This window comes from Tribolium castaneum, chromosome 1 (assembly GCF_031307605.1).
Source record: "Tribolium castaneum strain GA2 chromosome 1, icTriCast1.1, whole genome shotgun sequence".
Taxonomy (NCBI): domain Eukaryota; kingdom Metazoa; phylum Arthropoda; class Insecta; order Coleoptera; family Tenebrionidae; genus Tribolium; species Tribolium castaneum.
In genome coordinates, this window is record NC_087394.1 from 27917910 (window position 1) to 27989998 (window position 72089).

Genomic DNA, 72089 nt, shown 5'->3' on the forward strand with positions numbered 1-72089 from the left:
CCTTGTATAGATTGCAATGTTGATTTATTTAAAAAGTTTGTGTTAAAATATCTGTAAAAGACGGTCAGTACTTGGGGCCTTGGTGGCCCAGTGGTATAAGCGCCACTTACTACAGGGGAGGTCGGGTGTTCGCACCCGGATCAAGGTAACAATTTTTCTATGAAAAAAAGTATAGAAAAGGTAAGTGAAACAAAACGTAAACAACAATAGGAGATTGAGAGAACACATAGACGTATAAACGTAAAGCGGTGCATAAAACTGACAGAAATAAGAAAATAATGCGGCAAAAGTTAAAAGTACGTAAAGGCGTCAAATTGTAAACGTAAGAGCACATTCTAATAAAGGAAAAATACCTTTTGTTTTGAGAGAAAAAGATAAACGTAAAGGTGGAACGTAACTTCAAACTTTAGCGTTGAATCTTTAGATGACTTACTTCTTAAATTATAAAAAAAAAATTAAAAGAAAATATTTAATTTATATTTAAAAATTTTTAGTTAACTGAGTTTGTGTATTAAAGTCCCGAAAAACATTGTTAACAAAAATCATGGCCACTGCGAATCCAGTAGGATTTGCGCACGTCCACTATTTTTGACTAGAAAATTCACGAATTTGGTGATTTTTGGAGAAATTATGTCCATTTTCGGTCAAAAACATGCTAAAAGTCACAAAAAAATAAAAACAATTTTAAAATATTAAAATCAATTTATACGCCCGGTATCTTTTGGTGGAATCTGGTGAAAAATTAGAGAATTAAATTGAAAAAAAGTGGAAGAAAATGTTTTCTTGAGCTAATTCGCCGACTTTTAAACTAAATGTATTTGCGTTTTAGGTAAAATATTGCAATAATATAGTTTGTAATGTTGATTTATTTAAAAAGTTTTTGTTAAAATATCTGCAAAAGATGGTCAGTACTTAGGGCCCTGGTGGCCCAGTGGTATAAGCGCCACTTACGACGGGGAAGGTCGGGTGTTCAAACCCGGATCAAGGTAAAAATTTTTCTATGAAAAAAAGTGTAGAAAAGGTAAGTGAAACAACACGTAAACAAAAATAGGAGATCGAGAGAACACATAAGATATATAAACGTAAAGCGGAGCATATAACAACTGACAGAAATAAGAAAATAATGCGGCAAATGGTAAAAGTACGTAGAGACGCCAAATTGTAAACGTAAGAGCACATCCTGATAAAGAGAAAATACCTTTTGTTTTCAGAGAAAAAGAAAGATAAACGTAAAGGTAAAACATTACTTCAAACTTTAGCGGTAAATCCTTAGATGACTTAGTTCTTAAATTATAAAAAAAATAATCGAAAATATTTAATTTATTTCAAAAAATTTTTAGTTAACTGAGTTTGTTTAGTAAAGTTCCGAAAAACATTGTTAATAAAAATCATAGCCACTGTGAATCCAGTAGGATTTGCGCACGTCCACTATTTTTCACTAGAAAATACATAAATTTGTTGATTTTTGGAGAAATTATGTCCGTTTTTGGTCAAAGACGTGCTAAAGTCACAAAAAGGTAAAAACAATTTTAAAATTGTAGCATCGACTTATACGCCCGATATCTTTTGATTGAATCTGGTAAAAAATTAGAGAATTATATTAAAAAAAAGTGGAAGAAAATGTTTTCTCGAGCTAATTCGCCGACTTTTGAAATGATTGTATTTGCGTTTTAGGTGAATTATTGCAATTATATAGTTTGTAATGTTGATTTATTTAAAAAGTTTGTGTTCAAATATTATTTACCCTGTATATTTTTTTATTTCTTAATATTGAAGTGGTATTGTTGGCGTCTTAAAATTTTGTAGTTTTATTTAAATAAATTTACATTTCTGATGAGCGTTTGCTTCATCAAGCAAAATTTTCCCGTCCCTTTCACCGCCAAAAGTCGTCTAAAACATCTCTCATATGGAATGCCGTCCGTGGAAGCAAAGATCCCATCTCGAAGTGACTCAGAACATTTAAATACATAATGCAAGGCCAGGTATCCTCAGAATTCATGAATAAAACTCATATCTAGACAGCCAACTACGTGGACATGCAGCGAACTCTTCTCTCTTTCTTTCATCTCCACAGAGCTTTTTTGACGTAAACGACGTCTGCTTTTGGCGTTTTACATTCTTAGTACGTGCGCCTTTTTTCTAGCTTTGCATACACTTAATTTCTGTGACAAATTTTGTGTTAAGTGACTTGTTCAAGGTTATTAAATTTTGTAAACATGCAGTGCGATGATGGAAAGAAGTGTATCTGTCTGGTAAGAAAATGTCCCGGAAATAAATTGTCCGCGTTGGCATGCATAATGCCCGGATGATAGAAGAAGTTTACTTGTTTGTCGTAAACTGACAAAACCGCGAGATATAAAAAAGTTAGCGAAATCTATCTTAATTTAAAATAACAGTGTAGTTATGGCCACGAAAGGAACAACTCGCATAAAAATGCAAATATCCACGTCCTTCCCGTTCGACTGGAATAAAAAACAAACATTATCATTTCTCTCGAAGGCGCAACAAAAAATAATGAGACATCGGGCAAGTTTTAACGCCCTTTGTATTAGTGTATCGCCCCCGCAGGCATTTGTGAGAAATTGTCACCCGGTATTAGCATCGCTGGATTAATGCGCGCTTGTAAAGTCGGGCCTCAACACTTAAAAAAATAATTGCGAGGGCTGTTACGACTTTACGATCATTCGCAATTCGAATTTTATTGACGTTATTCCGCAGCAACCCATCAACAAAAAAACGCTAAATTATGAAGTTTGCTAAACTTAATTGAAAGACTGCTCTCCTTTAAGCACTGAACTTTTTATCGTCCGCTTGGCGAGAAAAAATTTTAGAAGAATCTTTTTACCCAGCGTTTCTCTTATTTTGTTACCATTTTAAAATGAATATAGAAATAGACTCGGTTAAGACACGTAAGATAAATTGCTTCAAGGGTTGAGTTATCGAAACAAATCGCTTCGTTAACTTCAAAAAACTTTCTGAATATTCGCGACTATTTCAGAGTTTTATTTGTGACACGATATAATACTGTCATCTGTTTATTTTGATAAAATATGGAGAAAATTTATCACTTCTAATGTGTTGAAAAGATTACTTCATCAATAACGGTTTTCCGAGCCGTACCTCTAGCTGGAAATTTATATTTTGTACATTTTATTGTTTTTTACTAATTACACGCTACAGTAAACTTTAATTTGAATAATTTACTGCAACAAATTAAATCAAGAGAAAAAATAACATTTGCAAAAAGTTGCATTTTAACACAATTTAACAATTAATATTAAAATTGTGGAAAAAATCTGTTACAATATGTTTTCTCGTCTATTGTTTTTTAAATTTATATTTCAGATTAATAACGGGTATTTCAAAAATCACTGGTTTAAGAAAACATGTCTTCCGATTAGCAATATTTCTGATAGTGCTAAGAGAATTTTAGTTTAGTGTATTTTTTATTTGAAAAAACATTTTTTTTAATACTTAAGTTTTTACTCAGAAGTATACAGGCTGTTCTGTCTAAACCTCACATTAGAAGTATTGAAAATTCTAATTATAAAAAAATATAAAAAGTATAAAAACATTCTTAAGATGGTGGCACTTTCGGTTATATCGGAAATAACTATCAACTTTCTTATTTAAGTGAAAAACAATGTTTTTCACTGCCTATTTGGATTAGTTGGGTTATTTTAAGGTCGTTTATATTAGCTTTTCCTATATCTAAGTTTAACGAGATATTTAAAATTTTTTGAAAATTTTTTTGAATTTGCACCTGTCACTTAAAAAATCTATACCTCTCTTGGTTTTAGAGATTACGAAATAATACTCAAAAAATTAAAAAATAAAGCCTGTATGTGTTTTGCAGTGTGTTCAAAACTAGAATAAAAGTTAATAAACCCAAAAATTTTAAGGTTAAGTTTAATAATTTTTTCAAACAGGATGTCCCAATTTTTATTTTACTAGATGGAGGAGAATTTTTTTCTGCATCGACATCTGTATTAGCATTCCCTAAATCTATCTGTAATAATTTTCAAGTTATGTTGGTTTTTTGACATTGTAGAAAATTTTTTACTAACCATAGTTATTTTTGTATTTTTGTATAGTTTGCTAGAAAAACATTTGTGATTAAACAAACGACAAACTCTGTTCAAAAACGTGTTGTCGGTTCTGTGAAAACAAAATAAATTCATTGAATGTTGATTTAAAAACTTTAATTTTTTACATTTTTTCTCTCGTTTTTATGGCAACCTATGAGAAAAGGTTTATGGCCAAAAATTCCAACAAAAAAATATTGTAACTTAAAAACTAACAAACATAATTATAAGGAATGCTAATACAGATCGATGCAGAATTAAATTTTCTACGATTTAATAAAATAAATTTTGTGGCATTTCATTTGAAACAATTGAGTTATGGATGTTTAAAGTTCTAAAAAGTTATCTTTAAACATTTGGGGTTTGTTATTTTTTTTTTAGAAATTTAAAAACACCAAAAGAAAGATCTAAGCTTGTTCTTTCAAATGAGCTAAAAATTATTTCCAAATTTTTATTAATGACAGAGTTATCGATTTTTGAAATTTGGAATTTTTTTTAAAATTTCGGAAAATATTTTCATTGAGCAGGACCTAAGAGATTATGATTGCATTGTTTTTTGTGTGTTTTTAACGTCATAGAACTTTATACAAACTGTAATGATTTTCTGACAGTAGAAGAAGTTGTGTCGAATTTTTAATTTTAAGTTAATTGAAATTGCAAGCAGCTGGCGATAAAGATTCGGAACGATCGCGGAGCAAATCGAAAAAAAGTAGTCATTTACTGGGATTATAGATTATGGCCGCCTAGCCCAATATTAAAAGATATTAAAATTATTAGTTGAAAACTTAATAAAGTTGTTATTAAGCAGACAGGCCGGCCTCTGACAATATTAAAAATTCTATTAGAAGAGTGTTAAAAGTTTCGAGTTTTATTTGTTGCTCGACACATCCCTTAATCGGCATAAATCCTCATTAAAATTTTTTAGAGGTCTCTCCATAACAATTTAAATACGCATCTTTTAGTATTTTGGAATAAATGAGAAAAGTTCTGCAATAAAAATTAATTACTTTTTGTTTAAGCGACATTATTCCCAACGAAGCTTTTTTTAACTGCCGGTTACAGTAATTTACTCCGATAGATTAAATTTTTTAAGTGAAAAAATGAACACTCGGTTTATGTCCCTTTAGGGTGATGTATGCCAGGGCAGAGATTTATGATTATTGCCCTTGTTTAAAAATGTTTCACAAGAAGCTTCAATTCCGGGGGATCCCTTGTGCAAGATTTAATGCTTGGTACACTTCCGATTGTCATATATTTTTATGAGGGCTGTTCGCGTCCAAATGACATAATATAGCGACGATTCGCTACTGATGACTCCACCCTTCGACCGAACGGCCATTTATTTTATTTAAGTAGCTGATGTATTTTTCATGAATTTGTTATAAAACAATGAAGGTTGGCGTTTGCTCGGCGACAAATATAAAAGACGTGTTAACAAAATGACAGATGGCATTCTTAGATAGACTCCGCTAAGCGACTAGATGAAAAATAGATAAATTGCCTGGGGTGACGGAAGTCAGCGACGCCTGTCGGAAACACACGACCTAACGACAAACATATAAATTACCCTACGTAGTGAATCGTTTAAGCTGCTAAGCTAAAAAAATAAACACTCATTGGTTTGTTTGCCAATAAGGAGAGTTAGGCGGGAAATTCATTTCCCGGTGCCTCATTATGGAGGCAATGAAGAGATGAGATAGGGGATCAAATTCTTAACAAATAGCTTCCGAATAGCTGATTTGAAATGATTTTGGATGGAAGAGTTCGCTTGTGGTTATAAATAGGAAGTCATAATGTGATGTCATTTATTTCGAGGAGTACAATGACAAGGGGGACGGAGATGGGAGGAGATGCACTAATGGGGGCCTAATGGAACAAATTTTTTTTACTTTTACATATGTTAGAAAGCTTTATTAAATGTTGAAAGTTTGCTTTTCCCTTGAGAGACGAGCAAAAAATAAATCAGAAAAAATAGCCGTAACCAGAAAAATTAATGTGAAATACAAAAGCAAGCCATTCTAGTTATAATGCACCCGAAATTTTTAAAATAATTTTAGTATGTTATTTTTTTTTCAAAATATACAATTTGGTTTTTATTTAACAAGCTTACTCGAGAACTTATTTAAAATCCTATTTTAAGGGTGGATTATACAATCGTCAGTTAAACCCAGGATAAGTTATTTCTAGTATAATTATTATGGGTACAATTGTTACAACAATGTATTTTTCAAAATTTGTTCCTAGGATAAAGTTATCCGATAAAGTTAAAAAATGGTGGATGCGCCGGGTTATTTATTGAAAAATTAATAATTCAAAAACTGTTAGTCGTAGAGCAAAGCTGCTTATTTCAGCAAATTATATGGCTAATTTCACGTATTACAAAATTTAAAACTCAAAAATTTAAAGTCGTACAGCAAAAAGGTTTTGTCAGTAAATTCTGCGGTTAATTTTACGCTTTACAATATTTAAAATTTTGTATAAAATTATAGTGGAAAATCACTTATGTTCAAAAAATAAAAAAAATTCTACATAATACAAAAGTTGTTTGTCTTGATGTGATTCTGGCTGACTGACTGTCCAACTGACTGACCCATCAACGCACAGCCTAAACGTCTAAGGATAGAAACCAGAATTTCTTTACAGTAGATAGCTTTTATAACGTGGGCATTTTTACTAAACAAAGATTTGTGTTTCAGGATTTTTTTTTGTTGTAGATTTAATATGGAAGATTGAAGTAATTCATTGGGTTCTAAAATTTAGATACATTGCCTTGTAAACGATATCATAAAATTTTGTAGACAGTTGACGTACTACAACTGTTAAATAATTTTTTGAAGAATGTTTTTCTAGTTTTCGTTAGTTTCAAAAAAGAAAATCGGCAAGTAAATTAATTAGTAATATTACTTTTTATCATCGTAAATTTTGCTGCTTTTTTCGTTATTACAAGATAACATATAAATATTGCTCTCATTTTGTACGACGTAAAACAAGGCCAAACATTTTTAATTTCCACTGTCTAATTTTATTATTGTTAAAGTTTTTAATATTCAAAATTTGTGTGAATATATTTTTTGAGTTACTTTTACACACATTTTTTTTAAATGCGGCTTAAATGTGGCTCTAGTTGTAGGTTGCCAACAGCTTGACTGGTACTAAGTTCCTATAAAAAAAATTTTTCTTCTACTGACACGGTTTACAAAACTGAAAATAATATCAAAAAATTTGTGCAAAGTGTCTCATTCGTTAAATAGAGTGGCTGTTCAATTAAGATACTTGTATTATGACTTAATCATGAAAATACGTAACAAGCATTTACAAAGCCACGAGAGAAAGTTTGAAGCTCTTTATTTAAATTAACGAAAAAAGTGAAATAATAATGATTGTTGTAATTATCATTTATATTTTGTTTAGTATTTAGAACAGACGTTTAAAAATAAAATTGTGATTTATCTTTGAATAACTTAAAGAATTTTCAATTTCTTGTAAATAATGACTTTATTTTATTTTATTTTTGTGACATAAATTTATGTTTATAAATAAAACAATTACAACGTAAATTGTTTTATATTATATTTAAATTATTATACTGTTAATAATTTTAATTATTTTATTATGCAAAAATGGTGGATGCGCCGGCCTAATAAAAATAAAATATTACTTTTTAAATGATTTTACATGCCATAAAACGTTTTGTTGTGCAGAATGTTAAATATTGTAATATTTAAATCAAAAACATATTATATAAATGTTGTATACAGGGTGTATCAGAAATAGGTGTGTTAATTTTAACTCGTAATAAAACCCATAAAGTACAATAACTTTTCTAAATAACGTTTTGCAAAATTTTTCTTTACAATAATTTTCACAGTTTTCTTCTTTCTTTTTGTGCAAACAAGCAGGTCACTGTTTAATAATTAGTTTGTAATCATAGCAACAATTTTCATCGTTGTTTTAAATTGTTTAAATTGTTCGTTTCTATGATAACAAAAATAATTCGGCTCTCTTATTTTTATACTTATAAATGGGTACGCGTTTTAGAATGTTATCTTTTTCCAATATTAACTAAATTTGCGAATTTTTTATTGAAAAATTACAAATAGAAATGATGTTTTATTTGTTGAATTCTGGTATCTGTTAAAATTAAGTCACGTATTTTTGATACACCCTGTATATTACATATATATTTATGTGATTCCTTCAGTTAAAAAGCAAAATTCAATTTACATTTCGTTTTTTATACTGTTCCTTTGTCACACTCTTAAAACAACCTTAAAGTAATAAAAACACAGCACTTTTACATTTTATTTTAAAAGTAAGAAGTCATTGTGTTCAAATTATATCTGATTGTTAAGTGTGATTGAAGTTAAAATGTGGCAAAATTTTCTCAAAAAAATAAAAACAATAAAACAACAAAAGTGACAAAGAAAGGTGTAGGGTTTTAATAAGTTACTAAATAGGTTTTATAATGGCTAATTTCAGAATGATTTAATCGAAAACCCGATTATTTTACGAAAGAATTTTTTAATAATTGTTTTGTTTCATAAAAACTTGAAAAATGGAAATGAGAAAGTCATAGTTTGCAAAAATGTCTAGCCGTAGTGTAGATAGGAATCATCATACGGGAAGCACTACGTAGTAATGACCATCTCTCCCCTCCGAAGTTGTTCAAATATCCGTTTCCCGAATGCAATGATCCGTGTCGAGAAACATGATCTGAGAATGCGTTTCCACCAAATTTGTTTTAGGACCGTTGATTTTTATTACTGGACCCTCTTAATGCAAAATTCAGTAAAGGTCTCCCCGCTTAAAACTCATTAATTTCAAATCCCTAGAAGAAAGCCGGTGTTTCAGGCACCTGTCTCGTTCGGTGTTAAGTGACCTAGCGGTGATGAAACTGCCCTAATTTTTGCATTGGTTTATCGATCGTCCGATATAAAGAGACCGTTGATGGAATTATTCAGCTAGTGATGTAGTGAGGATCTCTCATGTTTGTGTATTGGTAACAACTCTATCCGTTCGCTACACAAATTGTTAAATCACAAAGCTTTTACCAGGTGTCCGACCGCCCAACCGTGCATTGCTCTACTAAATGTGCATCATGACAGTAAACTCTTTCAACCGCGGCATTCAACAACTCCTCCTTTAAAAGCAGCTCTGTTTTAACGCAGACAATTGGAATTTTTAATAGCGACTATCTGTTGGAACACTACTAGTGTGCACTTTTTAATACAAACGTTTAACACTCCATAAAACCTAACAGCAGGACGACGAATGAATAGATAAATGTCACTACAAGCTCGCGAGCTGAGCCACATAAAAGCGGTAAATGTTTCAGCATGTCAATATTAAACTCTTTCGACTTTGAGCACGTAATTGTCAACACACATCCATCGACTCTAAAAAAAGAACATAAACTAGCAGCCACTTCAAAGACTTTGCTGGTAATTAAGATTTTTTTTATTGGTAACATTTTAAGTTTTCTTTTTAATATATGAACTCTCGATTATAAACACTATTTTAAAACACGGTTTTCATAGCAACGTGTTTTAAATTAATGTTTTCAATATTTCTAAACACGCTTTCTATAGCAACATATTCTAACAGAAAAAAATTGCATAACATTTAGGCAAACACGCTTAAAGCTCTTAACCCAGTCAAATTAGACAAATTAGTAGAAAAAATTCCTAGAGAGTTGGAGTTTTTTTTAAACGCTTCCTTTACACTTGGGTAGACATATATCAATAGTCCCCGAGGTTGGTGAACGAGCTCAAGAAGGGGAAAGGGGTTAAAGTAGTCTTTTTTTGTTTTTTTGCTTATATATCGGAAACTGTTACTCTTATTAATTTTTATCGTCTTACCAAAATTAAAGCTGATATAATTTTCTACAAAATGAATACACGTAAGCGAGTTATGAGGAAGAAAAGAAATAATTATTTTAAGAAATGTGCTTTAAAAGAAAATATGTTCTAATTTGAAAAACTGACAATAAACTAAATTTATTGAGTCAGACAGTTCACTAGAGTAGAAAGGGGGAGACAGGAGTCACAGAAGTCTTCAGAGTCGTTTTTAGATGCTGCATATTTGTCTTCGTCTCCAACACTGGAAACTGAATTACAGGCTTGTTCAGTAAAATATTAATAAATAGATGACTTAATATAGATGTTTTGAATAAATTTTATAATAAACTGTATGTATTGAGTCTAACAGTTTATCCTATCATATCTTCTGGGTCATCTTCAGATGCTGGATTGTGGTCTTCAACTGGAGAGCCCGAGGGAAGAAAGTATTTTTCTCTCTTATTTCCCACTCTTAGCTTAGTTGGGAAACGCTTTACACACACTATTTCCATATAAATACTTATGATTTACTAATGTTTAGTTATACAATGTCATGTAGACACCAAACTTCAAAAGCTAGTAGCTCGCTTACGGTTAGTCCTACAACAATAAGACTAGGATCATTTTGTAGGAAATTTTATCAACTTTAATTTTGGTCAGAAGATAAAAATTGCTAGAAGTGACCGTTTTCGAGATATCAGTAAAAAAGCAAAAAACGACAACTTTAGCCTACTTCCCCTCTTTGAGCTTGCCCCCCAACCTCGGGGATTTTTGATATATGTCTACTCAACTGTAAAAAAAGCTTTAAAAAAAATTCATCTCTCAAGGTATTTTTTTCACCGATCGATTTGTTTTTGTTTAATTTGACTATCTTGCTCTTGCGTATCTACAGGGTGCTCAAAAACTGGTGCACCAACTCAGTGGTACGTTGTTGAGAAGCATGTGTAGATCACGGGAAAAATCTTGAAAAAATTCCTAAAATCATATTTTAGAAAATCTGGAGCTACAAACTTATTTTGTTAACTTCTTCAGTTTTCATTATTTTTTAATGTTTTTATGTTTCACACTAAGTAATCGTTCCCTAACACAACGATGAATAACTATTTTTAAATTTCCAATCAAACTTTATCAGTTTTTTAATTCAAAAAAATTAAAATTCATCAAAAAAATCACAGTTTGTAGATGTGCCAACGCTGGGAATTATTTCCTAGGAAACCGTTTCAGTAATAATTTATTTTTATTGTTGATCAAACTCTATTGCGATCACAATAACTTTAATGCAAAGAATTTTTTTACTATTTCTACCTTTATATGTAAGCAATTCTTTACCACACTCCATTGAGTTGGTGCGCCAGTTTTTGAGCACCCGGTAGATATGCAACTCGCTTACGCTCGTTGCATAACGACAGTCCTCGAATTTTAAGCTTGTGTTTTCGCACTCGTATTATCAATAATTATTTTTTAACCCAGTTCTAACCCAGTAGCCACTTGTCTAAGCTTTCGCCTGCTCAAATTTAAAAAGTTTCCATTGAGAGTTTGTCGGATTGGATTAGGTTTGGGCTTATTGATTTATTTTGGAATCTAGGAGCGAAATAGTGTCCCGGCATGATGTGCGAAAAGTACAAAGAAATATAATAAATGATTTGGCGCAAAACTCTATTGACTGCGCTAGATGATATTGCTTTTATAAAATGTCGACGTCGACAGAAATGCAAGTTGACACATTCGAGATGTCATCGAATCGATAGCACACATCACAGTTTTGGTACAAAGAGCACTCGGGAAATAAAAATCCGTTCATCCGAGGTGTACTCCCTTGTACTTGTATCTCTTCCAGTAAATTTGAAATGTTCAAGTGCAATTGCTTTCCAGTGGAGCGTTAAATATTAGCAAAAATTTCCGCCGAAAGGGATTGTTGTATCTATGAAAATTCTTGCGACGTTTCGTCTGGCGGCCGTTAGGTTATTTCAATACACACACACAGAGCTGTTTTGATTTAATATCGGGTTAGGGTTCAAAGGGCCAAACCCCGACATTCCATTGAATCGACGGCCTGAACGTCGCTCACTTCACTGCACTTCATCCGTGCCCCAACTGTCTGAGTATCTATTCCGCCCCCGACTCACTAAACACGGCTGGGAGCCAATACTGACCCCAACCATCCGCAGCCCCGCAACCTCGCCACCGTCAAAGATTATTTAAAGCGGGGAAATCTCAATTTTGCCAGCAAAAACGCCCTTCCTAGGGTGATAGATTGAAAAACAACTCACTTTTAGAAAAAAGTAAAGGCCAATTTTTTTGATAATTAAACTAGCAGTGTGGTAAAGTACAAATTTTTACAAAAGTTTAATTTATTTATTTTTTATTAAATTAATTAATTAAATTAATTAACAGCTAACAGTGCTTAAATTTTTATCACTTCAAGCATGCATGTTGTAAAATATGGAATACATTTATATATTGTGTCATAATTACGTTAATTGATTGAGAGTTACAATATGAATATATGATATTTTATTCAATTCGCCATTTATTGTCTGCTTACGTCGATTAATGTTTGATTCATATTAGGAAGACAGGCAATCTTGTTTTAGCATACAGGGTGATTCTTAAATAAACCGACAAAGTTTTACCACAGCTTTCCAATGATAAGTAGAGACGATCTGTACCATATCCACGTTTTTACTTCGTAGATACAGAAACCCCTTAATCCATGCCACTTACGGCGCTAATGAGTTTAAATTAGTTGAATTGGAAAAATATGCTCGTTTTTATCATGAATATCGATAACACACAGTGATTAGTGTTGTATTAAACAAGTACATTGTCATCAAATGATTATCAAACATTCCATTAACTGTGCTAATGCTACTAACTTTAAAAAAATATTTCTAAAACCGTTACACAAAAAATTTTTTTACTATTTTTTCAAGCATGTACTTCTTTAATACCACCATGGGTAGAATTTTGTTGGTCTATTTAAAAATGACGCTGTATAATTTATTGGCGACGTTTCGTCACTCTTTTTGAGGCTTCTTCCAGACAATAAATACAAAACCATAAGTGTAGTGTGATGGGGAACAAAATTTGGCAACAAACTCTGAAGAAGCATAAAAAAGGTGGCAAAACGTCGGCACTAAATTATATTATACCAAAATAAGCTTATCTGCCATCCTAATAACTAATTACAGCTTAATCTAATACCTATTTTAAATTTAAAAATTAGGGAAAAAACGAAAAAACCTTGATAAACAACTAATAGAAATAACGACTAGATACACACTAGAATACAAACATAGTGAGTAAAAATTTTTTTTAAAAACTTAACAATGTTTCACCTCTACAACAGTTTGAAAAACCCTAAAATAAATTAAATATTTATAGTATAAAACATTTCAGACTTTTATTAGAAATTTTAATAAATCATTTGTTTTTTGTTACTTATAAAAAAATATTTTACAGTATAAGGTATTTAAAACACCAACCTATGACCCACAATTACGAGTCCGTTTTAAGTTAACTTAATTCATTTAAACATAACAATGATTTCTGATTTCTTAATAAGTTTCTAGTATTTTTTAATTTTAAATATATTTTTTCTATATATTTTTTGAATTTAAATTTTTGTTGAATTTGCTTGTGTGTTAAATGTTTTTTACACCATGAGACACAAAATGGTAATTTTTCTCAATGGCAAGACCTGCCATTTCCAAGAAAAAATTATCTTACTCAAAAATCTAACCTTTGCGCTGAGCTAGCTATATCAGAAAAACAATCATACAACAATTTTTTGTCGCAGGAGCTTAACTAAGCCTTTTACTTGTAAGAGATAGTAAAAGGCTTTTGAATTACTCTGTAGTTTTGATCATTAGTTAGTTATTCTATCAACAAAGAATTGGTTTAAAAACTGAACCTTTATTTCCGATTCTGTACAGAACAAAACATTTTCTATTACATTTTAACTGTCAACGTGTATACTAATTTTTTACAGGATCTATTTCTATAAGTATTTATGAAAAGTCTAAGACACCAGATGAAAATTAAACAAAATAGTATTCTGATGGAAACAAACACTATTTTTAATTTATTTATATTCTATATTTTTTTAATCTTTTTATTTGTTTTATTAGGGTAGGTTGACTTTTAAAAAAAATTTCGTGTTCGCCTAGAAATAGTTTAACTCGTTATCACTTATCTTTAGGACAAATGAGTTAGAAATTAATGAGAAAATATGTGCTTCGAAATTTCAACAGTCTGGTCAAGACCAATCAAGAAGCACGAACTCAAGTTTCAAAAACGAGTGGAGTTGGCTACGGATTATTTTAAAGAATGAATGCTGGAAAGTTTTATGAAATGAGTGATTTATTCTATTTTTTGTAATTTGCCTGAATTATGCCGCTTTAATTTTTTTAGAGACGATTTAGAGATTTCTGTGACGATTGGTCTCAATTTTGAAAGTGAAAGACTGATTTAAAATTTTTGTTTTATCCAAACTTTGTCAAAAAGCAAGAATATGGATAATGAAGGCACTCCTGCATGAACTTTTCATGACATTTGTAAAATTAGCAAAAATACAGTTCTAAAAATTTTCGTAAAATGTTTTGTAAAGTAATGACTATTAAGACATCGTACATAATATGTTTACTAAAGCATCAAAATGGCGACTGAATTGAAAAATTTATTTTGAAATATTAAGGTGAATCCAGACTTTTTAACGGCTCTACGTAATTTTAAGTTTATGTAGAGAAACGCCGGATTTTTTTCAACTCTGTATTTTTCGTTTTTATACCAATCCCTTGTTGTTGACAACATATAATATTTTGTTTATGAATTTAAGCTATAAAAACTGAAATCAATTTATTTGTTTGTTGTGTTCAATGTGGACCAATATGTGCGCAGCAGTTTTTTTAAGTCTTAAATTTAATAGAGGCCGATTTTGATCAATCCAGCCTCCAGTTTCACTCCGTATCAATTTTTTACGAGTATCGTTTCGAAACCTGCCTATGCAAAAATACGGAAGCTATAAAATCAGCGTATAAACCATGCATTTAGAGCAGGAGGTAATATTTCCCGACTTATTGCCTCCGAATATGAATACTGAAATACAGCACTTCGGCAAAGCAAAGAGAAACGGTGAGTGAAAAACACGCAAAAAACCGTTTTACTTATACATGTTGGCATTAGTGGCGGGTGTCGAATATCGAGTGAGGCGACCCGAACTCGCACCCTAAGCCGATTATACTAAATATTAGATACAATTTGTCCAGGATTAGGAGCCTGCAGGACTAACTCCGGCGCCAATACAGCCGCTGGGTCCGGCCGTCTTCAATTTGTCTCTGATCCCGCTAATAATCACTCGGCCAAAGGGCGGCTTTATCCCACCCTTTGGCCAAACAACCCACACGTGTCTTTGTTATTAATTAATTCGTCGCCCTTGCGCCCGATTTTGACATGTCTGCGTTATTGTCGCAATGTTTATATGAATAATCCGTCTCCTACATTATTCATAAATTAATTCATTGTACAGTGGAGCACAGCTATAATTATCGGCAATAATTGTGCCGAATGATACGAAAGCCCAGTCAAATTACACAAAAATAAGGCGATTATAGAGAAATGGAATTTTTTTCAAAGCTTTTCTTACACTTGGGTAGGCATATACCGAGTGCTCAAAAACCGGTGCACCAACTCATTAGAGTGTGGTGGTAAATTGTCTACATATAAAGGTAAAAATAGTAAAAAAATTCTGTATATTAAAGTTATTAATAAATAACGAATTTTAAAAAAATGATATGTGGCAACGTTGTTTAACAGTTGTAATCGCAATAGAACTTGATCAACAATAAAAATAAATTATTTTTGAAACGATCCTTAGGAAATAATTCCCAGTGTTGGCACATCTACAAACAGTGATTTTTTTGATAAATTCTATTTTTTTTTAAATTAAAAAACTGCTAAAGTTTGTTAGTAAATTTAAAAATAATTATTTATCGTTTAGTTAGGGAACGATTTACTTAGTGCGAAACATAAGAATCTTAAAAAATAATGAAAACTAAAGAAGTTAACAAAATAAATTTGCAGCTCCAGATTTTTTTAAATATGGCTTTAGGAATTATTTCAAGATTTTTTCCGTGATCTACACATGCTTCTCAACAACGTACCACTGAGTTGGTGCGCCAGTTTTTGAGCACCCTTTCCAATATTGGGAGGCAAGCTCGAGAAGGAAGAGGGGACTAAAGCTGTCTGTTTTCGTTTTTTTTTTGATTATATCTCGGTAACGGTCACTCCGAGCAATTTTTATTTTCTTACCAAAATTAAAGCTGATAAAATTTCCTATAAAATGATTCTAGCCTTATTGTTGTAGGACTAACCGTAAGCGAGCTACTAGCTTTTGAAGTTTGGTGTCTACATGACACTGTATAACTAACATTAGTATATCATAAGTATTTATATGGAGACAGTGTTTGTAAAGCATCTCCCAACTAAGCTAAAAGTGGGAAATAAAAGAGAAAAATACTTTCTTTCCTCGTGCTCTTCAGTTGAAGACTACAATTCAGCATCTGAAGATGACCCAGAAGATATAATAGAATGAATTGTTGGACTCAATACAGACAGTTTATTATAAGATTTATTCAAAACATCTATATTAAATTATCTGTTTATTAATATTTCACTGAACAAGACTGTAATTCAGTTTTCAATGTTTGAGACGAAGACGAAAATGCAGCATCTAAAGACGACTCTGAAGACTTCTGTGACCCCCATATCTCCCTCTTTCTCCTCTAATAAAGTGCTAGATTTAATAAATTCAGTTTATTGTCAATATTTCAAGTCACAAGACATTTTTTTTAAAGCACATTTTTTTAAATGATTTTTTTTTCAGCTCTATAACTCGCTTATGCTTAGTATTTACAAGAAAAATATATATAACTATTTTGTAGGAAATTTTATCAAATTTATTTTTGGTAAGAAGATAAAATTTAATAGGATTAACAGTTTCCAAGACATAAGCAAAAAAACAAAAAAGGCTGCTTAAACCTCCTCCCTCTTTCGACTTTTGATATATGTCTACCCAAGTGTAAAAAAAGCTTTTAAAAAATATTCCAACTCTCTAGAAATTTTTTCCACCGATTTGTGTAATTAAACTGGGCTACAAATAGAAAACGAAAATGAATAATTTAAGGTGTGACACGAAAGGAACACAGGTAATTGATCCAAAGTTAGGGCTCATTTGGACGAACAAGAGTATCGATTGGTTAGAGAAAGATCATTCTTCAACTTCACTACACACAATCTTCCAATTTATTCCTGATTTCATACTTGGCTGCTCCGATGCTATTTTTAACAAGCTGGACTTGAACTTTTACCTTAATTAAAATAAGCACTCCAGATTCAATAAACAAGCCTTGATAAACAACCGAACAATTTTTTCAATCATTAAAAACTAAACTAATATTCCGGTATTAAACGTTTTGATTCAGTTAGAGAGGAATAGTTACGTAAACGCATATTTTTTAAATGAGCTTAATCCAAACGGGGATTTTGTATTTATGGCGTAAGCTAATTGCACCAAGTGAAAAGCTAAATATTTGAACATAGGTTAAAGCGATATTTATTGTTTTTGTACGAGATAGTCGCTAATGGTTTACCTATTTCGATTATTTATCTTTTGTAATTAAAAGCTCTATTTGTTTATGAATTTCATGCATGCTTTGTACGTAATCACAAACGCTTTAATCCAATTACCGTGTCCTCGTTTCCGAGCGAAATTTTTGCAAAAGAAATCACTTCTTTCACTTATGCGTCTGTAATGATTCTCATGCAAAGAAAAGCCATCAGAGGAAGCGCTCGAAACCTAATATCTTAAGCGAAGCTTTTAACTGGAATAGTATTTCCGACTTGTTATTAAGCGATATTCAGAGATAATAATTCGTTCCTGACTTTGGACATATGAGAAGGACGGGGCACAATAGCGCCCTCTTCCATTTCGACAACACACACCACTTTGTTTGATCGTAAACTTCCCTAAGAATGCTGCTTTACACGGGAGAGGTTTAGGGATAATTCCTGTTTACGAGCGTACTCTCAGGGAAATTGGCTGCTAGCATTTATTTAAATATTGGGAAAGTGGTTTAAGGAGCCGGTCTTCAAAACTCCAAAACTGCACTTTTAATCCCTCTCTCATCGGCTTTGTCCAGCTCCTTGCCGCCCTCGGTGGCACTTTATGTTTATATAAGAGCGTTCCAGCCCCGACCAAATACATGCCATCAGCCTTTCATATGGAAATCCGACTTTTATACCCCAACTTATATTAATTTGTGCTTACTTGCAGCTTTTTTCCAAAACACCCTCGCCGACAGAGATGCACCCGTTTTAAATAATTAATTGGGCTTGCATTAATCATCAATGGCAGTGACGACGTGTCACGGAGGGTTGGGGCTAATTTGTCTCCTTGCCACTGTAAAATTTGAGATTCTTGTCGCGAGTTATGGGTTTTTCGCTAGAATGCATCTCTTTGTGCTCGCTATCTGCTGCAACCCAACGAAATTCCACTTCAGCTAATTCAAAAGTCGGGAAAAAGTGGGATTGGTTATTTTCCGACCAAACTTGAATATATTCCGTATTTATTATCGGCGAAATAGAGTTATTTGGAAGTTGGTTCCGCACGGTTTGCTCGATGATGCACTGATCGTAAATCACAACTGGGATTTTCTTCAACAACACCTGTCATGTTAATCAATTTTATTTTAATGAGGCATTGAAAAATGCTAAATTGATTTGTGTGATTATTATTAGTATTGATTTAAAATTGGAAATTACAACATGACTTAAAATTTTCGAATCTGGTCAATTTTTATTAACAAGTAGACAGCATTTGGTATACCTTTATAATTTATAGAATCACCCTGTTTGTAACACAAGCCACCCCCGTCAAATTTAATAAATAGTGTTTTCACCAGAAATTCTACTGTCTATTTTTTGACTTACGTTTAGTTTTTATAAAAACTGGGTACACCCAATTCTAGCACAACATGTTCCCTAAAAATGCAAAAATAATTTTGAACATTAACTACAAATTAAAAAACCTGAGTTTAATTGTGAAATTATCATACGAGTACATTATTTTTTTGTTTACCATTAGAATGTTTTTGGATAATAACTTTTTGAGGTAGATCTACGGATATCTAAATGTTTTCGTCTTCGATGGTTCCGCTAATGTCGCCAGAGAACGCAGTTGTTCTACTATCATCTAAGTTTTCCAAGCAATGAATTTAAAAAAATGGTTCTACTATAAAATCAAAAATGTACTAAACGAAAGCAAGCTTTGAATGAGAAGAGTAACTTTAGCCACATTTTTTTTTTTAAACATCGTGTTGCAAAAGACGGTAGAGGAGACCAAGAAGGTGTCCGGGATCTTTAATATAAAAATATTATTGAATAAAGCGTTAGAAGTTTATTGTTTACATATTTGTTAAATTGGATTATAATTTGTTTCTATGTAAGCAAATATCCGTCTAAAAAAATTCTTAGAAAAATTTCTTTCAAAATTATGCAAGGCATCATTGACCAATTAAATATTTCTACTCTTCATTTTTTTTTCACTTGCTAGAATAGCATTCTACAATGTAGGCTGTTTGTTGGATGGTAAACACCAATTGTAGAATAATTTAGATTAAGCAAGAAATTAATTTTTCAAAAATACTGATCTGTCATTTTTAGATATGAGGCTAAAATTCTGCAGGCAAGGTCTGCTCTAATTCAGTTTATTTTTAATCTCATGTTATTTGTATAACGGTTAAAACATAGCAAACAAAAAAATACACGTAGACAGAGCATTCATTTCCCAATAGTAAGTGATAAATATAATGTAAAGATTTTTTGTAAAAAAAAACTTTTACTAATTTGCACTCTGCTCCATATTTTTCAAAACACTGCAAATACACGGTTACAGATGCAAGAGAAAAGTTTGGAAAAAAGTTGTACAAAATTACATTTTTTTCAAATATTTTTATTCATTTTCAAAGTCGTCTAAAAACGAAATTAAATAATTAATGTATACCTGAACCGTTGAAGATAGGAATATGGAGTGGCGGACTTTTTTGTAGAAAACTTATTCCCCCACAACTTTATTCCTTAATTTTTTTTGTATTTTCAACCGTATTTGCAATGTATGCATAAATATAAAGTAGAACGCATATTGATAATTCTAAGCAATAATTTTTTGCGCACCGACACCAATTTATCAAAACGCTAGAAATACGCTTGATGATACAAAGAAAAGTACAAACAAATTTGTAGAAAATTAAATTTCCTATAAAAAAGTCTGCGACACTATATTTCTATCTTCTACAGTTTAGGTATAAATTAACTTTCCCTTACTTGACCACCGGTAAAATGAAACTAATCCGACGCTTGTGCGTCTTTGAACGTCTTTGAGGTCTAAACTATTGACGACACACATTGTTTCGTTTTTGTTTCTTGTATCTTGAACCATTTTTGCAGCGTCTTGGAAAATACAGAACAAAGCGCAAAATTTTAATTTTAAATATTTTTTTTTCATGTCCTTTTAGTCTGGTAAGAGTTCAAAGTTTAACATTTATGCATTTTCTTCTGAGTAATTAGTAAAAACGTTGAATTTAATTTAATTTAAAACGCTTGAAGTGCCCTCATTTTTACTCTACCGTACTATTTTTTTGAGTTTAAAAATTCTGCGATTTTGTACATTAGTCCGTTTGTATTAAATAATGTACACTATTGCTGAGAGTGTGTTTGAGATATCACAAAAAAGATCACGTTATTTAAAATGTTTAAGGAGATGTCTGTATTTCAAAAAAAAGGTGCTACTATTTTGTAAAGTATACAAAAAATATCCCTTTAACAATTTATCATTTTCTAATATCTGAAGTGGTTTGTTTAAAAAACATCCTGTATATTTAACATCAGATTCAGAGATAGTTCTTGTCGAGTTGTCAAATTTATTCAGTTCGTGTTTTATGCAGTTGTGTAACAGCTTCAAGCTTATCGTCGTTATGCAACATCATTTATTAATATTTCGATGCAGAATGTATTTCATTGTTAATAAATAAGTATAGCAGCGTTGAATATTTTATAGTCCGAAGAGAGGCAGAAAAACGTGTGACGAACTCAGCGCCATGAATTATAAATCTAAAAAATAAGTTTAAAGAGATAGAAATTTCATTTTATTGCTTGCAGCTTTCATTTATATTCTTTATGAGCAGTTGGAAGGAACACATTTATTACATACCTTGTGATTTACGACTTTAATTAATAGCTAAATAATTTAGAGCATTTGGAATGAAAAATTTTTGCGTATAGATTATAGAATCCTCTTTATCTCGTTGATCCGTATTACGAAGTTAATTTTAACAAAATTAATTACTCAGGCACTCGTATAAGCGAAATAATCTGTAAAAGTTGGGGTCTGGAAGTTGGTTCATCTAATCCGCGTTACCGCTGCATCGGCAAAATACCTCAACAAAGACAGGGTTTTTTGTAATTTGAGTAAAAAATTCAGAGAAGGCATTTCTCCACTCGATGTGTGTATACAGATCGAATATTTTAAAATTCAGATAGAAATAGGTTGCGCTCAAGCCTTCTATGTAAATCACATTCGCTGCATTCAGGGCCGTACCGCCACTTTCATAAACCAAGTCCTGTTTTCTGATGCTGTTTCAGCTGCAGCGTGCATTTGGACACGTGTAATTCCCCCAGGCCCGGGACCTCTGTAATGTAAAAGTCACCGCAAAACTAAATTCGGGATGAAATTCGTTTCGACGTGTTTCTGGAATATGGAAATTGATTAAAGTTGGCCGAGTTGGGCCGGATTTGGCGAAATTCGTTTAATTTATTAGAACGTCGCGTTTATTTCGTCTATCTGGAGGCTTATACGCCGTCACTGTGTGACCTCAGTAAGGGCCCCATCAAATATTCAGCCCCTAATCCGGCCAAAGTCCGCCGTAATACCGGCGCCCCTCGGACTTATTTTGCTCGTTCTCTCAGGACACACATTGTTTTGGGCCGATATACAGGGTGATTATTTTCGGGCCTACATTAGAAACATCTCAACTTCTAATACAGCTAAAGCTTTAAAATTTAAGTTCTATGTTTAATTTTTTTTTTTTTCAAAATGGCTGAGCTTCCGGAACATATGATATGATATGATAGTTCCGGAAGCTACAAAAATTGGTAAAATGTTTGAAAGTTTAAATATTAACCAAACATTTTTACTGCATATTTGAATTCACCTTCTCAAGCTGAGTAAAATTTACCTAAGTTGTTGGTACTTATCTGTTATGGTTTTTGTTATATGTAAATTTTTTTGTTAAAATTTTTATTTGCAATAGTTTCTCTAAGACACCACAGCTCTGGAACCCATTGCGATAAATAAATATTTTTTTTGCATTTGATAACTGAAGGTTTGAAGAGTCTTTTAGAATTTTCAAAATTGTCAACAGTCAAAATTCATGGCTAGTATGATTTTTGAAAATTTTAAATTTAAAAAAAATTTTTTTTAAATTGCTATAACTCAGTTTTTTCGAATAGAACTACCTTATTTTCTTAACAGCACTCAAAAGGACATCGATACTTATCTTGACTTTTATCAATACATCTTATACCTATCTCTTACAGTTTTTGAAAAAAATCGGAAAAAACAGATTTTACTTCGTAATTTTCACAGTTAATCAAGTAGACTTTGCAATGGTCAACAATTTCTAAACTTTATTATTTTATTTAATTTTTAGTTGGATCATTATAGAATAAGCAGTAAAATAATAATGTTTAATTATGGTTTACTATAACTTAGTAAATTATGTAAAGTAACTCAGTCAGTCTGGCATCGAATTTTAACCTTCTTGAAAGAAAATGGTGAACAAATCGAACATTTCTTTTAATTAATAGCACAATTTTATCGTATTTTTCCAAAGTTTACTTGATTAAAAATAAAAGTAATAAGCTAAAATTCAGTGTTTTGCGATTATTTCAAAAAATGTAAGAGATAGATATAGAAGATCTTAATAAAAGCCTGCTTAAAAATTTATGTTCATTTATGTATTTATGTTTATATTTATGTAACAGAGTCATTTCATTTAAAAAAACTGGTTTATAATCATTTTTTAATTATCATTTAAAAAAATCATAGTAGCCTTGCAATTTGACAGTTAATAATCCTGAAGGTTTGAAAATACTTTTTGAATCTTTGGCTATTAACTGCAAAAAAAATATTTACTTATTGTAAAAGGTTCACAAGCCGTGATATTTTAAATGAACTCTTGCAAATAAAAATTTGTATAAAAAAAAATAAAAAAATTAAAAAACTATGACAGATAAGTACTAACAACTAGAATAGATTTTACTCAATTTTAAGAAGCAAATTCAAAAGGGCAATAAAAATAAGTGATTACTATTTAAAATTTTAAAGTTTCTCGTAGTTTCGAAAATTCAGCTATTTTGGAAGTAATTTACTTAAACTCAGAATGGTTAAAGTTTTTAATGTAGGGCCTAAAAGAATCACCCTGTATTAAGAATTATTTAGATAAGACAATTATTTAGATTAGAGGAACAACAAGGCTTTTTTGAGTGTGTTGATATTAACGCGAAATGTGTCGCTTTAGCACAAAAGTACATGTGGAGAAAAGCTTTGCATGCATGAAGTAGATTAAAGGAAGGAAAAACAAGAAAAATCTGTTTCCTTTATAAACACAGTTGACAACTCCAGTATATTGCGTGAGAATCGCAGCTTCTTCGCTTTACTTTCCACCGCCTGAAAATGGGACTTGCTCCTTCTTTCTTCCACTTTTATGAAAAACTGCCGTAATAAAAACGGATGGTGGCGACGTGTAACGAAAGCGTCACGACTGAAATATATTAGAATACGCACTGAATTGTATTAAATAAGGCTCCGTGCTCTGCAGGATATTCCTCCAGAATTTACGTTGTGTATTATTTAGCCACTTTCTTTTTGTTTATTATTTTTATTACGTTGCAAGGTGTTGTATTTTACAGCGTCGCATTTTTATGTATGTTTTCACTGAGTCGGACCTTAATTAGTATTTAGTGGCAATAAGCTGGACAGGGCCTCCGTCCGTTCCCACTGTTATAATTTCCATTTATCGCCGGGAACCAGATAGAAATTTTCCCCGTTTCAGCGAACGAAACATTTCACCAAATAAAATATTTAAAAGCCCGAATGGATTGATCTCGAAGGTCAGCTGTAATTACAACCGATCGCAGACATTTGTTCGGCGGAGTTATTTGTTCGGCCCTTTGATGGAAAAACTTATGAGCGTGTATGTGTCGCTTTAAATCGTAACAGAATTTCAACTCGTGTCGTGCTTGTTAATAAGTTGTTCATTTTTTCGCGGCAAACAAGAGCTGCATTTATCTCCGACAAGAGACAACTAAATAATGTCCCAGCGACCGAGTAAATTAGCAGCAGCGTGCATTTGTAACTTTGCACTTACAATTTTCCCAGTTTGAAAAACTTCAAAACCTCCAATTTAATTTGAATCTATTACAAGTTCGCTCGAACTATTTCAACATAAAGTGTTAAATAACTGGCTAAATGTATTATGTGCCGTATGCATTAGTAACATAATATTTTAATACGAAGTTGCTGCGAAAAGGGCAACGGTTTGATGTTGCTCTGTGTCATAAGGTAACGCTAATAAAGTTATTTCGCCGGAAGCAGAGACCTAGCGGCGGAATATCAATTACGCACCACGTACTTTAAATTACTTAACAGTCGCCAAAGTCGAGCAAAAAGACACTTGCATAAATCATCGGGAATTTCGGCCCTTTTAACGCGTAATCTCGAGATGAAATTGAGCAATACAGCGCTATACATACATTTGATCTTATATTTTATCCAGGATGTCAGCTCGGATCAATCCGGTGTCTAGACGCGACCAACAAGAAGCGCCTTCCTCGGGATTACTTCTCGCAAAATGATTGATTTCTGTACTTAACTGTCTTTGGAAACACCGTATTGCGAACAAAAATGGACTCGCTTTAATTTGCATGATTTATACACAGCGGAACCTGCCCTAGACGTGAAGATGTCTTATTATAAAGATTTTCCTCAACTCAAAATAGGCAACTCAAAATTCATGCAGTATTTAATCATTTGTGTATCATAATTTTATTAATATGTTTTTCCAAAAATCACCAAATTTGTGTATTTTCTAGTCAAAAATAGTGGGCGTGCGCAAATCCTACCAAATTCGCAGTGGACATGATTTGTATTAACAATGTTTTTCGGGACTTTACTAAACAAACTCAGTTAAGTAAAAATTTTTAGACATAAATTAAATATTTTCGTTTAATTTTTTTTTATTATTTAAGAAAAAATTTATCTAAGGATTCAACGCTAAAGTTTGAAGTTATACTTCACCTTTACGTTCATCTTTTTGTCTTTCAAAACAAAAGGTTTTTTTTCTTTATTAGGTTGTGCTCTTATGTTTACAATTTGGCGCCTTTACGGTACTTTTACCTTTTACCGCATTATTTACTTATCTCTGTTAGTTTTATGCCCCGCTTTACGTTTATACGTCTATGTGTTCTCTTAATCTCTTATTTTTGTTTACCTGTTGTTTCACCTACCTTTTCTACATTTTTTTTCATAGAAAAATTGTTACCCTGATCCGGGTTCGAACCCCCGACCTCCCTCGTCGAAAGTGGCGCTTATACCACTGGGCCACCATGCCCCAGGGACATTTTTTTCCACCTTTTTTAAATTTAATTCTCTAATTTTTTACCAGATTTATCAAAAGATACCGGGCGTATAAGTTGATTCTACAATTTAAAATTGTTTTTAGCTTTTTTGTGACTTTCAGCACGTTTTTGACCGAAAATGGTCATAATTTCTCCAAAAATAACCAAATTTGTGTATTTTCTAGTCAAAAATAGTGGACGTGCTCAAATCCTACTGGATTCGCAGTAGCCATGATTTTTGTTAACAATGTTTTTCGGGACTTTACAAAACAAACTCAGTTAACTAAAAATTTTTAGAGATAAATTAAATATTTTCGTTTAATTTTTTTATAATTTAAGAAGTAAGTTGTCTAAGGATTCAACGCTAAAGTTTGAAGTTTTGTTTCACCTTTATCTTCATCTCTTTTTCTCTCAAAACAAAAGGTATTTTCCCTTTATTAGGATGTGCTCTTACGTTTACAATTTAGCGCCTTTACGTACTTTTACCTTTTGCCGCATTATTTTCTTATTTCTGTCAGTTTTATGCTTCGCTTTACGTTTATACGTCTATGTGTTCTCTCAATCTCGTATTTTTGTTTACGTGTTGTTTCACTTACCTTCTGCACTTTTTTTACAGAAAAATTGTTACCTTGTTACCCGACCTCTCCCGTCGAAAGTGGCGCTTATACCACTAGGCCACCAGGCCCCAGATACTGACCATTTTTTGCAGATATTTTAACACAAACTTTTAAATAAATCAACATACTATAGGGGGTCTGAAAAAAATTTTGAAACCGTGCTACACATTCAAGTCAAAAAAAATAAAAATTGTAGCAACCATAGAATAAAGTTCGAATTTGAAGTTGTGAAAATTTGTCAAAATTTCAAGTTTAAGAGCAATGACCGAGAACTCGTCATTTTACGGCTCCTCGTGTGGAGACTACTCCGACATTGAGAAAATTAAAAGCGTTGGTAGATCGGCTTAGTGTGATTGTTTCTAAATTTATTTACAGGAAATTCTGACGAAACGGTTTGACCTTTCAAAATTCAAATGTATGCCTAAGGAAATATTGGAAACAACTTTGGTTCACTGGCGAGGCGAGCAGTTGCAGAAGGTGGAGGAAGAGCTGCATTTGCTGCGCATTATTGAAGACATGATGAAAAATTCGGACGCTGAAAAGTTTGAGGGCTACACGGACAAGACGAAATTAGCCGAGTTGATAAAAAGTGTTCGCAGTTCGAGTGAAATTTAGTTTAATAAAGTCTGCAAAAATCTGTATTTTGTTCGATTTTGAATTGCCGAATAAATATTTATTAAGGTATAAAAAAGAGTAAACAAGAAGGCAATTTGAGTCGTTTCTATGATTTCACTTCGAAACTTTTATTAGTTGGTTTATCGGTCCAGCCACGTCTTTTTACGTCCTTATACCTCGAACCGGCTGAAATTTGCAATAATGCTACGACTTTTGCATACATAAGACATTCCCTCCAACCGGAAGTGGGTCTCGAAGGAGTTGTGGCTCGTCTTTCGAGCTTCCTGTTCCTGTAATTATTAGCCAGGATGTTGGGGGTTAACAGGTACGCCGTTAAAAAGCTACAAATCGGTGGATGCATTAATAAAATCAACTGCAAATGTGCCGAAGAAGCCGGAGAGATATAAGCAAGCAGAGACAATTTAATAAAAGCCTAGACTGCACTCGACGGAACTCCAGCGATTCGAGCAGCGAACCGCTCACACCGCTCCCTCATTAACTCGGAAAAAAGTTAAGCAGAAAAAGAAGACGTCTCTGAATGCCAGTAACACTGCAAATCGATACAGACAACCGGTTATTGGAACTATCGACGGTGCTGGAAAGGAGGAAATTATTGTCATTAGCTCGCAGAATAATAGAAAAAACAGGCCCAAGACCGAAAAAATAATGGAAATGACAATAATAGCCCCACACGCGATTTCGAATTCGTGATATTAGAGAAAAAATTAATGTGTGGATCAACATGTTGAATTCACTCATAAATTGCCGAGCTCTGCAGAATATTTCGCCCATCAACGCAAGATAAGGATAAATATCCTGTAGGATATGACGAAAATTTCCTGAATATCTTTGCTCAATATACGGAAATCGAAGGCGAGAATTTCTCGCAACGAAAACAATAAAATTGCGTTTTTTCCTTGCAATTATGGCCGGTAACGCAAGGCATGCTGAAAGAATTTATGCACCAAATCGATAGCATCATACATCGTATGCAAAAAATTTACAACCTCTCACACATGAACGTAACTTTTTTATTTATAAACCAATTTGGACGAAATTTATGCGTTTTATGCCGACGTGTATTAAGGTCAAGATGCAAAAATGTTTGCTTCCGCTCGGCTTTTACAGTGGGCGTAAATAAACAGGAATTTTTCAAGTCATTTGCAGAATGCAGAGAATTAACTTTATGGGTTTCCAAGGGCTTAAAGGCGTAATTAGAGTGAAATAATTTTTTAATTGTTTAAAAGCATTTCGCATTATGCATCAGCTTATCACAAATTTTATGTTCTGAGAGTTATGTGCATACACAATTTATTTAAAAAAACAATAATTCTTGTCATCTAAAGAAGCAATCAAGAGGTGTCAAGTCGTATGATTTGGACGGTGACCATAAACAAGTCCACCCGAAAAATGCGCCCAGAAAAAAGCTCACAAACATTTTAAATGCCCACAAAAAAAAACCACACAGAATAATGCTCACAAAGGAAACAAGCTTTCGTCGAAAAAAATCAGATAGAAATAAGCTCACACGAAAAAAGCTCACAAGGAAAGAAGCGCACAGTAAAAAAAACACACCGAAAAAAGCCCACATAGAGAAAAGCTCACACAGAAAACTTTTAAATCAATTTTTAAATTTTAAAATGTAATTAATTTTCAATTTTATCATCAATTGCTGGGAATGGTTTAATTAATTAAACTGAAACTTGTCCACATTTTAATTTTTTATCCAGGTTGAATCGCCGTACTTAATCCCCATGTTATAAATAAAAATGAGTTGACATTGCCCAAAACTTGTTTGCACCAAATCAAAAATTTTCTAATCATTTAACAGATCAGGGAGATGACAAGTGATAAGAATTTTTCTAAATCACTGTAATTTGGTGTGTGATCTGACAACAGCGTCAAGTAGTTTATTGATAAAGCCCGAATAATTGTCAAAATTAAGAGGAAATAGTTTGAACAGATTTTGATAAGTTAAAACAAACAACAAAAATAAATAGTATATTACACTCGTTTTATCTATAAGACTTAGTTGTGGCATTTATTCTACTGAAGCACTCCTTAGTCGTGCTCCAAAATCATTTGTGCAATAAACTGTCTTATAATAATATACTATTCAGAAATGGTTTTCTAGGAAATAATTCCCAGTGTTGGCACATCTACATCTACAAATTGTGATTTTTTGAAAAATTTGAATTTTTTTTAGTTAGATAAACTGCTGAGGTTGTAAATATAAAAATAATTATTCATCATTTAAAAATAAAGAAAACTGAGAAAGTTAACAAAGGATACGACTTTAATAATTTTTCAACATTTCGTCCGTAGTAATAAACGCATTCCTCTCAACAACGTACCAATGGTGCACGAGCTTTTGAGCGCCCTGTGGTTATATTTATTTAGGCACTATTTACTTATTTACGTTATTAAATAAAAAACATTTTTACGAAACTGTTTAGTTATCAAATTATCGATTATGATTTTTTTTCTGTGAGTTAATTTTCTGTGAGTTTTCCTTTCGTGAGCTTTTTGACGGTTAGGCTTTTTTCTGGGTGGGCTTTTTTCAGTGTGAGTTTTTCTAAGTGGGTATTTTTTTGCGGATTTATATCTGTGTGGGTAGTTTTCTATGTGAGGTGGTTTCAATGTGAGATTTTTTCTAAGTGCGTTTTCCTCAATGTGGGCTTATTTCTGTGAAAGTTTTTTCCCGTGTGAGTTTTTTCCATGGATTTGATTTGGGCGGCTTGATGCAGATGAATTGAAAATTTGTTGGTGTCTGTTGCCGTTGAGTTAGAATCATTGCAGCAACTTGCCACGTTTGCGGTTTCCTTAAAATTAACAAACAGGGCGTCCTAATGTCTCAGCTTAAATAAATGCCCTTTATGAAGAGAGTCGCTCCTCTAATGCAGGCTGCATCACGTTAGCCCTAAAACTACCCAGAAGTACACTGCAGCAAATCTTGCTAAGTCCCAACTTAGCACATTTCCAGCGCTTGTGAGCATGTGTACACGATTTGTATCACGAAGATGAGGAAGAAAAATTGCGAATTGTTCCTTCAAGAACAACTTCCCATCACAGAAAATTACCCGTTGTTATATGAAGATATTCCATTTTTCAATTTTCATCCGGGCATAAACGTTAGTTAGATTTAGTCGTGACTGTTCAATTTTGCTTGTATTGGATGTGTAACTGAAATCGTATTATTTCAATCTTGAAGGTTAATTTACTTCAAACGTGTATTTCGTTTCGCTCCAACTGCTTAGTTCTGAGACTGAACTTTAACTTAGGTTTCATAACTTCACAAGTAAGGATGTTGGTTATAGGCGTCGCTTGTTAATAGGCAGAAGAGACCGGAAACGATCGCCTGTGGGGTTCTAATTATTTCCGGGTGTCTTCTGCCTTCCGTTTCTGGATCGAACCACATCAAATATCTTCAAGAAGTTAATTTGTTCTAAACTAGGGAATTCTCAAAGAGGCATAAAAATATTTTTGCGCGTGGTTCGGCATCATTTGGCAAATTAGCGTAAATAAATATTCAAGATATGAAGCAGATTAAGCGCGGGATTCCATCCCTGCAGAATATATCAATCCCTATTGGTAATAAATGTCAAGTTCATCGTTATATCCTCTCGCCCCCCAAGCATTAGTATAATAAAATCGTATATTACCAACTGTCGGTGGTCGGATCCTTACATATTACAGTAAAAAATGCTGCCGATAATACAGATATTTACAATAAATTTCCCAACTATCATAAAAGTTCGCAGTTTCCCCGCGTCACCGCCGGAAAGCATTTAAATGACAAAGTCGAGGAAACAATAATTTTTTCCTCTCTCGCGAATTTTTCCAAAATAAACATCAATTTATCTTGCGTTTCTCTCACGCAATTGTTTTTGTCGCCGCCCCCGCAAGCTCTTTATTAAATCGCAATTCACAACCAATAAACGAGCGAAAGAACCGACAAAAGATCGCATAGCAACCCGCATACCTGGCATAATAGGGGACACCCCGGTATTTACTCATTACTACCACTACACACACCTACACTATATCCCTACCACCTGATATTAAATCGTCGCATTCCTCCAACCCCTTAAAGCTCAATTTGCTTGCAGGGAAGGTGCCGACTAAAAACAATTAATAATAGTGGAATTCGCGCTGCAACCCCTTGAAGAAATATTTGGACGTTTTATTAACTGCAACCGCGTGCAGCCGCAGACAAATATTGGTCCAGACTGGACTGATATTAGCAAACAATAAGTCAAAGGAATATTGCTTTCCTCATCCAACAAAACAAAAAACTGTGTTGACTTGCCACGAGTTTAAGTTGTTGCTGATACGAGTGCTAAAGCAAAATTTACATTTCGAGTTACCAATAGAAACACACTTTAATTTTTTTTTCAGTTATTTACTGCGTCCTAGAAGTTGACTAAACCCAAAGATTTACAAAAATAAAAGATATGGCTTTTAATACTGAGTTAAGTGATATTGGTCGATTTTGCATAGTTTTTTTTCAAAATATTACACACAAGCTAAGAATATTAGAAAAGATGAACTTAACCACTTAACCCATTTTTTTGCATTAAAAAGACTTGTAAATTATTGCTTCTATAAAAACAATCTTCTGATTACTTATTACTTATTACTACTTATTACTTATCTTCTGATAACTCAGAAGATATATTTAGCTTTAAACATTAAAAAAATATTATTATAACATTTGTAACTATTGTTTCAGTGGTAGAAAATAGAAATTTTTAGCTAATAATAAGTTTAATATTGAATATGTACACTTCATTCAAAAAACAATATACGACTTTCATAAAAAAATGTGTTTCCACTATAGTCCGTCTGCATAAACATTGGTAGACACAGACATAGATAATGAAATTGTATTTAAATTTTAAAGTGGATTGGTTTTATACACAAAACTGTCAACAAAAGTAAAAAAATTATGAAGGCTTTCCGAATTATAGAATGGCAGCTACAATTATTTAAAGAAGCCAAAAAATTAAGAAAAGAAAAGAAAACTGTTTATTGTGTTGGACAACGCTAGCTACCATTAAATGGTAGGTGAGAAAAAACCAAATACTGCTATTCCAAAATAGAATAAAAAAAGATATTATATATTTTCTTTATGATAATAATGTATTCTTTGAAGAAAAATATACAAAAAAGCTGGTAGTGATGAGATAGTGATGAGGTTAGTATTTATGTTATAAAAATCTTGGAATTAGTATTATTATTAAATATCTAATTAATTATTAAATAATTTATATTTTTATAGTAATTTTTAAATTATATTTTAAATTGACGTTTTGGAAATAAACGACTTTAAATTTGTTTTCTAGTTGCTTGGATTTAGAATTAGTAACTCAAACAACTTCGCATAATTTTTTGTGACGGATTTATTGGGCTGGTAAGAAACCCTACCACAAACGATCCAAAAAGTTAAATACTTTTAAAAACCATAAAATTTGTATACCTTTAGAAAAACTTTACTACCAAATTTTTACACTGTAGTTTACACTGCATTTTTTGACCAGTTTTTAGCGCTAAAGTGGAGGTTGCTCCCTCATTATTGCAGAAACTACAATCATTCAAAAAATAGTCTATTTAAATAGTTCTATTTTTACTTTCTCAAGTTATTTAATTTTTTACAAAATTCTTGATTTTTTTGTGTTTCTAATTGCATTACGCTAAACAATTTTGGTATAATTTTCCTCTTTAAAGTGGTAAAAGTCATACTTTTCTGCTGAAATTCTTGTTTTTTTGCAATAATTTTTTTAAAGAAGCAAATTTTTGTCAAAAAAATACCAAATTATTGTTACAACGGCGCCTCCACCAAATGTCACAACGGCGCCTCCACCATATTTTACAACGGCGCCTCCACCATATGTCACAAGATGAAATTAAAGGTCATGTGGATGGTTTTGTGTCAATGGTTTATTTACAAAAAATGATTAGATGGAATAGAAATTCTTACTTACATTGGTGGGGTGGTCATTTCCTTATGGAGCACATGTCACACTTGGTATCACAAAATAACAAAATAACTAATATTCCGTGTTTTTATTATGTCTCGAGAAGCTGAGTTGACAGTGTTGATGACGCTTTAGTGTTACACTTATAATCGACATCACAACCGAGACCTCTTTACAAAACATAATTTTTATTACGGAATATTAGGTAATAATAAACTGATTCGATTTCTGCGTATGTGAGAGTATATTTCAAAAACCTTTAATAACATTTAGAATATCACAATTAAAAAAAAAGTTTGTTTTGCAGCTTATTTCTGAAACACCCTGTAAATGTTCCCAATGCATGTTTCCAGATTTAATATACAAAATAAGTCTGCTAGAGTATCTAAAAGTATCAAATAAATTAGAAGTTTTAGAGTATTTAGAAAAATGTTTGTGGAACTTCTTTATGACCATTGTGCTTATACTGTCAATTAATTTATGTCTTGTTTGGGACACTTATTGTTTTTTTTTCTTTTTTCTTGTGACTTGTCTTTTACAATTAATTGTATTTTTTGGACGAATTAAATTATTATTATTATTTTTATTATTATTATTATTATTATTATCTACTTTTTTATTCGTATATCTCAAAAACTAATAGTGGGACTGACGGCACAGTAATCAACATTAGCTGCTAAAGCCTTATGCTTTGTTATGTTGTCTGTATTTTCAGAATTTTCATGCAATTCGAAATATTAATTAATTAACTAAAAATATGTGTAATAATAAAATTAAAAACAAACTTCAAACTAAAATATTAATCGATGGAAATTTTATAAGTAGTATCGTCAAACAATATTGTAAGTAAAAATAAAAAAGTTGCTACATTACATTTCTTTTAATTTTTGTAACAGTTTAATTTTAATTGAATAATTAATTAATTTAGATTTTACGAAACTTTAAAAAGAATTCTGAAAAAATCACATATCAAAAATGCAGTATCATTATAATAAATTGGCATTTTAAGCAACGAATAGATTGGTCAAAGTTACGTGTGAGTCCTTTCTTGTTTTTTGTTGTACAACAAGATGGTCTATTTTGTTCGGCTTTGCTTCCAATTTTGCTAAAATATGAGGCTTGAAGCCTTTGGTATCGAGGTTGTGTCGAACGGCAGCGCTCGCTAGTCTCCTCAATATCAATTCTCTTAGTCAGCGGTTGCGGAATTGGTCAAATTAGGAGGTCTGCGTCCATTCCGGGCCGGCTTCAGTCAGTTGTCACCGTCGTCGATGAAATATGTTCAAGCTGGTGCAGCACATGTGTCGCTCCTCCAACTACATCGACTATGACATCTTAGTTTATTTTTCTCCTCGACTTCAAGACGTTGAAACAACTTGTCGCCCCGAAAATTTGATAAATGTGCAGAGGTGTTTTATATTTGGTCGATTTTTTGTTCGAGTGCCCTCGTTGTTTGTCTATGCAGCGCATATCAATAACCCGGGCTGAGCTGCGACAATTCGCGCGCTATAAAACACAGACAGGGGCTACTCGGACATAAACAGGAGAGATATGAGGCAACTTTCCAAATAAAAGATAAAGACAGGTCCGGAGTTTGCCCGACCCTCGAAACTTGGACAGTTTTCCGCTTCGTTCTTGTCTACTCAAACTTTGAATATGAGATTTTTTAATAACATCCGTATGGGAACTTGTCAGCCTGCTGGAAAGACAAGTTTCAAATAGTAATATAATATGTCGCCCTCCACTACGTTTTCGGTATATCTGAATCAAGAAATAAGATTACTTCTCGATAGCGTGCCAGATAAGTACACACAGAGATTCCTTCCGGAAATTTCACTTTGATTAAAAAAAGTTCGGGAGGAAGAGCTGCTATTTATAACCTGATCACTGTCATTTCTCCGTATTAAATTAAACTTGTACAGGATGACCCAGGAGTTTGTAACCGGTCTATAACTTTTTGGCTATTCGAAATATTGCTATGCCGGTTCCATTACCCAATAGATCGACTTAAAGTTCACAAACTAAAAATATTTTTATTATATACAGGGTGTTGTATTCAGCGTGGTAAACCAAAGTTATATTTTTTTACATAGAACACTCTTTTGTGTACAATTGGATTCTACGCAAAAAAATAATGTAACTTTATATAAACTTTTGTGGGTCTATCTTTTTTCGTTTCGGAATTATTCAGCTTTTCGTTATAAAAATTTTTTTTTGAAAAATTACTACAAAGTCGCCTATGAGTATTTTCCGGCATACTTGCAATAGAAAAATTTAGAATACCTTGTAGTTTTAGCAAACAGACGAGTTTTAGTTAAAGCACGCAGATAATATACTGAGTGTGCTAAAACTCAATAAGCTGAATAACCAATTTTTCTCAAATAAAACACCATGTATTTTTTTCATGTATCAATAGCACTTTTAATAAGTTTTCTAACGGTATGGGGTTTGCATAGCAAATTTAAAACATTTTCCGAGATTTTTCAGAAAAAATATTTCATTATAAGAAAAATCCTAGAATCTGATAAGTCAAATGGTAATTTATTTTTTGATATGTACTAATGTGACTAATTAGATTAATTTAATTATTACTTGATAATTTGATAATTTAATTAATAAAATTAATAAAATAAAAATGTTTGAACACTTTATAGCCCAGTCAAATTAAAAAAATTTCTACAGAGTTGAAGTATTTTTTAAAAGCTTTTTTTACACTTGAGTAGACATATATCAAAAGTCCCCGAGTTTGGGGAGCGGGTTCGAGGAGGGGGAGGAGGTTAAAGCAGTCTTTTTTTGTTTTTTTACTTATATCTCGGAAACTGGTACTCCTATCAATTTTTATTTTCTTACCAAAATTAAAGCTGCTAAAATATCCTTCAAAAAAATTATAGTATTTTTCTTGTAGGACTAATCATAAGCGAGTTATAGGGCTGGAAAGAAATAATCATTTAAAAAAATGTGCTTCAAAAGAGAATATCAGTAGATATGCTGTGCCGGTTCAGATTCACTTCGTCTGCGCATGCGCCATTTCAGGGATTCCCCCGACGCAAAATATGGGAATCCCCTGATGTTGTAGCTATTTTTAGATCATGATGTCATGGCTATTTTTGAATCATGACGTCAGGATAAGAACTGCGCATGCGTCACTTTGGGGAATCCCACATTGAAAATTATGTGAATCCCCTGATGTTGTAGCTATTTTTAGATCATGATGTCATGGCTATTTTTGGATCATCACGTCAGGATAAGAACTGAGCATGCGACACTTTGGGGAATCCCACATTGAAAATTATGTGAATCCCCTGATGTTGTAGTTATTTTTAGATCATGATGTCATGGCTATTTTTGGATCATGACGTCAGGATAAGAATCTCCTGGGAAATCCCACATTAAAAATTATGAGAATCCCTGCGGTTGCTTTAGGGTTTTGTAGTGTATTCAAATTAATAAAAATGCATTTATTTTGTATAGACATATTTATTAATTATTATAACAGTTACACTTAAACAAACGTATGTACATATATATTTATTATTTATATTTTTGTCCTAACATCTTCATATAACTTTTTACTTCACAATGCATGCAGTTTCGTCCTTGAATCTCGGTTTCACCTTTGCATTTGGGGCATACAAATTTGGTTGGAACATGTATAGTGTTGCGGAAGTTAAATGCTGTTTCTTCCTGGATTGTGACTCATTAAGGTAAGCCCTAACGCTTCGTGGGAATCCCCAATGTTGATGCTATTTTTAGATGATGATCTCATGGTTTGAATTTGTATGCGCATGCGTCACGTTGGGGAATCCCACATTAAAAATTATATGAATCCCCGATGTCAGTGCAATTTTTGTATCATGATGTCATAGTTATTTTTGGATTATGACGTTAGTATGGGAATCCCCTTTTGGTATTACCATGATGTCATGGTTGTTTTTAGATTATGATGTCACACTTATTTCCGGATCGATGAGTCAATGTTTATATTATATTATGTATAATATTACAATTCTTGGCCTACGACATGATTAATATAAATTAAGCCTTTTTGGTTTCCTTAATTTGCTCCATTTAATGAAGAAAATATAAGAGAATGTATCAGGATCATATAAGTTGCAACAGCGTGGAGTATCCAGCAGCAGGCATGTGATAAAGGTGTAAGCGGTTATGGCGTGGGCGGCGGTGACGAGTGTTTTTCATGTTTATAGTTTTAATTGAAACCCAATCACATTTCTTTCGATAAGAAACTATAACGGCTGGATTTCAGTCTTTAATTACAATTAAATAAAAAAGCAGGTAAATCCCCCAAACTGGATCATGAGTAATCGTATATACTGATTGAATATTGTATATCGTGGTAATATGGTCTCCACGGAACTTCATATCGGTCGAGATGTTGAACCAGTTGAAACTTGTGTTAAAAGTAAGATTCAATCTCGTAAATTGATTAAAGAATAATAAGTGTTACCTCAAGTATACAAATTTATTATTATGATCGTAATACCGTTTTGGGCTTAGATTGTATCGATGATTTTGAAGTACAATTGTTGTACAATTTTTTGACAAATTTATGCTAGTACACTATTCAAATATTTTCCAACCCCATTTAAGGATGTAATGACTACAGGTGAAACTTTGCGTGTAAACAGTGAGAAAGGGCACATACTTTTTGATGAGGAAATGGGAACAGGTTTCTGTTTTAGATCTCATATGAGTCTACTTTTATTTAATTATACAGGGCATTTACCAAAGAAAACTACGTTTTATAAATGCTTTTTTATTTTCTAGCTTATTTATTTCACAGTTCCACAATTATACTGTATTAATACATAAGATAACTTTCGTTATCCCAACATTCCTCTTCATTTTCGGAATTTTGTTTATTTTCAATCAGATAATCGTCATTATCCCAACTTTCATCCTGATCGTTAACGTTTTGTTTATTTTCAGTTAGATAATTTTCGTTAGTCCAACTTGCTTCTTGGTCTTCTGCGTTTTGTTTATTTTCAGTCAGATAATTTTCGTTATCCCAACTTTCTTCCTGATCTTCGGCGTTTTGTTTATTTTTATTAAGATAATTTTCGTTATCCCAACTTTCTGTCTGATCTTCTACGTTTTGTTTATTTTCGGACTCTCTGTTTCTTTTTGCGTCCTCTTCTCTGTGACACTTAAAAATGTGTTTGGCCATCCTGTGCCATACTAGCCTATGTAGGTTATTATAGGGACATGTCACCATATCCTCTACAACATAAACAATTACCTTTAAGTTATAAATGACACAATACCCTAAATTAGACTTACCAGTGCATAAGCTAGCTGATGGTTTTCTTATTGGACTATTCATCTTTTTAAAGGTCTAACTTAAGTCACTCGAAAAGAACTCGTATTTAACTTAAGATAAAATCTGCAGAAGTTTCCATATGTTTATATAGGAAGTTTTGTGACAAAGAAGCTATATTAGAAAAAGATGAGAATTTACAATTTACCCTTGTTGCCTTTAATTTGCTCCACCTCTCAAAATTCATCCAATAAGAATTGAAACTTATTTAGTAAACGCAAACTTGAAATGGAAGGGATGACAACCCGCCAATTTCATAGGTCAATTTTATTTTGTCATAGCTTGTTTTTGTCTGCGCGTGCGTCACTTTGGAGAATCTCGCATTGAAAATTATGTGATTACCCTGATGTCAGTGCTATTTTTGTATAATGATGTCATGGTTATTTTTGAATCATGATGTCAGGATGGAAATCTCGTGGGGAATCACACATTGAAAATTATGGGATTACCCTCCTGGCATTGCAATTTTTGGATCATGAGGTCATGGCTGCATTTAGATTATACATCATAGATATTTCCGGATTGATGAGTCATCAGTATTGTTGTATCATGTATGGTATTGAAATTTTGGGCTATGACATGATCTTCACATCTATTGGTTTCCTAAATTTGATTCATTCAATGAAGAAAGTTTATGAGATGGTATCAGGATCGCATAAGTTGCAACTGCATAGAGGTGTATCCAGTAGCAGACATGCGATGAAGATGCAAGCGGTCGCAGCGTGGGCGTAGGTGGCGGCATATGTTTACTTCAATCGCATTCCTTTTGATAGCAACGGCTAGCTTTCAGTCTTAAGTTACATTTAAATAATAATTCCTGAATACAAATTGTGAGAACCACATGATAAAATTACGATGATGTCATGGCTATTTTTAGATCATGATATCACCGCTTCTTTCAGGGAATCCCTGACGTAATTGCTTTTGTTGAATTATGAGATGACATGGTTATTTTAAGATCAATGAGTCACCACCATCGTAGGACCATGATATCATGTCTATTCTTGGATCGACGAATCACCGCTATTGTTTGTTGCATAATAATACCATGGTTATTTTTAGATTATGACACAATAATCCTAAGTGAAATTAACCCCGTACCCTTCAAACCCTACATTTATTCAATATAAACCACGACATAAGCTTAAAATTTCATTCTGTTTAACCACATCTTCAGTATTAGTTACACCAGTGTGAATTAAGTAAAAATTTATTACTTTGTGCTTGTGAAGAAAAGAAAAATAGAAATACTATTCAAGTATTTAAGATGAGTAGTGCAGCATTTGAAAGCTTAAACCAAGATTTTAGAAATGGAATCATTTGATAGTGTTGAAAGTATTAAAGTTTATGAAATGTTACATTGCGTAAAGGCATTTCAAAAACTATCAACAAAATATGGAATGAAGGTTATGGTGCACTGTGAGGGATTTTCATTCATATTACCATTTCGATTTACTGAGCACCTCAGCGATGAAGAAATTGATATTTTGAATGAAAAAATAAAAAATGGTAACAAATTATTTATGATCAGTAAAGAAGCGATAGGAAACACTACAAAAATTAAACAATCTTTTTTTATATTATGTTTCTAGAGTTATTGTTGAATATCTGAATATTGTTGAATATTAAAATGTTAAAACCACAAAGTACAAAAACAAAAAGTAAAAATTATACAATCATTAGAAGTATTGAAAGTTCTGATAATGATATTTATCTGAAAATTGGTGTGCATCCATAACCCCTTATGTAATGTATAATAAACTATTTTTAGATCATGACATCACTGCTTTTTTCCATGAATTATTGACGTAATTTATATTGTTGAATTATGATGTCATGGATATTTTAAGATCAATGAGTTACACCCATTGTTGGATCATGATATATATCATGTCTATTTTAGGATCTTGGAGCAAAATTAAGCCTTTCACTCCTCTCAGTTTCCTAAATTTGTTCCATCTAGCGAAGAAAGTTTAAGAGATGGTATCAGGATCGCATAAGTTGTAGTATCTGCATCCAGACTCATGTGTGTGTGTTTAAATGAACTCGAGTCACATTTCTTTGATAAGAAGGAATACTTGATTTTCATCTTCCTCACAAAATTATGCAGTTGATATGCAAAATGGTCTCTATTTAGGTAAATTACATTGACCTAACCTATCCAAATTACACATTCAGAAATAAATAACTCAAACACTGTAAGATTTAACGAAGTTGTTACTCTTCAAGTTCGAATGACGCTGATGAAGATCAAAAATTTTATTGAATAAGAGATAGAATGTAGTTTCAGAAACGAATTCGTGATGCAGAAATGATTCTAAAACCATTTCTTGAACTGAAAATTAGCAACATAGAGAGAACAAAACAGAAGAAAAATGTGATACAAGTATAAATATTTCAACTTTAACTCATCGGAATAGAAAGTCTACAATCGCACGACATTGTAGTTGTTATTAAATATTAGGTATGCATCCGTGGAGAGTAAAAAAATATAAATGTTTGAAAAATGATCAAAACTTATCTTATCAATCGTAGTAGAGCTTTGAAGAGAAAGAAAGAGCATCATAGTGTTGGTTCAGGAATTGTAAATTCTGTTATTAATAAATTACCATTTGAATTGCACATTCCTGGTTATCAAACTTGAAAAACGACTAGAGCGAGAAGGTCGTGATATTAATAAATTAGACGAAGCGTGCACAAGTTTCGGTCATTTTTTAGATCGTTCAAAATTTCCAAAAAATACTGATAAAGCTTCCCAGACGTTTTCTTACTGATGTAGATCTATGTAAATATTGTAAAATGTTAAAAATTCAAAAATTTAGAGGTGTTTTTATTAGAGATTTGTTGACTCAAAACGTACGAATCAATGAATGTGGTATATTAAATTTAGATAAGGATTGTGGTATTAGTACACATTTGACAGCTTACGTAAAACGTAGGCGAGAAGCTATATATTTTGATAGTCATAGTAATCTTCAACCACCGCGAGAACTAGTTAAATAATTAGAAAGGAATGGACCATGTTAAATTCTATACTATTATAAGTTAATTCAAATATATGGTACGGATAATTGTGGTCTTCAATTCTAGTACAACAACCACAATGAAGAAGATATTCTCATAATGCATTTCCTTCTTATATTGCTCTGCTCGTGTATAATCTAAAACCTTGCAACGCCCACAACGACCTTTTAAAAAATGTGCGTATCAACGTACAAACAATCGGTTGTAAACGGAGTATTTAAAGACGTAAAATTATCAGAGGCAGTCACTGATACTATTTATTACCTTGTGGTCAGCAAGGTTGTTTAATATGTGTTACCTCTATTGGCCTATATACCAGTGCAATAACTGGAATCAGTTCACTTTTAACATCTCAATATAGTCCATCAATAGCCTTAGAAAATGACAGCAGTTATGTGATTGGAATAACTAACCTACAAACTTATAATTCATTTCTGAATATTGATCACACCAATAATAAATTCTTGTATGTAAGTGAAGATAATAAAGAGATATGTATAGAAATACCTGAAGGATCTTATGAAATTGATGATTTAATGCATATCTTAATAAAGAAATGGTTAAAAAATATTATCATCCAACAACAAGATGAAGAAAAGTATAGCAAGAGTAATGTTAATCCCATAATATTTGTTGATGAAGATTCTACTAAAATAGTTGATAGCAACATTCATGAAAGGAAAGCACCTATTTTATCAATAAAATCGAACACAAACACATTAAAAGTAGAAATTAAATCAAAAATAACGATTGATTTCACTGAAGCTAATATATTAGGCTTTACATCAACTATGTTAAAACCTAATATAAAACACATCTCTCCTTTGCAGCTAAAATTCATAAAGTAAACGCTTTATGAATACATTGCAATTTGGTATCATCTTCATATAGAAATGGAAAAGCAGTACATGTTTTTCCAACTGTACCTCTCGGATATCGAATTGTAGAAGCGCCAACCAATGTAAACTGCACTGACCGGCAGAAAAACTAGGCTTAAAGCGTCAAAGAAAAAGAAAGAAATTAAATTGGAGCGTACATAAGTCATATAAGTGACATTTAAACTTTTTTAAAGCAATAGTACAATAAAGTGTCATTCTAGTAAAGCTTTTAAGCGTATTTTTTGCATAAGAGATATAAGTGGGTAATTCGGAAAAAAAAAGGGACAAATAAGGATCAACTAAAATTGGTTTTGTGTCAATTTAATGTCGAGCTCTTATTACAGTCGCAAGCCTGCGTGTCATACTTTGAATTAAATTTTGAATCGCTTCTTGAGGTAAGTTTTCCCAATCTTCTTGCAGAGCAGCTCGCAAGTCCTGAAGTGTTAATACCTGTTTACGACGTCGCCGAATTTGTCTTCCTGGTATGTAACCAATCTTCACGCGTGAATTGCACCAATAGTAATTGCTGATTGCACTAAGCAGAGTGAAGTGTTTAAAAGAAGTCCTGTTTCAATACGACTCGAGTTTGACACTAGAACCAACATACCAGGGAAGACTACAGCTTATTGTATAATTCTACATTTTAGAGTAGCGAAATATATTCGAGCTGAAGGTGTTATTCGTGTTGTGTAGTGTGCTAATTTAAAATTTATTTATTTATTTTTGGTGTTATTTATTTTTTAGTTTGTTTTCTCTAATGTATGCTTATCTTCGATATCTCAAGACTCTCAAAATCAACACCTCAAGATATTACAGTTAGCTACTAATTTAATATTATTTGTATCTGTTTTCTTTTTTAATGTTAGTTTTAATTTTACGATGTATGATAAAGTTGTTTAATAAAACACATACAAAACTTACACAATGTTTTATTTTGCAAAAATACAATACATTATGAAAAAACATATTACATAAGTATAGCTTACAAAGTGACAATTTCATAGGTTATCGTGCTGAATCTTCTCCAGTGCTCCAACCTAGATGTGCTTCAGGAACTTCTTCTGTATAAGTTTAGGTTTAGGAATCATATTCGTTTTGAATACAACGATTTGTAATCAAGTTTTGTCTTAATTGCGATTCTTGCTGCCGATGCTGTTGTAATCTTCCTCTTTACTTTAAATTGAATTAACATTGTATCCTCGAGGTCTTGTATCTGTAGCATTTATTAAGAGAATACGTTTATAATCATATGGACTTAAGAACACTTTTTCTTGTTTTAAAGAATACACAAAGTATTTTTTGGATCGAATGAGTCTTTGCGTGCTACGCAATATATCTAAATCCATAAACATTTTTTATAATCATTAAATGTACTCGTAATTTGTTTAATTGAAGATTTTGTACACCCTTTCGACTTATTAAAAAAATTTTTTTGTTTTATAGCTGGACCTACTTCATCATAATCATGTCCTTCATCTTCAATTTCTGAATCAACTGTGTAGGAATACATTTTCAATTGAAGTCCCACAAATGCAAACATAATTTTGCCATGATATTCATCTTTTATAAGTTCTGGACATTTCTTATTTTTTAATTCCATATTATATTTATTATGCAGTTTATATCAGAATTACCAAAGCGATGAATATCTTCTTTAATATTTATATAAATATTTTCAGTCTTGAAATGATATATTAAACTATCGGTATCTGTACATTATTACCAAATTTATTTTTAATATAGTCATAATGAAATTTGTAAATAAATAATTTTTAAATATCCAAAATACAAAAACTTACATAAATTGGTTTATTTATTAATTCATTATTAAAATTGGGTTTTGAAATTAAATCGCGCATACGGTACCTACCGTCCCACCTAGTTACAATTCTAATGTCTTTATGTTTACGTACATTTTCCATGCACTTACCATATATAGCATTGATCATTAGTTTAAAAAAATCTTTTTCAAATTCGTTTTGTGACTGCTGTCTTAAACGTGTATTTAAATCTATATATTTCTTAAGCCATGGACTCTGTTTAAATGTTAGTACGCGATGTACTTTCGTAATTTTTAAACCAAGTCTTAAATACATTTTTAAACTGCGATAATGGACTATATAATTAGTTTTTGGAAACAATGTTAAAAGTAATTTTTCTAATTTAGATTTGGAATTTGGTGGTTTTAAATGTTATGGTGCTAAAGGCAGGTTACTATGTTTGAGGACGATTTAGAAAAACATGTGTCAGTTTTTGCGGGATTTATTGGCGAACAGTTTAATTTGATGCACAATAATGCACGTCCACACGCTGCAGTTATTGTAAGAAATTTCCTTCAAGCAGTTGGAATCGAAGCTGTGGAGTGGTCATCGCGAAGTCCGGACCTAAATCCAATAGAACATCTTTGGGATATACCAGGAAGACAAATTCGACAACGTCGTAGACAGGTATTAACACTTCAGGACCTGCGAGCTGCTCTGCAAGAAGATTGGGAAAACTTACCTCAAGAAGCGATTCAAAATTTATTTCAAAGTATGCCACGCAGGCTTGCGACTGTAATAAGAGCTCGACATTAAATTGACACAAAACCAATTTTAGTTGATCTTTATTTGTCCCTTTTTTTTTCCGAATTACCCACTTATATCTCTTATGCAAAAAATACGCTTAAAAGCTTTACTAGAATGACACTTTATTGTACTATTGCTTTAAAAAAGTTTAAATGTCACTTATATGACTTATGTACGCTCCAATTTAATTTCTTTCTTTTTCTTTGACGCTTTAAGCCTAGTTTTTCTGCCGGTCAGTGCAGTTTACATTGGTTGGCGCTTCTACAATTCGATATCCGAGAGGTACAGTTGGAAAAACATGTACTGCTTTTCCATTTCTATATGAAGATGATACCAAATTGCAATGTATTCATAAAGCGTTTACTTTATGAATTTTAGCTGCAAAGGAGAGATGTGTTTTATATTAGGTTTTAACATAGTTGATGTAAAGCCTAATATATTAGCTTCAGTGAAATCAATCGTTATTTTTGATTTAATTTCTACTTTTAATGTGTTTGTGTTCGATTTTATTGATAAAATAGGTGCTTTCCTTTCATGAATGTTGCTATCAACTATTTTAGTAGAATCTTCATCAACAAATATTATGGGATTAACATTACTCTTGCTATACTTTTCTTCATCTTGTTGTTGGATGATAATATTTTTTAACCATTTCTTTATTAAGATATGCATTAAATCATCAATTTCATAAGATCCTTCAGGTATTTCTATACATATCTCTTTATTATCTTCACTTACATACAAGAATTTATTATTGGTGTGATCAATATTCAGAAATGAATTATAAGTTTGTAGGTTAGTTATTCCAATCACATAACTGCTGTCATTTTCTAAGGCTATTGATGGACTATATTGAGATGTTAAAAGTGAACTGATTCCAGTTATTGCACTGGTATATAGGCCAATAGAGGTAACACATATTAAACAACCTTGCTGACCACAAGGTAATAAATAGTATCAGTGACTGCCTCTGATAATTTTACGTCTTTAAATACTCCGTTTACAACCGATTGTTTGTACGTTGATACGCACATTTTTTAAAAGGTCGTTGTGGGCGTTGCAAGGTTTTAGATTATACACGAGCAGAGCAATATAAGAAGGAAATGCATTATGAGAATATCTTCTTCATTGTGGTTGTTGTACTAGAATTGAAGACCACAATTATCCGTACCATATATTTGAATTAACTTATAATAGTATAGAATTTAACATGGTCCATTCCTTTCTAATTATTTAACTAGTTCTCGCGGTGGTTGAAGATTACTATGACTATCAAAATATATAGCTTCTCGCCTACGTTTTACGTAAGCTGTCAAATGTGTACTAATACCACAATCCTTATCTAAATTTAATATACCACATTCATTGATTCGTACGTTTTGAGTCAACAAATCTCTAATAAAAACACCTCTAAATTTTTGAATTTTTAACATTTTACAATATTTACATAGATCTACATCAGTAAGAAAACGTCTGGGAAGCTTTATCAGTATTTTTTGGAAATTTTGAACGATCTAAAAAATGACCGAAACTTGTGCACGCTTCGTCTAATTTATTAATATCACGACCTTCTCGCTCTAGTCGTTTTTCAAGTTTGATAACCAGGAATGTGCAATTCAAATGGTAATTTATTAATAACAGAATTTACAATTCCTGAACCAACACTATGATGCTCTTTCTTTCTCTTCAAAGCTCTACTACGATTGATAAGATAAGTTTTGATCATTTTTCAAACATTTATATTTTTTTACTCTCCACGGATGCATACCTAATATTTAATAACAACTACAATGTCGTGCGATTGTAGACTTTCTATTCCGATGAGTTAAAGTTGAAATATTTATACTTGTATCACATTTTTCTTCTGTTTTGTTCTCTCTATGTTGCTAATTTTCAGTTCAAGAAATGGTTTTAGAATCATTTCTGCATCACGAATTCGTTTCTGAAACTACATTCTATCTCTTATTCAATAAAATTTTTGATCTTCATCAGCGTCATTCGAACTTGAAGAGTAACAACTTCGTTAAATCTTACAGTGTTTGAGTTATTTATTTCTGAATGTGTAATTTGGATAGGTTAGGTCAATGTAATTTACCTAAATAGAGACCATTTTGCATATCAACTGCATAATTTTGTGAGGAAGATGAAAATCAAGTATTCCTTCTTATCAAAGAAATGTGACTCGAGTTCATTTAAACACACACACATGAGTCTGGATGCAGATACTACAACTTATGCGATCCTGATACCATCTCTTAAACTTTCTTCGCTAGATGGAACAAATTTAGGAAACTGAGAGGAGTGAAAGGCTTAATTTTGCTCCAAGATCCTAAAATAGACATGATATATATCATGATCCAACAATGGGTGTAACTCATTGATCTTAAAATATCCATGACATCATAATTCAACAATATAAATTACGTCAATAATTCATGGAAAAAAGCAGTGATGTCATGATCTAAAAATAGTTTATTATACATTACATAAGGGGTTATGGATGCACACCAATTTTCAGATAAATATCATTATCAGAACTTTCAATACTTCTAATGATTGTATAATTTTTACTTTTTGTTTTTGTACTTTGTGGTTTTAACATTTTAATATTCAACAATATTCAGATATTCAACAATAACTCTAGAAACATAATATAAAAAAAGATTGTTTGATTTTTGTAGTGTTTCCTATCGCTTCTTTACTGATCATAAATAATTTGTTACCATTTTTTATTTTTTCATTCAAAATATCAATTTCTTCATCGCTGAGGTGCTCAGTAAATCGAAATGGTAATATGAATGAAAATCCCTCACAGTGCACCATAACCTTCATTCCATATTTTGTTGATAGTTTTTGAAATGCCTTTACGCAATGTAACATTTCATAAACTTTAATACTTTCAACACTATCAAATGATTCCATTTCTAAAATCTTGGTTTAAGCTTTCAAATGCTGCACTACTCATCTTAAATACTTGAATAGTATTTCTATTTTTCTTTTCTTCACAAGCACAAAGTAATAAATTTTTACTTAATTCACACTGGTGTAACTAATACTGAAGATGTGGTTAAACAGAATGAAATTTTAAGCTTATGTCGTGGTTTATATTGAATAAATGTAGGGTTTGAAGGGTACGGGGTTAATTTCACTTAGGATTATTGTGTCATAATCTAAAAATAACCATGGTATTATTATGCAACAAACAATAGCGGTGATTCGTCGATCCAAGAATAGACATGATATCATGGTCCTACGATGGTGGTGACTCATTGATCTTAAAATAACCATGTCATCTCATAATTCAACAAAAGCAATTACGTCAGGGATTCCCTGAAAGAAGCGGTGATATCATGATCTAAAAATAGCCATGACATCATCGTAATTTTATCATGTGGTTCTCACAATTTGTATTCAGGAATTATTATTTAAATGTAACTTAAGACTGAAAGCTAGCCGTTGCTATCAAAAGGAATGCGATTGAAGTAAACATATGCCGCCACCTACGCCCACGCTGCGACCGCTTGCATCTTCATCGCATGTCTGCTACTGGATACACCTCTATGCAGTTGCAACTTATGCGATCCTGATACCATCTCATAAACTTTCTTCATTGAATGAATCAAATTTAGGAAACCAATAGATGTGAAGATCATGTCATAGCCCAAAATTTCAATACCATACATGATACAACAATACTGATGACTCATCAATCCGGAAATATCTATGATGTATAATCTAAATGCAGCCATGACCTCATGATCCAAAAATTGCAATGCCAGGAGGGTAATCCCATAATTTTCAATGTGTGATTCCCCACGAGATTTCCATCCTGACATCATGATTCAAAAATAACCATGACATCATTATACAAAAATAGCACTGACATCAGGGTAATCACATAATTTTCAATGCGAGATTCTCCAAAGTGACGCACGCGCAGACAAAAACAAGCTATGACAAAATAAAATTGACCTATGAAATTGGCGGGTTGTCATCCCTTCCATTTCAAGTTTGCGTTTACTAAATAAGTTTCAATTCTTATTGGATGAATTTTGAGAGGTGGAGCAAATTAAAGGCAACAAGGGTAAATTGTAAATTCTCATCTTTTTCTAATATAGCTTCTTTGTCACAAAACTTCCTATATAAACATATGGAAACTTCTGCAGATTTTATCTTAAGTTAAATACGAGTTCTTTTCGAGTGACTTAAGTTAGACCTTTAAAAAGATGAATAGTCCAATAAGAAAACCATCAGCTAGCTTATGCACTGGTAAGTCTAATTTAGGGTATTGTGTCATTTATAACTTAAAGGTAATTGTTTATGTTGTAGAGGATATGGTGACATGTCCCTATAATAACCTACATAGGCTAGTATGGCACAGGATGGCCAAACACATTTTTAAGTGTCACAGAGAAGAGGACGCAAAAAGAAACAGAGAGTCCGAAAATAAACAAAACGTAGAAGATCAGACAGAAAGTTGGGATAACGAAAATTATCTTAATAAAAATAAACAAAACGCCGAAGATCAGGAAGAAAGTTGGGATAACGAAAATTATCTGACTGAAAATAAACAAAACGCAGAAGACCAAGAAGCAAGTTGGACTAACGAAAATTATCTAACTGAAAATAAACAAAACGTTAACGATCAGGATGAAAGTTGGGATAATGACGATTATCTGATTGAAAATAAACAAAATTCCGAAAATGAAGAGGAATGTTGGGATAACGAAAGTTATCTTATGTATTAATACAGTATAATTGTGGAACTGTGAAATAAATAAGCTAGAAAATAAAAAAGCATTTATAAAACGTAGTTTTCTTTGGTAAATGCCCTGTATAATTAAATAAAAGTAGACTCATATGAGATCTAAAACAGAAACCTGTTCCCATTTCCTCATCAAAAAGTATGTGCCCTTTCTCACTGTTTACACGCAAAGTTTCACCTGTAGTCATTACATCCTTAAATGGGGTTGGAAAATATTTGAATAGTGTACTAGCATAAATTTGTCAAAAAATTGTACAACAATTGTACTTCAAAATCATCGATACAATCTAAGCCCAAAACGGTATTACGATCATAATAATAAATTTGTATACTTGAGGTAACACTTATTATTCTTTAATCAATTTACGAGATTGAATCTTACTTTTAACACAAGTTTCAACTGGTTCAACATCTCGACCGATATGAAGTTCCGTGGAGACCATATTACCACGATATACAATATTCAATCAGTATATACGATTACTCATGATCCAGTTTGGGGGATTTACCTGCTTTTTTATTTAATTGTAATTAAAGACTGAAATCCAGCCGTTATAGTTTCTTATCGAAAGAAATGTGATTGGGTTTCAATTAAAACTATAAACATGAAAAACACTCGTCACCGCCGCCCACGCCATAACCGCTTACACCTTTATCACATGCCTGCTGCTGGATACTCCACGCTGTTGCAACTTATATGATCCTGATACATTCTCTTATATTTTCTTCATTAAATGGAGCAAATTAAGGAAACCAAAAAGGCTTAATTTATATTAATCATGTCGTAGGCCAAGAATTGTAATATTATACATAATATAATATAAACATTGACTCATCGATCCGGAAATAAGTGTGACATCATAATCTAAAAACAACCATGACATCATGGTAATACCAAAAGGGGATTCCCATACTAACGTCATAATCCAAAAATAACTATGACATCATGATACAAAAATTGCACTGACATCGGGGATTCATATAATTTTTAATGTGGGATTCCCCAACGTGACGCATGCGCATACAAATTCAAACCATGAGATCATCATCTAAAAATAGCATCAACATTGGGGATTCCCACGAAGCGTTAGGGCTTACCTTAATGAGTCACAATCCAGGAAGAAACAGCATTTAACTTCCGCAACACTATACATGTTCCAACCAAATTTGTATGCCCCAAATGCAAAGGTGAAACCGAGATTCAAGGACGAAACTGCATGCATTGTGAAGTAAAAAGTTATATGAAGATGTTAGGACAAAAATATAAATAATAAATATATATGTACATACGTTTGTTTAAGTGTAACTGTTATAATAATTAATAAATATGTCTATACAAAATAAATGCATTTTTATTAATTTGAATACACTACAAAACCCTAAAGCAACCGCAGGGATTCTCATAATTTTTAATGTGGGATTTCCCAGGAGATTCTTATCCTGACGTCATGATCCAAAAATAGCCATGACATCATGATCTAAAAATAACTACAACATCAGGGGATTCACATAATTTTCAATGTGGGATTCCCCAAAGTGTCGCATGCTCAGTTCTTATCCTGACGTGATGATCCAAAAATAGCCATGACATCATGATCTAAAAATAGCTACAACATCAGGGGATTCACATAATTTTCAATGTGGGATTCCCCAAAGTGACGCATGCGCAGTTCTTATCCTGACGTCATGATTCAAAAATAGCCATGACATCATGATCTAAAAATAGCTACAACATCAGGGGATTCCCATATTTTGCGTCGGGGGAATCCCTGAAATGGCGCATGCGCAGACGAAGTGAATCTGAACCGGCACAGCATATCTACTAATATCTTGTGATTTGAAAAACTGACAATAAAATGAATTTATTGGGCCTAACATTTCATTAGAGTAGAAGGGAGAGACATGGAGACCACAGAAGTCTTCAGAGTCGTCTTTAGATGCTGCATTTTTGTCTTCGTCCCCAACATTGAAAACTGAATTACAGTCTTGTTCAGTAAAATATTAATAAACAGATGATTTAATATAGATGTTTTGAATAAATCTTATAATAAACTGTATGTATTGAGTCTAACAGTTTATCCTATCATATCTTCTGGGTCATCTTCAGATGCTGAATGTAGTCTTTAACTGGATAGCACGAGAAAAGAAAGTATTTTTTTCCCTTATTTCCCACTTTTAGCTTAGTTGGAAGACGCTTTACACACACTATTTTTATATAAATACTTATGATGTACTAATGTTTAGTTATACAGTGTCATGTAGACACCAAATTTCAAAAGCTAGTAGCTCGCTTACGGTTAGTCCTACAACAATACGGCTAAGACCGTTTTGTAGAAAATTATATCAATTTTAGTTTTGGTAAGAAGATAAAAATTGCTAGAAGTGACCGTTTCCGAGATAAAAGCAAAAAAAAACAGCTTTAGCCTTCTCCCCTTCTTTGAGCTCTCTCTCCAACCTCGGGAACTTTTGAAATATGTCTACCCAAGAGTAAAGAAAGCTTTAAAAAAATTCCATCTCTCTAAAAATTTTTTCCAACGATCGCCTTATTTTTGCCTAATTTGACTGGGCTTTAAATAATAGTTTATATAAAGTTACATTATTTTTTTGCGTAGAATCTAATTATGCAATAATATATAGAGTGTTTTATTTAAAAAATGTAACTTTGGTTGAGCACCTTGTATACAACACCCTGTGTATAATAAAAGTGTTATTAGTTTGTGGACTTTAAGTCGATCTATTGGATAACAAAAACAGGATAGCAATATTTTAATTAGCAAAAAAGTAATAGACTAATTACACATGCCTGGGTCACCCTGTACGTATTTGTACATATTTGCATTCAGAGAACACATTTTAAGTAATAAATTTTCTCTTTGGCGAGGTGCAATTAGCTTTGCGAGTCCTTATTTAATTACGAAAATGCAGTGGCATAAATGCTTGATATTAGTAATTTAAAAGTTTGTGTTTTGTGGAATGTAAATGTATTCGGGAAGTAATCCCGTATTACACTAAAATTAACTAGCGTCCAATATTGTTTGCACGAGTACACAAGTGAAGCAGGAAAGTTTTCTCATTTCGCGGAGTTGCGAAATCTTTAAGTCTATATTATATTACTGTTTATAATAATATTTCCAGTAATAATTATTTCAGTGTTAACTCGCTTGGTGATGCTTCTGACGTATAATGTAAGCTTTAACAAACATTTAAATTAAATTATAAACTTGCAGAATGGATACATTTCAGTTTATGCCAAAGTTTGTGCGGTTCTGGATGAACTACGCAAAGTGTACTCTATTTGTTGGACGAACAATATGTCCTAATATCTTCGTTACAATGATTATTTGTTAGATCCGGCCGTTTCGGGAACCGGATGGAATGAGATTAAGTTGAGTCGTCGCGTCCCTGAATCCACTCAATTAAACACCTGTGGTAATTTTATTCGACAGCTTTATGCCGCACTCGGGCGACGTTACTTTTATTTTACAACGCAATTTGAGAATAAGGCCCGGAAAGATTATCCGAAAGAGTCTAGAACAACAGTTTTGAATCGGCGAATGTGTTCCTAAAAGCAGCCACAATATCGTGTAATCGAAGAAAGAAAGTGAGGGATCAAGAAAACCTCGAAATATCCATTCAACGCAGGCATCAATTTCAATAAAAATGTCGATAGGTAAGCTTCATGCAAGGCGAAGAACCTCTCTGGTTAGCTATAACGTCCGACATCAACTTTTTCCTCACAAACTCGAGTGTCGATATCAATAAGGTAATTTACAAAGTTTCCCTCGGAAAATTGAAAACTTATTAATTATTACCGAGCTTTGAGCACTCACAATTTACAAAATGGAAAACACATCCGTTTTTACACCTCAGATCGATAACCAGGACAAGATTTTGAAATCTCAATTTTAAAATTACTTATTCATCCATACTAAACTTTTACTATTCTTTTAACTAAACTTTTTGATTACAATTGTTTTTTGACAACGGTGCTTGCAAAAGGAACTAATGACTGTCCTAATTTTGAAAACGCGTTTTTTTGAATGTCTTCATAGATTATTATAACTCTTTCACTTATTCAGCGCGTAAATTTACGTCTAGAAAACCATATTTAAAACACTTTTACATTTTAAAGTTTTTTGGAACTGACATTTTACGAACGAAACCCGGTCAAAATCAATTTTTTTAGAGTAAATCAATTTTTTTATAGTCCATAATATAGGTATGATACGCACTTTTCTCTACAATCTTCAACAAAACAATAACAAAAAATGTCAATTGGTTTTGGAGAAGTACAAACCAAAAGATTCGTTTTTTCAATAGACTTTAGCTATGAACCTTTCATGAACGTTTTCTGTATTTTTAGCTCTTCCTCCTTTGTGCAATAAGGATCAACTATCAATTAAATAGGTTGTAACAAAAAGTTAAAAAAAGATTAGAAAAAGATTATTAAAGATTCTCCAAAACAAAATAAAAAATAAAATAAATAAGTTACACCGTTTAAAAATTTCGAGGACGTTAAACTACAAAAAAAATTCGATTTTTATTAGTAACGTTAAAATGAAATAATCGATTTTAATGAAATTTACAACTAATTTGTCATGGAAACCACGTGTTGAGGTGCTATTTTTGATTTTTTTTATTGTAATGTGCCAAACGAAAGACATATTAAGACATATTTTTGTGATAATTCTTTTTTTGTACCATAGTTTTTGAACAATTTTTGTAATTATTAAAATTTTTGTATCGGCCTTGGTTTTGAAATTACAAAATTATTTAAGTAAATGTGTCAACATTTCGAACGTTCGCGAATTATTATTATTGGTTTTAAAATGCATTCAATTATTTAGTTTTTACTTAAATTTTTGTAATTGTAATTTTTAATTTTTATGCGTGTACAGGGTGAGTCAACAGTGGGTTATTTCGGAATTTCTATAAATATGCAACCAATAAGACTAATTCCAGCTGACCAGATCGGTAATCGTAAAAAAAATTTAATCCAAGATTACATTGTTCTGGGTAGCAGCAAGTTTGTCTTGACAGTTTTGCAAAAATTTTATTATGTATTTTTATTATTTGCAAGATAAAAAACGGAGCTGTTTCAAGTAATGCGTTTAAAAATCAAACAAAGTTCCAAGTGATAAGTGTAAGTATGTTTGGTAACTGACTATTGACTCACCCTGTATATTAAAGACAGTAAATTTTTATAGATTTTTATTAGTTGTGTTGGGTAGAAATCGAATGATTATTATAAAGTCACAATTTTTTTGTTTAAATTAATCACTAATTACATTATTGTTATTTAACATACACTTACATAAAGAAACTAAAATTCAAATTAAAAAAATGTATTTATTAAAAATCAATAACAATAAATGGGCGCACATCAGAAAAATTTTACACGTTGGCAAAATTTATTTTTTTACTTCAAAACCGAGAGCGATACAGAGATTTTAGCAGTCAAAAAAATTGGTCAAAAAAAATGTGTCTTCACATAAAAAAAATCACTCAGATAACGTATAACAAAAATATGTCCTAAAATGTATTAAATTGTTGATGGGTGAGTGAGTACTTTATCACAAAAGCAACAGGAACAGAACATATGCTTTTGATAGCAAATTTCATAGATTTCATCAATTATTTCATTAAAAAGTTGTTAAATAAAATGGAATATATTTATTTTTATTGGTAACATTTTACGTCTTCTTTTTAATATCTGAATCTTAGATTATAAAAACTATTTTAAAACACGCTTTCTACAGCATGTTCAAAATTATTAATAACTATTTAAATTTGACTCTAACTTTTAAACGGCACAACTCGGTATAAAGGTAAGTTGGGTTAAATCGTTCCAGTTTTATGTGGAGAATTTCTGGTGCTTTATTTTAATTACACCCTGTATAATGTTTGATTTTTCCGACTTTTGTAGAGATTTTGGTTGATTTTCCAGACTCAAGATAGATTAATTGTAACCTCACTAAATTTAGCATCGTTGGAAAGTTTTTTTAGTTTTCTATCTTTGGAGAGAAGGGTAGGTTACGCCTCTGTTACTAATACTTTTAGAAAAAATTACTAATAAATGCAAAAATAAACAAAACCTGTTTTATTTTATAACTTGGAAACTATGGCAAATTTTGTGGTGTGCTCGAAGCCAATCGATTCTCCGGATCATTTTTCAAACGCCTAGTTAAAAGTTTTTGCATTTTGTTAAACAGTTTTACCGGAATTGATAATAAAAAGAAAAAATTGCGGACACGTATACAAAATTACCGAATTTTTAAACATACCTGACATTTTCTAAAGGCTTATCCTATCTGACAGATTTTTTCAGTTTAGCTACAATGGCAAAATTTCGATAGAAAAAAAAATAAAAAAAAGTTAAATATGTCCCAAATTTCATCTAACTATACCTACTCTATCTGAAGGATTCTGACGTACCCTTTACGATGGGATAAATGTTTATTAATATTTAGACTGTTCGACTAGTTGGCTTCTTTGACGAGTTTAGGGCAACAATTTTGCGAAAAACTAATTTATGATATTCCTTTAGGAAATATTTGTGCATCGAGCGTGAAACAAAACCTGCTAATATTCCGTTGATTCTCGAGCAGAGTCTATGAACTTTGAGAAAACTGGGTCATTAAAGCGTCCTTATTAGCCTCTAAACGAAAAAAAGTAATAAGCTGAAATAAAATTAATCAGAGATTATATCTTGGGCCCATCTCCTGCTAACATCATATTTCCTTTCCCTAAAGAATTTCAAATTTCCTCGTTTGAATTTTCTTTGTGAATTCATTGATGCGAATATGTATGTGCATATGAAGTAACGATCTGATGAGAGGTTGAAAATTTCAATTTGCATGAACTCTGCCAGTGTCTGGTTGTCTTATATGCGTGATGTTCGATCTAATCATCCAAGCAATGGGTTCTCTTAGATGATTCTCATTCGAGGCGAAATGCTCACTCAAAGGTAACGTTTTTACAGTCTTTAAAATTTATCACTCACTAAAACTGCATGCCCGAATATGGCATTCCATGAATCCACGACGCGAATTTACTATCTCCTACATTGTAGGTATCTAGAAAATGCAAACAGTTGCAAGCCCGGAAAAACATAAAGTTTGCTTAATTAGAGTTTTAGAGCGGCGCCGAATTAAAAATGTTGATGATTTGATCAATTTTTTGTTTGTTGAAAATTTTATTCACGAGCATAATGGAACTTTAAAAAAAACATAACTCAGCTGAATATTTTTCCGAATAAATAAGCGAACGCACTTACAGCGGCGCAATTTTTCTTCTAAAGAACGCCTCTGACAAGCTGCTTCAGCCTTTAATTATGCCATTAAAAAAGAATTGGTTCGTAAGGTAACCAGATATCACAATACAAAATAATTAACTTTTCCTTCTTACATCCTGATATTCCGGAAAGCCGTTTTAATTAAAAAATTCATAACAAATTCGATTTTTTTCGCTTTGTTTCATTTACTGGATCAAAATTAATCTTTCCCAGTTTCAGCAGAGATGAGTCTAAACTGCCAAGCAATTTTAATACAGTTTTAGCTCACCGATCAATAGAAATCGCGCAATTTGTACCTTTTATTATTAGATTGGCAACAAACAAGTCTCGCTTCCAGACAAGATATGATGCTTCAATAATTTTGACTGAGTTCTAGCATGCATTAATTCAAATTGGATTCGATTGATTGCTGTTCAAGTTGTATCCTGCGGTGCATTCAGGACTATTCAATTTACTTTCAAGTAGACGATACATAATTGTTTCGTTAGTAACGAGAAACTCGTTTTAATTTCATCGACGGAATTTTAAAACAGTATCCGGGAAAATGCGAAATATGAAGGAAATTTATAATTGTGTACAACTATAAAAATTAATTAGAATATTTTTCCCTTGTCGAAAATTTGAAAACTGCATCACTTGGTGTTATAATTTTCTACAATTCTATTATTAATATCAAGTTTTCGCGATGTTCTAGCTATTGACAGACTATTGTTTGTTGTTATTTAATAATCAATATCGATCATATAATAATAATATATTAACTTTCGCTGTGATTAATTAAAGATTTAAATTTTGCATTGCTTTTACATCCTATTAACTATTAATACATTTTCTACCTAATTATCGATTTTATTTATTAACGATATATTGTTTTAGCCTAACGTAATTGAAAATTACGCTACGGTTGTATGCCAATTGTATTGACTTTTCGATAATGTAAATGTTATGAAAAACAGTTTAACAACACAATTTGTTATAATTATTGTGGAATTTTTTAAAATCATCATGCAGATATAAAACGTTAGCTTTTTTAATGTAAATTAATGAAAATTAATTTTTAACTACAAAAATAAACTTTTCTGGTACTGCCACTGCTACTGATTTGGCTTTCATTATCTGTGATGAAAAATTAAATAAGAATTAAAGCAAAACTTTAGCGTTTTAACTAATAAAGTTTTGCTTTCTCTTTTATAAATAATTAAAGTTTACTTATGTAGTTCACTGATTTTTAACGAAAAGTATTCAAACTCTCCGAATTTAACTACTTAAAAGAAATTATCTTTTTAAAATCAATAAACTATACCATAAACCTACTAAAAATAAACAAAAATTTCTTAAATACGCAAATGTGTTCTTAAACAAAGATTAAAACATAAAAAAAAGCATCTAAGGGAAAGCTTGAATAAAAACTTAGATAATTTTTTATAGACTCCAAAATTATTTTTTACTTCTAATTCAAAGCAATGAGCACAAAAAGTGATGGTTAGAAATGACCCAATAAAGCTTCAAAATTTGGAATTTTTGATAATTTCAACTTTCTAGAAGGACTATGAGACAGTAGGTACAGTGACGATAAAAAAGAATGACAGCCTTTGAACCGCAGCTACAAATCTTTTTGATCTCATACGGTTAATGTGTACTTTTGGCTGGTTTATAAACTAACTGAATATTGTGTAAACTAACTGGGCAGTTTGTAAATTAACCTGACTCTTGCTACTTTTGCTATGTAGCCTGGTTGGTAGGAGTGCCATTCGTTTTTAACGTGACTGTACGTCTATGCACCAATTTTTTTGAGGAAAAGTTATCAAGTTCTATAAATTTAACTATTAAGAAGAAAGTATCGTTTTTAAAATTTCTCTATTTTTTGAAAATTAAACGGACTAAACTATAAAACCACTGACAAATAGACAAAAATTTCAATGATAATCAAACTTGTTGGCATTCTAAAGAAAGCTTAAATTAAAACTTAAAGAAACCTAAGAAAGAAATGAAAACTAAAAGAAAAAAATTTTTTGCAAAAGCTTCAACTAATATTTAGAGAAACTTTTTTTTAGACCCTAAGATCATTTTTTACTTCTAATTCAAAACACTGAGCACGTAAATTGATGGTTAAAAATATCTCAATAAAGCTATAAAATTAGGAATTTATGACAATTTCTAGTAAGATTCTCAGACACTAGACACTGTTTTTTTAACGAAAAGTTTCCAAGCTCTGTGAATTTAACCACTAAGAGGAAAGTATCATTTTTAAATTCTCGCCATTTTTTGAAAATTAAACGGATTATTGTATAAAACCACTGAGAAATAGACAAAAAATTTTTTGATACTTAAACGTTGGCATCTTGAAGAAAGCTTAAAATAAAACTTAAAGAAACCTAAGAAAGAAATAAAAACTTAAAGAAAAAAATCTTTTGCGATAGCTTCAACTAATATTGAGAGAAATTTTTTTTAAACCCTAAAATCACTTTTACTTCTAATTTAAAACACTGAGTACGTAAATTGTTGGTTAAAAATATCTTAATAAAGCTTCATAATTAGAAATTTATGCCAATTTCTAGTAGGATTCTGAGACACTAGACACTGATTTTTTAACGAAAAGTGTAATTTTCTCAATTTTTTGAAAATCTAAAGGACTATAAAAACTCCAGAATAATACGCAAAAATTGTTTAAATACGTAAATTTGTTGGCATCTTAAACAAAACTTAAAAAAAACTAAGGAAAAGTAATGAGAACTGAAAGAAAAAAACACCGTAGCGAAAGCTTGAACTATAACTTAAAAAACCTTTTTTTTAAAGACGCACTTTATACTTTTTTCTTCAAAACACTGAGTACATCAAGTGATGGTTAAAAATAATTCAATATAGCTTCCAAATTAGGAATTTTTGACAATTTATAGTATGATTATGGGAAACTATAGGTACGTATTCTTTTCTACAATATACCTAATAAAATGTCTCATAAAAAATGTTTATAAAATCATGTAAATAAGCCGAAAAATCTTAGAAATTTCAATACCACTCGTGATTTTGTATAACATTTTCCTATAACTATCACCTACTCACTTAGATCTGGTTTTTAATATATTTTTTAAATTAACAATGTTTCTGACTTGTGATGTGACTATATATCAAAAACTTTTACGTGGAGAAAATTAATTTTTCAAAGCTTTTATAGTAAACTGAGTAACGATAAAACGTGTAAACAGTATTGAATTGTATATTCGTGTTCCTCGAGTTTCAGATATTGCTTTGACATACTCTGAAATTCAGTCATTGTTTCAAAATTAAATTATATGAAAGTTCAAAGTTGAGCGACAAATTGACGTTTTGAAATGGTATTTATACAATTTTAATTATATCAGAGTGCTAAACTAACATTTTAATTATATTTTTCCGAGAAATTTAACATTCAACAACACCGGACTCTGTAATCAAATTTCAAAATTATTAATTTTGGTGGAGGCTCGATTTGTTTGCAAGCAGAAATACCCAGTTGAATGTATAAAGTAGGCAATCGACAATGTGCGTTCATAAAAATTCGTTTTTTATTCCCATAATTTACGCTGTCTGAACATCCTGTCTTTCATTTACAGAAACTTTCAGCCGACGACTGAAATATGCTTTCGCGCCGCTGAAACGGAAGTTCCCTGAAAAAATCACAGCGGCGGGTGTCGGAATGTTAATTTTTGGGTACGGGGTCCCAAATGCACCCTGACAACCCCAAAGAAACTCGAAAAGACTGGTTTTGCTGCCTCCCTTGACTAGATAATAGGGGTAGCGCCTGCGCCAGCTAGTCCACACTTCGCGATTACAAACGGACCGCAGTTCTTCCGCGTTCTTGGTTAGATGTAGATGCGTGCTGGAAGGCCGTATTTTCGAGTCGACGCGTGTTGTTGTGAACTTTTCGCGCCTTTCACCGGATTTTATGCCGCCTGATTTACATGTATGGTCTGAGTCCCTTTTCAGCACCTCTGAAAAACGCACGTTTTGAGCGCTTCAATTAAATAAAGCGATGGAAAATTGCTCTGTAATTACTTGAGGCAATTGGACGAAAGTCAAAGTTTGCCGGAGCAATATTTAAAGTTCCATTGCAAGGTAACAAGTTAATTTGGACTGTTGACTCTTTGCACACAAGAGACGTGCTCAAAGCTAATTAAATCACAGAAGTTTTTCTCGCGTTTTCACATGACACTGCTGATTAAAGCGCGCCGAAGTAAATCACTGACTTTCTCCGACTAATAACTTTTTTCATTTTCAGGTTTAATTGGATCAGAAAATTTCGAGTGGTTGAATAAAATGTCAATCGGGGGATTAATTAATTAAGAACTGGACTCTAGTGCAAATGTGAATCGGTTGAATTAATCACAAGTGACTGAAGCGATCATTTCAAGTGAACTGATTTGTTTATTTAAGTGTAAAATAAACTGACAGGATGTGTTCTTTGCTTTCCACACTGTTCGTTGTTTCGGCTGTTCTTTTCCAAGGTGGGTTTGCATCTTGTGTAAATATTTGTTTTTTGTTGCTGCGTTCTCAATTAAAACTTTCTGTTATGCCGCTCAAAAACATCAAATTGAGCCAACTTCGTCCATTAAAATATAAACGAGATTGGTTTGCAACTTTTATCTCCCTGTAATACTATTCGAAAGAGATTTTTTCCAATTTCCGGTTAAACCGATTTTGTGTCTGCCGTCCTTGTTTGACGAGTTGATGAATATTTTACCCACTCATATAATCAAAATCGCTCGTCCCTGATCCACCTAAATTGCTACTCCATCAAAAATTTGCCCATTAAGCGCGCCTTTTTACAAACGCGCTGTCACCTGTAGAAACCCATAAAATTTTTATTTTCGCATTTCATCAAACTTTACGAACCGGCGCCAAATTCCCCGTAAAGCCATTCATTTGCTTCGATCTGTGCCATATACAGAGTGTCTTCGCAGGTGCGCCTCGCCACCAAATCGCATAAATCGCGATTTATTATTCAGAAAGCTCGCAAGTGGCTGCGTTTGCGGTATCAAGTACCAAGATCGCATGTGCTCTAATGCCGTAATTTATGCCCTTAAAGACCGCCTGTTTACCGATTCGGAAAAAATTGACGCGCTGTTAAAACGTGCGAAAGCTCTAATAATAGCGAGTAATTTATTTGGTTTTTTCTTTATTTGCGCGGAAAGTGCGATGATGGAAATTTTTTGTGCGAAAATTGGAAAAAATCCATGTGAACGCTGGGTGCCAAACATTGGCAGGTTTATTGCCGGATTTTTGCTCCGCTGGTTTTTTAAACAGTTTTCTGTTAAATCGGGCCCTCGCCAACAATCGGTGTAATTAATACAATTTCGGAAAAGAGCGGACGCACAAAGCGCAGTTTTCACATTTAATTTTTCTAAAATATCCATGTTGCGATCTTTTCCAACAAAACCGTCGTGAAATCAATACAATAAAACAATTAAACCCAGTGAAATAAAACGACCTAATTTTTTGATGAAATTATTCGGAGATTTTATTAACATGTTTGGGGCGTGATGGCTCCTAAGCTGTAAATGTAAAATGATGTCAGTGATGTATTAACAATTAATTAAATGTAAACAGAAGTAATTGTCGAATAATCACATTTATTGGAAAAACAAATATCACTTACTTTGAGTTTGCCAGAGTTTGGAGGGAATTAAATATTTATATTTTTGTTCTAGCTTTACATGCAATTAAAGATTAATTTTATTTTAAGTAAATCGTCCCACTTGAGTATTTTCCCACATCTGTATTTCGATTAAAAATGCATTAACGTTGCTGGGAATATTGTGAGTGGGGAATATACATTGATTTGATTATTAGTTATTTTTGTTAATTTGCCTTTCTATCGACTTTTTTGAGTTAACGTGTTCCAAGATATTGGGTTTAAATTTTACAGATAGCTTTACAACATTTAAATTAATTTTTCACAAGAATTAAAAATTTAAAATTTTTTGCTTAAAATTAGGGTAGGCATTTTAGGATAGGAAAATTTTATTTAACAAAAAAATTTGTAACTCAAAAACTAGAAGTCGTAGAGCAATGCGCGTTGTTCCATTGAATTTAGCGGCTCATTTTCTGTATTATACCAACTTTTCACGAGATTTAAAGTGTCGATTTTTTTGCTAAAATTTCCTGACTAATACACTTACCTTCAAGAAAGTGAAAAAATTAAATTATTTAAAACTCGTTCTATTATAGTTTTTTGGACTTATTTACAACCCTATAGAGTTGGTAAAAGTCCAAAAAAGTCCATATGTTTGATTTTTTGATGTTCAGTTTTTTCAATTTTCGTTGCGAGTTTGGTCGATTCCGGGTATCCGGAACATTTATCGAGCAATAACTCCGCAACTATTAGAAATATCCACATGAAGTGTATTATCGTTGAAAAGCTCTTTTAATTGTCTATCTTTTTCAAAAAAGACTTTTGTTCCCCGACTAATAGGTTTTGAGAAAATTGCAAATAAAAGCAAAAATAGGTGAAATTTTAAAAAATTCATAACTAAAAAACTATTGGGAATTTGGCAGTCTTCTCGATGCTAATCTATTTCCCGGATCATTTTGCATAGGTAAAGATTAAAACAGTTTTACTTTTTCAAATAGTTTAGCTGTAATTGAGAAAAAAAAATAATAACACCCCCTTCTACAAAATAGCCAATTTGATTATTAGTTATTTTGGTTAATTGACCTTTTTATCGACTTTTTTGTGTTAACGTGTTCCAACATATTGGGTTAAAACAGATAGCTTTACAACCTTTTGATCAAATCGCTGAATTTGTTTAAAAATGTGAACAAACATATTCATATTTTAAAATACAATGTGTTTTTAAATGATTTTCATCTAGTTGACTTTGAAATTGGTTTATATGTAAAAAAATTGGTACCGCTCTGCTCAATTGAAGTCTCTGTCAATAATTGTCAAAACTGTCAGTTTTGAAATTTACAAATTGTCAATTAATTATTTTCAAAAATTTCGTTAAAATGCAGCAAAATTGTTACACTGTGCAAGAAAACACTTTTATTGTGGAAGCTTATTTATGAATTGGAGACTTAATAAATGGAGAATGGTAATAATGTCATTAATTCTATAAAGCGAGATTTCTGATGTTACATTGGAAATTCACAGACGACTAGATGAGAATCATTTAAAAACACATTGTATCAAAAGATTGTAGATCTCGTAATACAAAAGCCGCAGAGATATTTACACAAAAATGGTTCTGAAACAGATTTAACCGAATATGCCTTCTTTTACCCACTTTTTACTTTTTTGAGTATTTGTGTAAGATTACCGCCTTCCCTGCCCGAATATTTAATAATAATAACAATAACGCCTAAAGTAAGCCGAAACACGAAACAATAATACCTTGGACAAATTATAGCGATTTCCGTGTCGGTACATTCATTAATTACAACAACAATGCGTGCAAAATCGTAATGAAACTAAATTACGAATATAAACAGAATCTCATCAGCGTATTTTAAATCCGGCAAAAACGCCTTAATTACATCAAACTAATTCGTACCCGCCAACGTATCATTTTCATTTCTTCGCCACATCAAATGACGTGCTCGAAATGGTATTTTATTCAAACGGACACGGCATCTGTCGCATTATTTGGTCAATTTTTGCGAATTCGCATCTGCGCCCGCTCTAATTATTCGCACTTGCTGCAGCTCGTGCATAAATTCCGTCTCTCAAAAATGAAATATCGCAGGTAATGCATTTGGTGTTAAGTTGTTAGTGAGTTCTGATCGTTGCATGCGGAATTAACCATGCCAGGACATGATGTTGCAACAGATGTTAGTTCCACGTTCTGAACACGCTAAACATGCACTCAGAAAGCTCGGCTTTCTCGAGACGGCATTTTTCGAACGGAGACACTTTACACCACACGGTAATTGCGAAAAGGTGGTGATTAATTGTGAACTATTTTCGAAACGGCTCGTTTATAATTAGTGGCTGTGTTAAAAAATTAAGCGGCGCCCGGCTTTGAGCCGAAGAAAGAGCCATAAATTTTCCGGCTATTTTAGTGATAATGAATTGGATTTTTCGGGGAATTTAGTTTGACTGTCCACACTTTATTATTTCGCAGTCTTTAGAACCGTTAGATTCATTTTTGTGCTTCTTGATAATAAATTTTCGTAACATGTTCATAACAATACCTTCCTTTATTAAAAATTCCTTTTGCCTCTACGTGCCCGCAAAAATTATTATTGGAAAATAATATTACGTTTAGCACAGATTTGGGTCTTTGCCTGAGCACTTCCCGGAGGCTGGTTGGTTTTGCAACTCTTGCATATTCGATAAGTTCTGATAATGCTACAGAATATCGTCTGTTGTCTTCTTATTTCGCTAGCGCTGCCGCTTTTTCGTGAAGGATCTAATGCTTTAATTAAATTACTCAAAAACGTGCTTTTTGATCTTGGTAAATATAGAACAAAGAGTTGCTTTTTAAACGATGGAAGGCGGAATACGGGTTGCATTGCATCGCAAACGCCACTGTTATCTTTTTGTAAATAAAAACACTAAAACGAATTCTTTTTGCTGCGTCGAAATGAGCTTAGCCAATTAGGCGATGAATTTTTAATCCCGACCTGGTTTCCAACTGTGAAGTTTGCCCAATAATCCATTTTTCACAATCGATTAATTTGTTAAGGGGACGCAATAAATTGCGAGATAAGCAGAGCAAATGAATTTCATTAAGTCTGTAAAAATGTTAATTGTTTGAGTCGGAGCGATTACGAGGGGCGAAGGAATAATTAATACAAATACACGGAGGAACGCCAAAGAAATCGAGTGTTGTAAGGAATAACGTTGATTACCTCTTTGCCCTCTCCCAACTAATTTGGCACCTGAATGACGTTCATTTGATCATCCTTGGTTGTTTTTCGAGACGTCTCTGTGTCCCTGGTCCGTGAACAGCTTTCAATTTTCCCACAATTCGCTGCATTCAGTCAGCCAACAGGGTACAACCAACAAAAATTATTTTTAAAAATATTTAATGAGCGCGCTTTGCTTAATTGGGGTTGTTTTTGTGTTGGAGAAACTTGTAGACGGACAGGATCACAAAAGTTGGGAAAATAAACACAGCCGAGGCAAAATAAAATGTTGATTTTATTACGAGTCAAAGGAAACTTGTGAAAACTAAGATTTCGAGCAATGCTGCAAAAACAGTTATCAATTACGGACTGCTTTTAGATGGGATTTGGCGCAATTTCGCAAGCTTTGGCAATACATCGGGACGTTCTGCTGCATTTTAATGAGTGGGTGAGCTGCAGCAGGGAAAATATAATACATAAATAAATTTATGAAATAAATATAGATGTGAGAGATCTTGACGTTGTCTGGACGCATTCGGAATTTATGGCTGAGAGCTTTCGCAATCAGTTTCCTAAGCGAAGCTAAATTTATTGCATATCAGAGTCAGGACTCGAATTAAAAACGTTACAGCGCTGTAATTAATAATTACAGGGCGTTATTATATTAAAGAATAAGTAGGGGAAGGAACGGAAACCGCGAATAAAAGGTAATTGGCGATAAACACCAAACAGAGCGCGTACCATTAAATGTATTGGGTTTGGTAAATGGGCGTCTGGTGCATAAATAATTAAATCCTGCGTAAATTATGCACGAGAGCCGCCATCTATAGGAGAATTCCCACTGTGCGGGATTAATTATTTGCCACTGCTTATAGATTTTTCAGTTCTAGTTCGGACTCTTCATTAAACATTCAGGTCCGAATTGACTTTTTTAATTGTCTTTTCCAAATGTTTAATGAGTTTGTGCAAGTTTGATCGGCTTGAATAAACGCAATTGTTGGTTCTTTGGATCTGCGACCTTGCTCCTCAGACTTGCTTTATTAATTATATAAAAAATGCGGAGACGATGAAGTTTCACGTGTGCTCGAGAGCAGTCCTGGCGGAAATACGTCGGCTCTTATCAGAAAGTTCGGAACTTGTCACAATGGAGCGTGCATTTGAATTGTTCGCTGATATCAGTTCTTACTCCGCCGAATCAATTACAATTAGATATAATAGCTTGGCAACTTGAGACTAACTCAAGAGTGGCTTCGGATTTCGCGTCCCGTACAAAGGAAAACAAAATGTGTAATAAGTCAGACCTTTGTCTTTCTTAAGTGGTTTTCTCTACCGTCGACAAATTAAAAGTTGGAGTTTAAGAGTGGCTCAATTTCTGTGCTCCAATTAACGTGGCTGTGTGGCTTGCATAAAAGAACAATTAGGTCGCGAGGGAAAAATGATGCATGAGTACAGCGGGTTTCCTACTGACATGATTAAGAAATTAACATTTTTCGTGGCATGAGAGAATTATTACAATCTATGCAAATTGCGAAAAATGCTGTTTTTTATTTTACAAGTTCTCATTATAAATTATGTGAATATGACATGAAATCTAAAGACCAATAATCCGACAAAAGCACGGAAGTTTTTACAGATCGGTTGTTAAATGACCACTTTTCGGGCCATAAACGTTGTGAATAATTGAAATTATGGAGGCGCAGACTGACCAAAACTATAATCAAGGAAAATTGTAGCAATAAGTCGTGATCACGAGTTATAACGGCCCTACATATCGACGAGTATAATATTTATGTTTATAGATTTATAATATTTAGAAGCGTTCTTCTTAGCTACCACTTATCGGTAATAGCTTTGAATATTAATTCCTCGTGTCAATACGTAGCGTTCGTCGACCTAATGTGCCAGTAATTTCGCAGCATAATTTTTTATTCAAATCATACACAACAGCTTATTATTTATTGAACATATTATTTCTCAAAATGACTGTGTGGGTGTTAAAAAACTCAGCTTCAGCCTTGTCTCTAAGATCTCGGAACACATAATTCGGAATAAAACTATGAAATCATGTAATTTTATCGATTATAGGAAACAACTGACCACAGAAACCATTTGATCTACGACAAAGATAGTATGTAACTACTGTTTATTATAAACAAACGTGTCGATATTTTTTTCAGAAAAATTTCTTTTCAATTTTTACAAACATCAATTTAAGTAATCGTAGTATGTTATTGCCTTACTTCAATTTCTTCTAAACTGACATGCAACATGAATTATACAGTTCATTGCAGAATCAATAAAACAATTTTAATAATAAGAGCTTCAGAAAGATGTTTTCAAGATTATCGAGCTTTTTTCTCAACTTTTGTTTTTTTTCTGTTTATTTATATAGCTATATATAAATTATACTAAATTCTGTGACTATTTTCTTCTGACAAGTTAGTTCAAAAAGGCTAAAAAGATGCATTTTGTTTTATCTAAATTATAGTGCTTTAGTAATAGTATTGTATTTAGTACTTTAGTAATCTGTAATAATCTCTTTTTAATAATAAAAATAATTTATGGACCGGTTTATAGAACCGTCATTATTTTAGTTCGCCATTAAATGCGTGATTAACTGATCACATGACCAAACTGAGCAAATGTGATTGGTCCATTGGCATTGTTAACTTTTAACTACGAATTAAATTTTAACAAAGCTTTCAATAAACCAGCTCTATAGTTATGAACACAAACTGAAGAAACTCTCAAGCGTAAAAATTAAAAAAATATAATTTACGGCACTAAACTTAGAAAATAATGCATTCATTTTGTAAACTTATCTTTTCCTGCACCAGAGCTTTCAATTTTGCTCAGCAGGTGAAGAGTTATCTGAGTCTCAGTAAACAGGGTACTTAAAAACTGGCGCACCAACTCAGTGCTTTCATATACAAAAATGATAAAAAATGATAAATAATAAATAAATAAATAAATAATAAAAATTAATTATTTTTGAAACGGTCTCCTAGGAAATAATTCACAGTGTTGCATTATCGACAAATTTTGTTTTTTTGATAAATTTTAATTTTTTTAAATTAGAAAAACTGCTTAGGATTGATTGAAAATTTAAAAATAATTATTCGTCACTGTGTTTAGGAATGATTTATTTAGCGTGAAACATAAGATTATTATAAAATAATGAAAATTGAGGATATTAACAAAATAAGTTTGTATTTTCAGATTGTTTAAAGTATGACTCTAGGATTTTTTTTAAGATTTTTCCCGTAATCTATACATGCTTCCCAACAAAGTACCACTGAGTTGATGCGCTAATTTTTGTGCACTCTGTATGAATTTGTTTTTTTTTAATAAAAAGTTGCTGAATTTGTCCTGACCTGACACATTCAGAGCCAAGGAGCACCACTATTTTATGCAGAAAAAAATAAATTGTGATGGAATCTTTGTTGAAAATTCACGAGGTAATATGTACATATTTTTTTCTTATTGTGCTAAGATGGAGATGGCTGATGAAATGATAACCCTGTGTATAAAAAATATAAAAAATAAATCTTCTAACAAGAAAAATATAAATTTGGACATAATAATTTTTGTAGAAAAATCATTTTGGGCTTGAAAATTTGTATTTGTGTAAATGAAGAATCTGATAAAAAAACTGAACTCTTCTGACAAATTTGTAACCAAAGAGATAACATACGAATATGTATTAATTTGTAAGTTGAGTTATTCCTGTTACAGAAAGAATTATTTTTATCGTAATTGCAAGTAATTAGTCATCAATCATCATATTAATAGCATAGGGTAAATTTGCCATCAAAAAACTGTGTTTTTTATTAATGAAATCTTTGGGAATGCAAACGTTGCAATTTATATTTTTCCACCAGATACAAAGAGAAAAAGAAACGTTTTTTCTACATTTGGAATGTTTGGTAGAGAGTTAGCTCTAAATATCGTCGATATCCATACTCAATTTTATCCTAAGCTTTTGATTTTCTTGTTGGTGAGCAATGTTCTCAATTTTGTTCGTATATTTCCATCAATTCTCTAAATAACGCTGCAACAGCTCCATAACGTGTGTCCTGACGCCCCAGTCGAGCGACTCCTGCCAATTTTTGACGCAAATTTCTCCCGAATTTACAACCGGAGTCATAAATATGGCACAGGTCATTGCTGACTATCGCGATGGCGTTGTTGATAGCGCATATAGCGAGCGTTCCGTAATCCGCCTTAAATTCTTCGTTTTGTCGAATTTATGCCGTCCAATAACAGCTCAGTCTGCAGTCTAGAATCTCTGGCTCCGGTTGAGTGCATATCCTAGTGTATTATAAAAGCGGCGCATCACGGGCCGTCTGTTTATCAGCGATATGAGATACAGGAGCGGTATAAAAAGGTCGATTGGTGGGATCAGACTGAAAATCCAATCAGTGTTCGGCAATCAGCGGTAATGGGGAGGCATCGGTCGCGGATATACCGGAATTGAACCACCGTTACTGCTCTTATACAGTCGACCAAGTCGACCGACATCGATAACACGCGATTTCACCATCAGGGCCCGGACCAAACAATTACTTTACAAATCGGAAAAGTTACCAAAGTGACACGCTTTGATGATGGACACTCACAAATTGCGCCAAACAAAATGTTTACTTACAGTCGGAAATCCCCGCCCCTTCCTCCATTCAGCAGGAAAGCGCAAATTTAAGTCACTCCTACTCCTATTAATTTAAAAATATGTTACCTTGTCAAATATCTTAAATACCATATATATTTTATTTCCTCCCAAACAGCAGACTCGGCAATATTGCTGACTAGAAATCGGTTGTTAGGAAACTTCCCTAACTTGCAATTTTTAAGGGCTTTTTTTGAAATTCGAAATAAATCTGTTTTGTTCAAAATGTAAAAAAGTGACGCAGTTTTTACATTTTTAAATCCAACTTTCAAAAACGCGTGTTTTTTTTAAAGTGACCAATTAATAACTCAAGAAAATTGAAGGTAATTGCCAACTTTTTAATGATTTTTTATTGTAATAACAATCAATTCTATGACAACGAAAGGTATAATGATCCCACATTACATTATTTCAAAGTAATAATAATAAAAATAATAATAATAAAATAAAATAACGTGTAGTATTCGTGGATAATTGGTGGTTAAAACACTTGCTCTATTTAGAGCACTCCGGCTATGCCGTCGTGCTCCAAAAGTTGCGCTTGTTTTAAAGACCTCATTATAACTCAATATACTATTTTTTATACTATTATTTTTTAGTATTAACTTTTAGAAAACAATACATCATAATTATGCAGTGGGGTATCAACTATTCTGGTGCTCAAGGCCTTAAGAAATTTTTGCTCTTTTCGTTATTTTTTCTATATTGGGTGTCTCGTTTATTTGACTTTTTCTTTTTTTAATTATTTTTTACGGATTTTGACGGCATTACAGATGATACAAAGTATAAAAAAATTGGTAGACTCACTCTGTATATCTCACCAAAACTTTTCTAAATTTTAGTGTTTGGTACATCATTTGCTGCATTTTTATATTAATTTTGATAATGATAATTATATCATAATATCGTAAAAATTCTCTCTTAATAAACGCATGCTGGTTTTGTTTATTTGTAGTAATTAGCAATAACACATTCATAATTAAAAATAGAAAAAAATGAGAGATTCGAAAATTTGTTTGTCTGCATCAATATTTTTCAGCTTAATTTTTTTAGTAGATCGATTTGGAGTAGTTTTCTTTCCAAGTTTTAATCAAGACTTTTTTTGTAAATTTGAATCGACATCGAGCATTTTTGTTATTTTTTGCATAACCATAACTGGCAAGGAGCTCAAAAATATAAATTCTTTATTAATCTCTAAATAAAATAATAACCGTGGATTTATTTTGCTCCGACTAATATATACACAAATTTATTATTTCCTTGAAGAAAAAAATCCTTATCTAATATTTTGCACTCCTTAAAGTTTTTGCCCCCTACACTCGGACTTCTTAGGTTTGTACTATTATAATACGCCACTGATCAGATGTTTCAATTTCTCTAATAGTTTTTTGTTCTTAGGTCTTTAATCTTTTAATCTCATAATTTATTGCTGTTACAAACACACACTCTTGAAGTTTTTTAGTTTTTCAATTTGTTAATGTTTTTATTTTGCATTTCTATAGTTTATTAATTTATTACTCTTTCAGGCATTTGGTTCTACAAAATTTTAAACTCACTGTTTTTTTTGTTCTTTTTTATTTCAGTTTTTCAATTTCTATTTTTTTTTTAGTTTTTTAGCCTCTTAGTGAATCGGGTTTTTATTTAGAATGTAATGTTTCAATTTAATGGTATTTCTCTTTTCCTGATCTGTAGTTTTTTCAACTCACTTAGTTCTTTAGAATTTCGGTTTCATTATTTGTTTTGTTGTTTCAGCTTTCGAGCTTCTCAACCTTAAAATTGATTACTTAGGTAGAATATATTTGCAGTTGGAAATATTCAAGTTATATATTAAATTATTTTTTAAGGGCACACTATCTTTTAATTTTGAAAA

At 32.1% G+C, this 72089-nt stretch overlaps 1 protein-coding gene and 1 non-coding gene across 5 annotated transcripts in view; both read left to right on the plus strand.

Moving 5' to 3' along the window:
* Positions 1–26456: 26456 nt before the first annotated feature.
* LOC103312600 (hypothetical protein) lies at positions 26457–26908 on the plus strand. The gene is made up of 2 exons (XR_010334472.1): positions 26457–26601; positions 26647–26908. It is a non-coding gene; the product is annotated as a hypothetical protein (transcript).
* A 33635-nt stretch (positions 26909–60543) lies between these two features.
* Positions 60544–72089, plus strand: part of LOC658191 (limbic system-associated membrane protein) — a 239105-nt gene continuing 227559 nt past the window's right edge. For 3 of the 4 annotated variants that reach the window (XM_015977875.2, XM_064359694.1, XM_064359695.1), the window contains exons 1-2: positions 60544–60667; positions 60983–61208. In XM_015977875.2, coding sequence (XP_015833361.1) covers positions 61157–61208 — 52 coding nt within the window. In that variant the 5' untranslated portion in view covers positions 60544–60667; positions 60983–61156. Of the gene's footprint in view, positions 60820–60982; positions 61209–72089 lie in introns of all 4 variants that reach the window. The other variant, XM_008193611.3, reaches the window with a different exon arrangement.